The sequence below is a fragment of the Pinus tabuliformis genome, chromosome 9 (genome assembly GCF_031772625.1).
Source record: "Pinus tabuliformis cultivar Carrire ecotype Pingquan chromosome 9, CPIR1, whole genome shotgun sequence".
In the NCBI taxonomy this organism is placed as follows: domain Eukaryota; kingdom Viridiplantae; phylum Streptophyta; class Pinopsida; order Pinales; family Pinaceae; genus Pinus; species Pinus tabuliformis.
This window is the reverse complement of record NC_142307.1, coordinates 258950339-259022427: the sequence shown is the minus strand read 5'-3', so window position 1 is coordinate 259022427 and position 72089 is coordinate 258950339. Positions and strand designations below refer to the sequence as shown.

Here is a 72089-nt window from a genome sequence, read left to right as displayed (position 1 = left end):
ATCTAATATTTTGATGGTAGGGAGTCCTCGAATAAAAATATTATGATGTCAGTAGCCTAGTCATTCGATCACTTGAAGACCACCATTAACAAAATCTTCAAAGTCAATGTTTTTCTTTAAAAAAAATTATTTAACTTTTTCTTTATTTAATTCCTTTATGATATATATTCTTATGTATATTTATTATTGACTAATAATCTTGTTTTAATTTATAATTAGTTAACAAAAAATCAATAATAACATGTTATAATAAGTAATCAATAAATTAAACTATTTTTAAACTTAATACTTCATTTAATTTATTGCTAATTTAATCTAAATTAATCATATGAAATTTAACAAATTTTACCTATAGCATACCTTCCCAGTTGGTTGAGGCACGCAATCCATCATATTGAATCATGGGAAACAAAAAATGCAATCCAGATTTGGGTAGGGATCACATTCAACCTTTGAAACCATACAAGTGATAAAATGGATAGAGCAGAGCCAAAAGTAGTTAAGGAAACTACAACCATGATTAAATTATAGCCCTAGAGGTTGCAACGCTATAATATGTAATGTTCCTTCTAATTGAAAACCAGCTAAGAGAATTATGCAATTTTTGCAGTTTTGGGTGGAGAACAATTTTGGACATAAACTTAGGAAAAGTGGGTAAAAGGCAATTAAATTAAATTTTATGAAGGGAGGCTCCAAACATTAGCACAAAAATGGGAAATTATTTACATAGTGGGATGTGGGAGCCACATCAAGACAGAATTCAAATTCCCTTGGAGAATTTCAATTTGGAGGGAAGAAGGAGAGAAGGAGTCGAATTGTGGAGCCCACAAGGGGAGAGGAAAGGAAAAAATTATAAATAAGAGAGGAAGCCTCCATTTTTGGGACTTTTTGCCATTTTCAGATCTGAATTATACTTTTTCTTGTGCCACTCAACCAAATCAACTCGTGCTTCTTATCATAGAGGTTTCTGGGTGGAAATATCACCTCTTCTTCAGGGGACTCTGAGTGTCACTCTAGTAGAGTTCCACTTCATCGTGTAGAAGTTGTTCCAGAGCCAATTGCTGGTATATTCAACTAATTTTGTGAGCAGACTGGGCGCAAGTAAGAATTCTCATTACCTAGGAGAGGTAGCTCCCATGCAGATCAGGTTCCAAGTTTTTTAGGGTCATTCCCTTGGTTATTTTGCTGGAGGTTTGTGGTGGATTTCAAGCCTAAATTGGTGAGGAATTGCAAGGTGTAATCAAGCATTTCTGGGGCCTACACAGAGCTGGAGAGATAGGAAATTTTTGGGAGTTGGGGGAGCCAGTATAATCTTGTGTTCTTTGTTGGAGTGTTTTTCTATTTTCTAGGGACATTTACTTGCAATTTCTTGTTGGAAATAATACTGAGAGGGGGGGGGGTGAATCAGTACTATAAAATCAGATATGTTTTCATTTTCATACTCAGATTCATATACGCTACTTTAGTTAAGGATATCCGCGTATATACGCGACTGTGTTAAAAGCAACTAGCGTACATCCAGTAACCTTTATGATTTAGTTAGTTCATCTTCAGTGAATGCATCAGAACATTATTAACCATATGAACAGTAAACAAAACAGATCATCACACATAAAGAGGACACATGAACACCATGATATAAGGTGGAAACCCAATGTGGGTGAAAACCACCTGCTGCAATTTGTTTCTATCTTCCTTTAATAAGAAACTTCTTTTACAATGTACTAGTGTAGTCCTTTACCAGTACGCAGGCTTCTACCTGCAGAAGGCTACAACCTTCTCAGCTCGTGTACTAGTCGTTCCATTTACTAGTATGTAGGCGTTGGCCTACTGAAGGCTCCAACCTTCACTCGTTTTCCAGCTACTCCTGGAAGGGAGTTACAACCCCCTAGCTCTTGTATAGGCCAATATGTTTACCAGTATGTAGGTGCTGACCTATGATCATCCAGGGACCACGTTTCATACATTTTCATACTGGATCCATAAAACAATCACCATTGCAATACAACCTGCATCATCAATCTCTGAATCACCCAATACTGAAACCCTGTCAACAACACAGTCACTAGAACACATAACAGACTACATAACTCTGCAACAACAACCAGATCCAATAGCAACTTCAATTATCATACTTCATACTGTATACACTACTTGGACGAACCCAACCTGCGTGTATAAGCGCTTTTACCAATGACAACCCGCGTACAGATCTGCAAATTCTAACTCATAACTTTGCAGCTATTTCAGACATCAGTACATACCCAGATCATAACATTCATACAATAAACATGCGTCAATAGATCTAGTATATCCATAATCAAACCATATAAAGATAAGCATTCCAAGCCTTGAGATCCCGTTCCATCGTTCATCATCCTCCACATGAGTGAAACCTTGGTTCAGATCAAGCAATGCATCACCAACGCATAACCAACATCTGGATCTCACACTTCATCAAACATTCATCACTTGCACACCTTGCACACCATCTTGGCCTAATGATCTTCTCCTTATATAGGTTTAGGCTTCTCTCAATACCATGGTCCAAAACCATGTAGAACCAATACCTTGGACCCAATACCCGGGGTCGTCATTTCAAACCAAATACCATGGACCAAATACCATGGACCAAAACCATGGTTTCCAACATGTACGCACCTTTCCTTCTATGAACCTGCGTGTGTACATGTACGTGCCTTTTTCTCAGATAACCCGCGTATATATGCACTTTCATCACTGTCAACCTGCGTATATCTCTCTCTTTACCTGCTGCACTATGATCTGTCCTCTGAGTGAGTTGCCATCACCTGTATCATACCCCTGAGTGAGTTGCCATCAAGGACAACATTTGGATCATAATGCCAACAATCTCCCCCTTTGGACTTGATGGCAACAACCACACCAAGTCACTCCCCCCCTTTGACATCAAGGGCAAAGGGAGGACCAAGATATTCTCTTCTTTGATCTCCATCTGTTGTCCATACTCCCCCAGAGTATCTGCTGAAATCTCTGATTGAGCTCCCCCTTTGCGTATGCTGAGATGTACCAATCTGTCCATGCTCCCCCTGAGCACATGCAAGGTCTGCAAAAGCATAACATGACTCTATACATACATCATTTTCCCAACCAAGTGGGAATTTTAAACTCATCCATCCAAATAAGTGGGGATATACCAAGTACATATACATGACTCAACAACAAGAACCATTATCCATCCCATGCATAGTGGGGCAATAAAACAAAGACCAACAATCTAATCAAGACCAACATCTACCATGTATGATCTGTACCATAAGCATCTGTCATTAGCATCTAGACATGTAACCTGCAATACCATTCTTTTGAATGACCAACAATAAATAGCAAGATGTATCAGTTAGCTACATAAGCATCATCACCAAGGACTTCTCATCAAAAATGCCAACAATGCATTATTTAAGTATACTCTCCCCCTTAACCTGTGCCATGCCATCATCAAATAGTGACTGAACCATATCAGCCTTCTGTACTGCTGCTTTCTTTCAGAACATCATATACGCGACTGTGCAGCGTCTAACTCGCGTATATACGCGACTTGTCTTCATGAAACACGCGTATGAGATTTAGAACACATAGGTTCCACATTTTCAGCTTCCTCTAAGTCTATCATGTCTGTGTACTCTGCTATATTACCTCTTTCTAGTTGTACATCCTTTCTCTTCCACATCTTCATCTGTGATGATGTTTTCTCCTTTTGATATGGTGCCCAAAATTTTCTCCTGCATTCCTTTGCTATGTGTCCAAGCTTGTTACATGCATAACATCTTACATGTTTCTTATTCCTTCTGTAGAAATCAACAGCTTTGTGACCAAACATATTGCAAGAAAAACAATATCCTTTGAAGTACCTGGAACGTGAAGATCTTTCTGTGTGATGGTCTTGAACCATTATACTTCTGCATCTAGCTGCAACATGTCTATGATTATGACATACATAACATTCAACATTATTCATCGGAGGAAATAATCATCTATCTCCTCCATAATTAGGAGCAAAAGATTTTCTTTGAGGAATTTCTTTCCTTGGCTGTTGATGGGGTTGTCCTTTCATCTCCTTGTTGAGCCTTTCAGAATTTGCATTAGAGTTTCTTGTCTTACTTTGTGAACTAGATTCACTTTCAAAAGACTCATAAAAGCCAAGACCAGTTTTAATAGCAGGAGACCTTTGACTACTAAGAATATCATCCAAGATCTTAGTAGTATCTTGAAATCGTAATAGTTTATATTTTTCTTCTAATTTACCTTTCAAGATATTTACCTCAACTTGATGTTGTTCTTCTTTTTCCAGACATTGCTTCTTCAAGGTATCTTCATACTTTCTTCCTTCTTCCACTTGTTGCCTTAGTTTGAGAATCTCATTTTCTTGCTCTTCATTCAGCACCTGCAGCATATGTCGAACTCTGGAGGCACATTCCAGCTGAGATTTTAAGCTGATGATTTCTTCTTCAAGGGCACTTTGCCTTTTTCTAGGTAGATCTTGTAAATATTTTTATATTTATCTGATGCTTCTTTTGCTTGTCCATCTTCAATCTGAGGTGATTTAGGATCTGAATACTTGCTTCAACTCACTGGCAGGCTGTCATTGTTCCTTTGAGTTGTCTTCTTCTTTTGACGCGCTTTCTTTCCCATTGTTCTACGGATCTCCTTCAAGCGATCAAGCTTCTACCAAAGGACCTGCTCTGATACCAATTGTTGGAAATAATACTGAGAGGGGGGGGTGAATCAGTATTAGAAAATCAGATACTTTTTCATTTTCATACTCAGATTCATATACACTACTTTAGTTAAGGATATCCGCGTATATACGCGACTGTGTTAAAAGCAACTAGCCTACATCCAGTAACCTTTATGATTTAGTTAGTTCATATTTAGTGAATGAATCAGAACATTATTAACCATATGAACAGTAAACAGAACAGATCATCACACATAAAGAGCACACATGAACACCATGATATAAGGTGGAAACCCAATGTGGGTGAAAACCACCTGCTGCAATTTGTTTCTATCTTCCTTTAATAAGAAACTTCTTTTAAAATGTACTGGTGTATTCCTTTACCAGTACGCGGGCTTCTACCTGCAAAAGGCTACAACCTTCTTAGCTCTTGTACTAGCCGTTCCATTTACTAGTATGTAGGCACTGGCCTACTGAAGGCTCCAACCTTCACTCATTTTCCAGCTGCTCTTGGAAGGGAGCTACAACCCCCTGGATCTTGTACTGGCCAATATGTTTACCAGTACGTAGGTGCCGGCCTACGATCATCCAGGGACCACATGTCATACATTTTCATACTGGATCCATAAAACAATCACCATTGCAATACAACCTGCATCATCAATCTCTGAATCACCCAATACTGAAACCCTGTCAACAACACAGTCACCAGAACACAGAACAGACTACATAACTCTGCAATAGCAACCAGATCCAATAGAAACTTCAAATATCATACTTCATATTGTATACGCTACTTGGACGAACCCAACCTGCGTTTCTATGCGCTTTTACCAAAAACAACCCGCGTACAGATCTGCAAATTCTAACTCATAGCTTTGCAGCTATTTCAGACATCAACACATACCCAGATCATAACATTCATACAATAAACATGTGTCAATAGATCTAGTCTATCCATAATCAAACCATATAAAGATAATCATTCCAAGCCTTGAGATCCTGTTCCATTGTTCATCATCATCCACATGAGTGCAACCTTGGTTCAAATCAAGAAAGGCATCACCAACCCATAACCAGCATCTGGATCTCACACTTCATCAAACATTCATCACTTGCACACCTTGCACACCCTCTTGGCCTAATGATCTTCTCCTTATATAGGTTTAGGCTTCTCTCAATACCATGGTCCAAAACCATGTAGAACCAATACCTTGGACCCAATACCTGGGGTCGTCATTTCGAACCAAATACCATGGACCAACACCAAAATACCACGGACCAAAACCATGGTTTCCGACATGTACGTGCCTTTCCTTCTATGAACCTGCGTGTGTACGTGTGCGCGCCTTTTGCTCAGATAACCCGTGTATATACACACTTTCATCACTGTCAACCTGTGTATATCTCTCTCTTTACCTGCTGCACTATGATCTGTCCTCTGAGTGAGTTGCCATCAAGGACAACACTTGAATCATAATGCCAACATTTCTTAGCTATTGGCATATAGTTTTTTTTTTTTTTTAGCAGTGGATCTCTATTAGGATGCAAAACTAGTGGACTGGGGAATTCACACCTTTTAGGGCCTGTTGGATTAGTTGGATTTTGGATGATAGCTTTCTGGGTTTTGTGGAAGTTGGCCTCGGGAGCACCAAGCTAAAATTTTAGAAATTTTGGAGCCGTATAAAGGGCAGAAACAACATTTCACCTAAAGAAGTAGTAGCAAGAATTGTTTTGGCCAACACAGAGTTTGGGGAGGAGCTTACCCAACACTTAGGCTTCATTATTTTCATATGGGTTTTTCCTTGCTTGCTGGAGAAAGCCTTGAGTTCGTCTATTCCTATCTATTTGTACTCCATTCTACTCAAATTAATAAAAATGACTAAGCATTTTGGTGCAATTTCTTGTGTCATCTATTATTTTGTGTGTGTGGAAATTTTTGGTTGCATGTCCATAATTTTCTTTTGTTATCACTTAATATTTCCATTAGCAATATTACAGTGGTATCACAGTAGGTTTTCCTGCCAGCCTAAGGGTTTTATTGCAGATCAAGTGTTAACAGATATTTTGTGTCCATCATGGCAGTTATTTCTATCAAGAGATTTATCAATATTTCCGAGAGGAAGAAATCTATTCAAGCCAAATTCATATTAAAAAAGCCAAATTATTGCCTTATTTGTCAATTCTCAAGGGTTTGACTTTATTTATTTATCTAGAAATTGAGTTATGATTTCCCTGGAGATCAACTTACTCACTTAATTGAGAAACCAAGCTTCTTAATTTGGGAGTTCGAGTTTGTTATATGCAAAGTTTATTTTTCCTGCTCATTGGCTACAACCGCTGACCTGGAGGGGTGTTATTTGTGCCCATAATGCAACAAGATTCGAATCATTTTGAGGCCAATTTTATTATTTTGGGGGATGCGCTGAGCTATGACTACAGTCCAACATTGTAGGCCAAGACCGATTCTAGTGGTGCCAAACTAATTTTTATTGATAGTTCATATATAACGAGCTAGTCATTATCGCTTGTAAGAAAGTTGATCACATGACAACTAGTCTCTTGTTGTATTGAATTTATTTTGTTGCTTATACTATTGGTGTATGTGCATTTAAGATGTTGGTAGCTTATTGGAGTTAATTTTTCTTGCATAAGGTTGGGTGTGATCAAAGTATATCCATGAATGTTTGTTGCAGTAATAGATTGATTACAACCTAGAGATGATGATGTGTTGTATAGAACTTTAGTTGTTATAGTGTTGTGGCAATCTTATGCTATATCTATTTAGTGCTTTGTATGGATGAGCAGAGGCTTAAATGGATCTGAGGTTCATACCAACATTTTAGTGGGCTAAGTTAGCCCAAACCTATTATCAAGTGGAGACTTCTAGGAAACCAAATCATAGAAGCATTAAATTGTTGGACCTAATTTCCAATTCATAACAGACAGAAGAAAAAATTGCCAAAAGACAACTTTGATACAACATCACATTAATATATTAAGCCTTGTAATCGTTATAGCATTATTGTGAGGGTCAGATGGTAAATTCCATATATATATATATATATATATATATATATATATATATGTATATATATATATATATATATATATATATATATAGATATATATATATATGTATATATATATATATATATATATATATATGTATATATATATATATATATATATATATATGTATATATATATATATATATATGTATATATATATGTATATATATATGTATATATGTATATATGTATATATGTATATATGTATATGTATATGTATATGTATAGAGAGAGAGAGAGAGAGAGATATTGAGTTTAAGACATAAATCTATGAGAGATTTTCACATATATATTGCCTTGATTGTGCATGCCAAAGATCCTTGTCATTGTTGTCAACTAACATATTGTTGCAGAGGAGAGGAGAAATTGCAAAAGATCATGTGGAATGGGTGATTCATTGAGGCAGTTTGCAACCCCTTGTGTTAAACCTATCGTTAGAAGAAAATTGATGAAAAGATTTTTTGAAGGGCTCAGATGAAGGAACGATGAGGAGCCAAAGAAAAAGCAGCCTATAGAACTCCCAGGAAAGAGCAGAAACCAAATGAGAAGAGAGTAGATATGCTTCAAATGTTAGGAAGCATGGACACCAGATCCCAAATGTGAAGTTAAAGAGGACAGAGAAGCAAATGAGACTGCAAAAAATGTAGAAAAACAAGAAATAGCAAGGGACTCAAGTCAGATAATTAAGGAAAGGATTAAGGGGTCCATGGCTAAACAAGAGTCACATGAGGAACACTCCAAATTTCATGTCAGGAGGAGATTCCTTCTAACCCTTCTGATGAGGATTCTTCTTTTATAATTGAGTCCATTAATTCTTGTGAGGGTACCTCTTTGGGATTAGTAGCAACCATGTGTTGATGTTGACAACAACTATCCATGTTTAATAGATGAGTTTGATGAACAACAAATTGCCTCCATGAGAGAAGAAGGCCAAGGAAGAAACATTTAGAGAGACGAGCTCCCAGTGATGATTCAACATGGATAGCACATAGAAGAGCATGAGTCAATTGAGGAGGAGAATGTGCATAGTGTGCATGACGAGCCATTATAGGAGAGACAATTGGAGGCTCATGTAGAGCCCATGATGGAGGAGGATGAACAAACATATTTTGGATCAACCATTGATGAGGAACAGAGATATGCACAAGCAGCTAGTGAAACTGCAATATTTTTAGGTAACAACCCTCTCCAGGAGAATATATACAGGGCTTGTGGCACAACTTCCCACTTTTGCTAAATATTGAGAGAGGGTCCATATTTATTAGATAAATATGGGTAATTTATTAGGCAGATTTACATGATTTGGGCACAGTGCAACATAGGGGACTTATCCCAAATACAGGTGCCTATGCATCTAGATTGGATTGGCGATAGATCATAAATTGGTACCTTTTTGATGGTGTGATACTCTTAGTCAGGGACATAGTACAACAGGGACCCTTAGATACGAGGGATACTACATGCTCCAGTTGACAATGGGATGCAACCTGACAACCCTTCAACATTCCATCCTAGCATCAACAAAGTGGGATTGGAATTTGATTATCATGGGTTTGATTGGAGAGAACAGTTATTGGTTGAGTACTCTGAGGATTGACATGCATGTGAGATCCTTGATGGCATAGTAGGGGATGACTAGTACAGGGTAATGAATGAGGTAATCTAATATAAGAACATGATTTATTTTTCATCGGGCTCCCAATTGGGGGATAAGATCATGCAAGTTTCACATGACTCACCTTTGGTAGGGCACCAAGGGTTCCTCAAGAGATACAAGGCCATTAGAGATCGTTTCACCTAGAGGGACCTCAAGGAGGACGTTTTGAGGCATGTTAGGTAATGTGATACCTTTCAGAGGAATAAGATTGAACAAACACACTCAGCTGCCCTATTACAACCTCTCCTCATCCTTCAGAGGAAACGGGAGAGTATATATATGGACTTCATTACAAAGTTATGAGCCATATAGGGGCGAGATTGCATTTATGTGGTAGTTCACAGGATGACCAAATTCACCCACTTCTTCGCCATTCTGACTTGGTATTTAGCTTCATAGGTGGCCGAGTTATTCTTCCGAGAGATGTTTAGGCTACATGGTCTCCCTAAGACCATTGTCTGCAACAGGGACAACAGGTTCATGGGTGGTTTCTGGCAGCAGATGTTTCAACTTGTGGGGACCGAGCTCACTCCTAGCACTAGCTATCACCAGTATACGAAAGGCCAAATAGAGAAAACTCAAACCTCGTTTTTATGGGCCTTACAAGGTAATCAGGTGAGTTGGGGAGGTATCATATGAGCTAAAGCTTCCAAATGGAAGTAAATTCCACAACATATTCCACATCTCTTGCTTGAAAAAATATTTGGGGCAACAAGTCACAACAACTACAAAGTTGCCTCCTATAGATGATGAGGGGCACTTGATCTTGCTACCTGAGGCCATCTTGGAGACCAAAGAAAGGAAATTCTGGAGCATAATCAGCAAGGATTTTTTTAGTTTGGTGGAGGCAGTTGCCAGAACAGGATGACTGACGTAGGAGGCTGATGAAAACAAGGTGGTAGTCTTAAAACAAACTATTGGTTACTTTATAACCAATCAGATGCGTTCAAGCAGATTCTATACATGGCTTACTTTATACTGAGGGTCCCGCTTTTCTTCTAAACATGTCGGTCCCATGTTGACTTTCCCTTTTTAAATAGGCGCTTCACTCTACGCTGTTGATCTCCTCTCTCCAGATCTAACGGTCATCACTCACCCCAATCAACAAAACAATTCGGTGATCACTCTACGTCGTTGATCTCCTCTCTCCAGATCTAATGGTCAACACTCACCCCAATCAATAAAACAATTCGGTGATCCTCCATCATTGATCAAAGTGCACCTAATCCAACGGTTAATAGCGATATCAGGTGAGCCACTTGCACAGGGATTACCCGCCCGATAAAGCGGTTTTCTCTCTCCACTCAAGTGCTACGTGTCGCTTGGTTAATGGAATCGAGTGACCACCCCGATTTACCACTTACAACTTTTCCTTTGCCCGATAACCACCTTCATTGATAAAACCTACTTTTCCAATACAACCACGTGCATTAAATCAAACTTAAATAAAGCGCTTAATAAATGTTTTAACACTTAATTCCAAGATTACCCCTTAACACTAAATGACCGTGATTTAGTGAAAAACACATAAATACTGAGATTTATAATTAAAGTGTGAAAACAGAGAAAATACCCGGTTACATTCAGAACGCGGATACACAAAGGTAAATGAGAGTCTACACCAGGATTAACACACAGATGCACACTGAATCAATTTCTTCAATATAATATAAGTTATAGAGTCTTGGCCCTCTCGACTCAATTACAACAATTTATTTGACCTCTGTCTCAATCTCAAAACCCTATCTAACACTCAAACTCTCGCCTCTCACTCCATACTCAATCATCTCAATTAATCCCTTTCCATTACATTTTCTTCTCTTTTATGAGTCAAATCCTATTCTAACTGCACTAACCACTCGATCTCTATTTTAATCAATCAAATCTCTATTCTTAAGCTCTATTACACACCTATGCTAACAACTTATCCCTTAGTCTAAAATAAGACAATTTTCTAATTATTACAATAATGAAGTAAAGATCATTTTCAAGAGATACAACCCTCTCTACCAAAACTGACTTTTGACCACTCATGTCAATGAAATTCACTCATTTAGCCACAACAAGTGAATAAACCATCACATCGCCGACTAAATCTAGATGCTCCTGCATCAGATTCCTAGGGAAGAAAAGAATCATCCCTCAGAGTTTTAGGGTTTACTCCATACTTCTGCAACTCTGTTGTTGTTAACCAACTAGCATCGTCCACTCGTTGTCCTTTCCATTTGACTAGATATTGAAAATAAACTTGTCCTCTGGTTCTTTTGGATACTCTTTTCTCCAAAACAGCTTCCACCTCTTTCTTAACTATCTTTGGCATTTGTTCTTCCTAGTTCAAAGTTTGAACTTCATATTCTGTAGTTTCCTCTTGTATCTTTGTCTCTGTCTCTCTGTATGGATAAAAATTTGCAACATTGAGGATAGGTGATATTCCAATCCCTTCTAGCAATTCAATTTCATAAGCATTAGTTGAAAATTTTCATACAATTCTACATGGTCCAGCTTTTTCATTTTTAGTTTATTATAAGTCTTAGATGGAAATATTTATTTTCTCAAATAAACCATCACTAAATATCCCACTTGGAATTATTTCTCTCTTCTTTTCATATCTACTCTCTGTTTGTATTTTCCACTGCTTTCCTACACTCTTCCTTTGACATCGTCTTGTAGTCTTTGCATCTGCTCTGCAAACTCTTCAGCTTTTTCACTTCTTGTCTCTTGTTTACCCAAATTTCTGAGCTCATACACACCTCTTAGATTCATCCCAAAAACAATCTGAAATGGAATCATTCCAGAACTTAGGTTTGGAGTGTCATTATAAGCAAACTCGGCCTGAGCTAGTGCTAAATCCCACTGCTTAGGATTTTGATACACTAAACTTCTCAATATGTTTCCCAAGCTTTTGTTTACCACTTAAGTCTATCCATCTATTTGAGGATGGAATGCTGAACTGAAACTAAGGTTAGCCCCTAGTTTCTTCCAAAGAGTTCTAGAAATGTCCAACAAACTTTGTATCTCTATCAGACACAATACTTATAGGAAATCCATGTAATCTTACAATTTTTGAAATAATTGGATTAGCAATATGTGTTGCATCACTAGTCTTCTTACATGCAATAAAATGTGCCATCTAGGAAAATATATCTACTACAACATCAATGGAATCATTACCCCTTTGAGTTTTAGGTAACCCCAAAAAAAAATCCATGCTAACTGCATCCCATGGTTGGTCTGGTATTAGAAACGCCTGGTACAATCCTATATTCTGGCTTCTCCCTTTAGCATGCTGACATATGTTGCACTTCCCAACAAATATCTTAACATCAGTCTGCATCTTTGGCCAATAGTAAAAAGAATTTACCTAAGAAAAGGTTTGTCTTGTCCAAAGTGACCAGATGATCCTCCAATGTGTTTCTCCTTTATTATGTTTTCCCTCATAGAACATTTGGGAATGCACAACTTGTTGCCTTTAAACAATAAACCTCCTTAGATAAGATAATCTAACCACTAACTTCTGTTATGAACTATTGGATTTTGTACTGCTGTATAAATATCTTTGAAATCTGCATCATCTTTATACATTTCAACCATTTCTTCAAATCCTACAACACCAACTTTTAATTCTTGCACAATGAAATTTACCCTGCTTAAAGCATCAACAACTTTGTTCAACTTACCACTTGTGTGTTTTATCACAAAAGTAAAGCTCTGCAAAAACTGTTGGGTCCCTATAATACTAGTGATTACCCCATTACTATTGTAGTTGTACCCCTTATTAATATTTTTGTGCCCCTATTGTCACCATATTGTTATTACTGTGCCCCATAGAATCCCTCTATTGTTATTTTTGTGGCTTTATATTATTATTGTTAGGTCGGCTGGGTTATATTGTGACTCCTTAGACTCCTATATATAGAAAGGAGGTTTTGTCATTTGAATCATCCAAGAATTGTTCATTTATGTAATGTAAAGGGGGTTGCCCCCTCGAAGAGGCTGAATTCTAAGGCGTTGATCTATCTTTTCTATCTTTTCTTGAGCTGGTTTCATAACATTTGGTATCAGAGCTTTGGATTGTAGGGTTTCGCTGCTCCAAATAGGTCATCGTAGCATTTTCGCTATAACATTTTTTCTACGACATTTCAGAAGCTAAAAAAAAATCATTTGAGAAGAAATCGCGTTGAACATAAGATCCGAATTTCAAAGCTTTTTGCGCTATATTTGCAGAGATATGATCTGAGAAAGTTGGTCTTTTTGCAGACTCCTCAATTACATTCCAAACAGGTGACCTGGGGAAAATCATCATAACTTTCTATCTGAGCATCAGATTGAAATTTCATAAGAAGGTACAGAAAGAGGACAGACTGTAGTTTCTTGTATATATTTTTTAGAGTCAAATGTTGAAACAGTGACTCGTGGCACGTCATACAAGTTCACTCTACTGAACTAGTCCATAATCAGGTCACTGTGGGATATTTCACATAACTCTTCCTTGGACAATCCACTTTGGATGAGACTGGTGGCATTAGAAAGAGGACACAAACGGCTACTGCAAGTCACAATTTCAGAACTGGATGATCCGCAAGTACAGAGATACATCAGATACAATATCGAGCTCCTACAAAGTGAAAAAAGGTGTGTAGATTTTTTTAAATTTTTGCTTAAGCTTGCTTTGAAAGTTTATTTTGAAGGAATTCAAAGGGCATAATAGAGAATTATTATCGGTAACTGATGCCCTGAGGAAAGAAAATGCAAACACCTAGTAAGCAACCTGAAAGCTCTAGCATGACTCATGAAGAAGAGGAAAAAATGCTACATGATATATCAAAATTACAAGACCAAGTGCAACAAGTGTCACTTGCACAAAAGCTAACAGAAGCTAAGATAAATGGCATGGAATCTAAGAAAAAGGCCGTGGAAGCTAAGATGGATGATTTGAAGATAGATTTGAAGAGATACATGGCAGATTTGAAGACATATTTGAAGACAGACATGGCAGATTCAAGGACAGATTTGACAAATTTTCTACAAGAAATACTTACTAATGGTGAAAAGGTAGTAAAGGAAACTCATGATGCGAACAAAAGAAATGTTAATCATGATTTTATAGACTCTAATGTGGGATCGAAGACCCACCATATTCCAAAAATTGATATGAGGAAGTTGGATGGCAAGGATCCCGCAACATGGATATTACAGATGGAGCAATTTTTCGATCTCAATAATGTGCAAAACACACAAAAGGTACATATTGCAACTTTATATTTGGAACCAAATCAGTTTGTATGGTATCAATGGCTTTGCTCTCGTAAACAAATTATCACTTGGGAAATTTTTACGGAAGAATTGACAACACATTATGAGGATACAAAAAGCAACACTTTTTTTAGCCAATTGATAACTCTCAAACAAAAGGTTCAATAATGGAGCACATTGAGGAGTTCCAAAAATTGAACATAAGGGTAAAAAATATTCCAGAGGAGCATAGGATTGATGTGTTCATAGGGACTTTAAAGGATAATATCCAACATGATGTTCGCCTTTGGGAATCTGATTCATTAGAGAAGTCATTCAGGTTAGCAAGAAAAATGGAAAGCAAAATTATGGCAACCAGGAAGCATACCAATCACAATTATAAAGATGGAAGTGTTGTTGCCCATAGTCTTCCACAACCTATAAGGTTGAAACCACAACAATTGGAAGAAAAAGGAGCAAAAGGGCTTTGTGACAATTGTGATAGCAAATACACTAAAGGTCATAAGTGTGCTGAGAAGAAATTATTCTACATAGATTTTGGAGAGGAAGAAGAAAAGGAGCAAGAAAGGTCAAAAGAAGAGGATATACTCCAGGAACAAAGCCTAGATAAAGAAGAAATGAATATGACCATATCTTGTAATGCATTGGTGGGAATTACCACTACTCAAGCAATTAAGATAGAAGGAAAAATCAAGAAGAAAAAGGTAATAGTGTTGATTGATTCAGGAAGTACCCACAATTTTATTCATTGTAAGGTAGCACAAGAATTGAATTGCTTCTTATATCCAACACCAGAGTGTCAAGTGATGGCTGCAAATGGAGGAACAATAAATTACTCTAGAAAGTGCCATAATATCAAGCTATCCATGGGAGAATGTGTATTGACTAGCCCAATGCTTTCCATTCCAATGGGAGGTGCTAATGTTGTACTAGGAGTCCAATGGCTACAATCCTTGGGTACAATAGCTTTTGAATTTTCAAGAAATTTTCATGAAATTTTTTGTGGAAGGAAAGGAAGTTGAATTAAGGGATATTGCAAGGAAACCGGGAAAGATAATCAGCTCTAACAGTATGACAAAGCTTCTAAAAAAGGAACAAAGAGGTGTAATTGCACAATTATGTTCGCTAGGTGTTTCCACATTGGAATCATCTATTTCTCCAGATCTCCAAAAAGTCTTGGACAATCGTTCCAAGGTATTTGAGACTCCCAAAGGTCCCCCACCTATTCGTGATCATGATCATGCTATTCATCTGATTCCAGGAAGTGTGCCTCCAAACATCAGGTTGTACAGATATCCTTATGCCCAAAAGAGTGAAATTGAATGTATGGTTGCAGAAATGCTAGAGGCTGATATAATTCAACCGAGTCAAAGTTCTTTGTCTACTCTAGTAGTATTGGTGCACAAGAAGGATGGATCATGGCGCATGTGTCCAGATTATAGGGAGCTCAAAAAGCTCACTATTAAAGATAAGTTTCCCATTCCTGTCATTGATGAATTACTAGATGAATTGCATGGATCAATCTACTTCACCAAGTTGGATCTTCATTCAGGATATCATCAAATTAGAATGAAGACAGAAGACATTCTGAAAACAGCACTTAGAACTCATGAGGGTCATTATGCCTTTTGGCCTTACCAATGCACCTTCAACATTTCAAGGTTTGATGAATTCCATTTTCAAACCATTCCTTAGAAAATTTGTGTTAGTATTTTTTGATGATATACTAATCTACAGCTAGTCTTGGAAGGATCATGTTGAACGTGTTGACAGGGTGCTACAACTATTGGACGAGAAACAATTATATGCAAAAAGATCCAAATGTTTCTTCATAGTACAAGAGGTGGAATACCTGGGTCATATTGTATCTCATGAAGGAGTTAAGGTAGACCCTAGCAAAATTAAAGCTATTAAGGAATGGAAAATCCCCACATCCATAAAGCATCTGCGAGGATTTCTCGGGTTGATAGGGTATTATCATAAGTTTGTTAAGAATTATGGGAGAATAGCAGCACCTCTAACAACATTATTGAAGAAAGATGCATTTTCATGGACACCAGAAGCAACAAAGGCCTTCTAACATCTTAAAGAGGCAATGTGCCAAGCACCGGTCTTAGCTACACTGAACTTCACAAAAACCTTTATTTTGGAATGTGATGCTTCAAGAAATGGAATTGGTGCTGTTTTACTGCAAGATGAAAGACCCATTGCTTTTGAAAGTCGTCCAATCAAGGGAAAGTTTTTACATAAAGCTATTTATGAGAAGGAAATGTTGGCAATACTCCATGCACTTAAGAAATGACGACCCTACCTAATGGGAATACACTTCAAGGTAAAAACGGATCATGATAGCCTTAAATACTTTTTAGAACAAAGATTATCCTCTGAAGAGAAGCAAAAGTGGGTCACAAAGATGTTGGGTTATGACTTTGAAATCATCTACAAAAAAGGGAAACAAAATGTGGTGGCAGATGCACTCTCAAGAAAGGATGAGGATGTGGAAGCATTATTGTGCGCCATTTATATTATCCAACCAGATTGGATAAACGAAGCAAGGGAGGAATGGAAGAATGACTAAGAAGTGTGGGCACTTATTTGAAAATTATAACAAGATTCCAGTACGTCTGATACATTTAGCTGGCAAAATGATTCATTATGGTACAAATATCGCTTATACCTCTGTAAGAACTCCCAGCTAAAACAAAAGATTCTTATGGAATTGCACATTTTTCCCTTAGGAGGGCACTCAGGATTTTTAAAAACTTACCACAGGGTTAAGAAGGAATTTTTTTGGGATGGCCTTAAATCGGATATTCAAAAGTTTGTGGTACAATGTTTGGTTTTCCAACAAAATAAAGTTGAAACAATTAAGACACAGGGTCTATTACAACCTTTATCCATTCCAAGCCAACGTTGGGAGGAGGTTTCAATGGATTTTATCACAAGTTTACCCAAGTCTGAGGGAAAGAGTTTCATCATGGTGGTAGTTGACAGACTTACCAAGTATGCACACTTTTGTGCATTATCACATCCATTTAAAGCCAGTACAGTTTCTACTGCATTTATGGAAACAATTCAAAAGCTACATGGAAACCCAAAGATTATTGTAAGTGACAGAGATCCCATTTTCACTGGAAATTTTTGGACAGAATTATTTTCTTGTCTTGGTACTCAGTTAGCTCATAGCTCATCTTATCATCCTCAATTTGATGGGAAAACTGAGATAGTAAACAAATGTTTGGAAGGATATCTTCGTTGCTTTGTATCTAATAAACAAACATAATGGGTCAAATGGTTTCCTCTTGCTGAATGGTGGTATAACACTTCCTTCCATACAGCAACAAAAATGACCCCATTTATGGCACTTTATGGATATCAGCCACCATCCATCACATCATATTTAAGAGAAAGTTCTAAGGTTCAAGCAGTGGAACATCACATCGAACATCAACAACAAGTCCTCCAACTCTTAAATAATAACCTTGTGTTGGCACAGAATAGAATGAAACAACAGGCAGATCAACATCGAAGCGAAAGAAGTTTTGATGTAGGCAATTGGGTATTCCTACGGCTACAACCATATAAGCAAATGTCCCTCAAACAAGCTAAGAAGGATAATAAATTATCACCAAAGTATTATGGTCCGTACAAGGTGTTGCAAAAGATTGGTACTATGGCATACAAATTGGAGCTTCCTGCAGCTTCTTGATTGCACCCAATTTTCCATGTTTCATGTTTAAAGAAGGTTATAGGCGACAAGCTCCCAGTTCAAACAATATTGCCAGAACTTGACGAGGAAGGAAAAATTATATTGGAACCGGAAGCAGTCACAGAAACGAGAACTCGACAGCTACAAAATCGATCAATTTCAGAGTATCTTATCAAGTGGAAGAACTTATCCGCTGAAGATTCCACATGGGAGGATGAGAATTTTATACAGAAGCATCCAGAACTACTCAAGTGTTGAGGACAACACTTTTTTGAAGGAGAGGGGCATGTTGGGTCCCTATAATACTAGTGATTACCCCATTACTATTGTAGTTGTACCCCTTATTAATATTGTTGTGTCCCTATTGTCCCCATATTTTTATTAATGTGCCCTATAGAATCCCTCTATTGTTATTTTTGTGGCTTTATATTATTATTGTTAGGTCGGCTGGGTTATATTGTGACTCCTTAGACTCCTATATATAGAAAGGAGGTTTTGTCATTTGGATCATCCAAGAATTTTTCATTTATGTAATGTAAAGGAGGTTTCCCCCTCGAAGAGGCTGAATTCTAAGGCGTTGATCTATCTTTTCTATCTTTTCTTGAGCTGGTTTCATAACAAAAACTCTACCCACTTGGCATGTTTCTGGTTCAATTTTGGCTGGTTGTTTATGAAATGTAATGCATGATTGTCATAATACAATATAAACTCCTTTGGTAGCAAATAATGTCTCCATTTTTTTAAGGCTTGTACAATAGCATAAAATTCTTTATCATAAGAAGAATACTTCTTCTTAGCTTCATTTAATTTCTCACTGAACTATGCCATTGGTCTTTGTTCCTGACTCAAAACTGCTCCAATTGCAACTCCACTAGCATATGTTTCAACTTGAAATACTTTTTCAAAATCAAGTGAAGCTAAAATTGGTTTCTCTGTGATTTTCCTCTTCAGCAACTTAAAATTCCTATCTATTGCTTTTGTCCACTTGAAAGGTTGATTAGTCTCCTTGATTGTTTCAAGAATTGGTGCACAAATCTGACTAAAACCTCTGATAAATTTCCTATAAAGACTTCAAAGACCATGAAAAATTCTTACCTCAAATATATTCCTTGGAATAGGCCAGTTCCAAATTGCTTGGACTTTCTCTGGATCCATTTTCAACCCTTCTTTAGAAACTACAAATCCCAAGTAAATTAATTCTTCTTTCATGAAACTACATTTCTTCATATTTATCAGTAGTTTCTCTTTCTACAGAGTTCTTAAAACCAATTTAAGATGTTCTAGATGTTCTTCTTTACTTCTACTAAAAACTATAATATCATCAAGATAAACAATAACAAACTTGCCTGCATATTCCTTCAAGACTTCATTCATCAATCTCATGAATGTGCTAGGTGCATTAGTGATTCCAAAAGGCATCACTAACCACTCATACAACCCACTATTTGTTTTAAATGCAGTCTTCCATTCATCTCCTTCTCTAATTCTTATTTGATGATATCCACTCTTCAGATCTATTTTAGTAAAATACTTTGACCCACTCAAACAATCCATCAAATCATCCATGTGTGGTAAAGGAAATCTATATCTGATAGTGATCTTGTTTATGGATTTGGAATCTGTACACATATGCCATTCACCTCCTTTCTTTGGATTGAGTATTGTTGGTACATCACATGGACTAAGACTCTCTCTGATTAGTCCCTTATCCATCAGTTCTTGCACTTGTTTTCCAACTTCTGCATTCTCTTGAGAAGTTAATGTATATGCTACTTTGTTTGGCAAACTTGCTTCTCGTATTAGATCAATATGATGACTAATACTCCTGATTGGTGGCAATGCATTTGGCAACTCATCCACAATAATATCAGAAAAATCATTCAACAGAGTTTTGATTTCTTCAGGTAAATCATCTAAGTTTGTGGAAGTCAAAATTACCTTAGGTCTCCCTATGACAGCAAAATGCATTTCTTCACCTTTTCCAACCTCTTGCAACAGCTCCTTTCCACTCATCAGCATAACATTGTTTCCAGGTGCTCCTTTTTTAGCTTCATCCTTCAATGGCAGCAGTGTATGTTTATTTCCATCCTTCTCCAGAGTATAAGTATTTTTCCTCCCATCATGAATAGCTTTCTGATCAAATTGCCAAGGTCTTCCCAGCAATACATGGCATACGCCCATTGGAATTACATCACACAATATCACATCTTTATAACTACCATTCTGTATCTCTACCTTGCATTGTTCTATCACAATAACTTTATGTCATTTCTGCGACCATGAAACTTTGTAAGGAGTAGGGTGTATTGTCTCCACTAATCCTAGCTTGTCCACCATCTCTGTAGAAACAAGGTTATCTGTGCTTCCACTATCAATTATAACTTTACAACATTTTGTTGGGTCGTGTTATATTCTTTCTATGACTAGCCCATGTAGTTAATCGGGGGGTTAGAAGGGGGATGAAACCCCGCCTTCCTTACGTCGATTGTGTAGCGGGGGGAGTCATAGGGGATTTGAAGGTTGTAGGTAACCCCACTCTATGGGGTCTGGGGCACCGCCCAGGAAAGTTTTGGTATTGGAGTTGTTTTGGCTTCAAGGGGATGCCTTTGTTGCTGAGGGTTTTTGCTTGGGCTTGTGGTAGACTCTGTTCAGTGGGAGATCTGCGAGATCGATTCTGGTGGTGAAAGAAGATGGCGAGCTATGGAAAGATAGAGATCGAGAAATTTAATGGTCAGAGTTTTGAGTTGTGGAAACTCAAGATGGAGGATCTATTGGTGGATAAAGATCAGTGGATCATGGTAGATCCGGGTACTAAACCAACGGGAGAGTCCGATGAAGAATGGAAAAAGTTAGATCGGAAGGCAAACAGCACAATACAATTGTGTGTCTCAGGTTCAATATTATTGAATGTATCAGGGGAAGCTATGATGAAGGCTTTGTGGGACAAGTTAGGGACTTTGTACCAATCTAAGTCTCTGGTGAATAAAATTTTCCTACCGAAAAAGTTGTATAACCTGAGGATGAAAGATGGAGACTCGGTGACAAAGCATCTGAATGCATTTAACACTGTGGTAAGTCAGTTATCTTCTGTTGATACCAAAATTTCAAATGAAGATAAGTGCATTAGTTTGTTGTGTTCTCTACTAGATTCGTAGGATAGTCTGGTTATTGCAATAGGTAGCAATGAAACTGCCTTGCAGTTTGCTGAAATAATCTCATCCTTGCTGATGGAGGAGATGAGACGGAAAAATATGGAGAGCCAGAATGGTGATGCCTTGTCTGTACGAGGACGGTCCCAGAACAGAAACAAAAATAAGTCATCGAGTGGGAGATCTAAATCTAGAGGGAGATCTAAATCTCCGGGAAAACCTAATAAGGTGGTGTGCTGAAATGCGGAAAGGAAGGGCACTGCAAAAGGGACTGTAAATCTAAAGCTCCTGACAAAGGAAAGGGATCTGATTATGCTTCTTCTGCAAAGGCGAAAACCACCTCAGATGAAGGTGGGGATGTGTACTTGGATTCTTCAAGTACACATGTAGATCATGAGGCATGATTGATTGACTTAGGTGTATCCTTTCGCTTCACTCCCCATAGAGAGTGGTTCTACGAGTATGAGAAATACGATGGTGGTGATGTCTTCTTATGGGATGATAGGAAGGCTATAATCGTTGGTTGCGGAAAAGTAAAGTTAAAGTTGCAAGGTGGAAGGGTTAGAACACTTTCAAGTGTCCTACATATTTCTGCATTTGCTAGAAATCTGATTTCCATAAGCAAGCTAGATGATGCAGGTGTAAAAACAGTGTTTGAGAATGATACCTACAAGATGGTTTGGGGAGCACTAGTATTGATGCGGGGAGTTTGGATTGGAACTTTGTACAAGTTGCAACATAGCATTGTTGTTGATGGGTGCAACAGTTCTGTGGTTCGTGAAAGTGGAGCAGAAAATCTAGTGGTCTCTGGAGAGAAGACCATGTTGTGGCATCAAAGGCTTGGACATATTGGAGAGAAATACCTTTGAATACTTCATGGTAAAGGTATGGTAGAAAGTATGAATAATAGCTCTCTGGATTTTGATTTCTGTAAAAATTGTGTATGTGGGAAGCAAAATTGTGGGAGTTTCCCCTCTGGTGGTAAGAGGGCGAAACAGATATTAGAGCTTGTGCACAGTGATGTGTTTGGACCTGTAAAGGTTCCATCACTGGGTAAGTTTGTGTACTATGTATCATTTATAGATGACTTCTCAAGGAATACATGGATATATTTCCTTAAGAAGAAATCTGAAGTCTTTGACAGGTTTAAAGAATTTAAGGCTCTGGTGGAAAACCAGACAGAGAAGAAGATAAAGGTGTTGAGGACAGATAACGGTGGAGAGTTTTGCAGTGGGGAATTTGAAGAATTTTGTAAGAACTGTGGTATAGCACGACAGAATACTACTCCATATACACCTCAGCAAAGTGGAGTTTCAGAAAGAATGAAAAAGACATTGATGGAAAGGGCAAGAAGCATTCTCAGTGGTGCCGGGTTAGGACAAGAATTCTGGGTAGAGGCGGTGGAGACAACATGTTACCTGGTCAACAGATCACCTTCATCAGCATTGGAGGATAAGACTCCACAAGAGTTATGGATTGGTAAGAAAGCCTCTCTTTCACATCTGAGGGTATTTGGATGTGATGCATATGTACATGTTCCAAAGGAGAAATGAACCAAGTGGGATAGTTAATCTGAAAAGTGCATCTTTATTGGGTATAAGGATGGTTTAAAGGGTTATCAGCTTTAGAACCCAGTAACAAGGAAAGTTGTGTACAATCGAGATGTGGTGTTCAGAGAGACGAAAGATGTTATTAATCATGAAGTCCAACCAAAGGAACCTGAGAAGATAGAGTTTGATCTAAAGGAGGAAGAATCATACTCTACAGCAGAGGAGGAATCAGAAGATGAAGAGCCACAAACTCCGGTGTGAGAAGATCAGTTCGAGAAAGAAGGTAGTCAGAAAGGTATAGCCCTTCTACTTTCTATTCAAATTTTGCTTTATATATTATTGATGATGATCCCAGAACTGTGAAGGAAGCAGTAGATTCAGAGGATGGAAAAGTCTAGAAAGAGGCCATGGTTGATGAAATGGCATCTTTGCACAAAAATGAGGCTTGGGATTTGGTGGAGTTGCCGGCTAGAAGGAAACCCATTGGCAGCAAATGGGTGTTCAAGAAGAAGATAAATGCAAAAGGAAAGGTGGAGAAATGCAAAGCTCGGTTGGTAGCAAAAGGTTATTCCCAGGTGCCGGGAATTGATTTTGGTGATATTTTTTCTCCTGTTGCCAAGGTAACTTCTATTAGATTACTTTTATTTGTTGTCGCTGCTTTTGATTTTGAGGTAGAATAGATGGATGTGAAGACGACATTTCTTCATGAGGATCTGGAAGAGGAGATCTACATGAAGCAATCTAAAGGCTTTGTGTTGAAGGGTAAGAAAGAACTGGTATGCAAGTTAAAGAAGCCTTTGTATGGGTTAAAACAGTCACCAAGGATGTGGTACCAGAAATTTGATACATTTATATGGGGACTTGGCTTCACCAGAAGCAAATCAGATCATTGTGTGTATTTTAAATTAATTGGTGACCGTGTTATTTATCTGGTCATGTATGTGGATGATATGTTTTTGGTTGGAAATGACAAAGAAATTATCCAGGATTTAAAGACCCATTTGTCCTCAAAATTCGACATGAAAGATCTTGGTGCTGCAAACTATATTTTGGGCATGGAAAATAAAAGAGATCAGACAAAGAGGAAGCTCTGATACCAAAATGTAGGTTTTAACCGCCTACAAAAATTACCTGCATACAAATCCTAAAACACAGAAAATAAACAATGCGAGAGCATAACACATAAAACACATATACACACACATTTACCATTGGATTTGCATGTAATTATGAATAAACTCTTCCTTTGAGCTGGTTCTCCAGTCTCTTTCTCTGCCTTAAGCAATGCCCTTTTCAACAATAGGGATTATCCTACTTCAGGGGATTCTTCCTTGTCTGTAATTTGAGGTTTTTCTTCCTTCGCCTCAGCCACATTCACATTCCTCTGACTTGTTGTTCTATTATGAGGAAAATCCCATGATCCATGACCCCATTCTCTACATGTGTAGCTCTAAATATCTCTTCCTCAACCTCTTCCTCTGGGTGAAAATCTTCCTCTATTAAAATCTCCCCTCTGTGGTGGTCTACTACTAGAACTTCCTGCTTCATTTTGATGTTGCTGAACCCTTGGTCTGCTAGTTCCTCTACCTCTTACTGAACTTTTCCCTCTATTCCTTTGATTTTGTTTTCTCAACATCTTCTCTTCTGCCTTCAAACCTGCTTGATAGGAATCTTCAATGGTCTTCAGACTCAGCAAGCTAATCTTATCCTGTATGTAATCTTAAATCATTGATATATCTGGCTACCTTCTCCATGTCATCCTCTACATGTCCTACTCTAATACTCAATCTATAAAACTCTTATATATATTCTTTAACAGACATTCCTTTTTGCCTTAAATTTTGTAACTGTTTGAAAAGATTTAACTGATAATATTTTGGCATAAATTTAGCTTTCATTTTACTCACCATTTTGTCCCATTGCTTGATCTTGGACTTTCCTTTTCTTGTTCTGGATGTTTGTAGTTCATCCCACCAAATAGCTGCATGACCCTTCAATCTGGTAACTGCAAATTTCACCTTCTTTTTTTCATCAACCTCCTCATAGTCAAAGTATTTTTCCAATGAACTGATCAAATCCATTAGCTCTTCTGCATTGAAACTTCCTTCATACACAATAATTTCCACCTTTGGTTTTCCACCTACTTTAGCCAACATCTTGATAACTTTGGTAGTTTCATTTTTCTCTTCTTCTTTTTCCTCATAAAATTCTTCTGCAGCATTGTCAACTCCTTCATCAGGTGTTCTCCTCTAAGCAATCTCCATTGTGTCCATCCTTGTACATAGACTCCAGATCTCTTCCAGCAGAACTGCATTTGCTTCAGGTCTTCCTCGACCTATGCCAACTCCTCTCCTCAACAACATGTTTACTGCAGTCAAACTCAATCTTTGTGCTTTGATACCAAAATGACGCAGGAGGCTGATGAAAACAAGGTGGTAGTCTTAAAACAGACTATTGGTTACTTTATAACCAATCAGATGCATTCAAGCGGATTCTGTACGTGGCTTAATTTATACTGAGGGTCCTGCTTTACTTCTAAACACGTCAATCCCACATTGAATTTCCCTTTTTAAACAGGCGCTTCACTCTACGTCGTTGATCTCCTCTCTCCAGATCTAACGGTCATCACTCACCTCGATCAACAAAACAGTTTGGTGATCACTCTATATTGTTGATCTCCTCTCTCCAGGTCTAACGGTCAACACTCACCTCGATCAATAAAACAATCCATTGATCCTCCACCATTGATCAAAGCACACCTAATCCAACGGTTAATAGCGATATCGGGTGAGCCACTTACACGAGGATTACCCACCCGATAAAGTGGTTTTCTCTCTCCACTCGAGTGCTACATGTCACTTAGTTAATGGAATTGGGTGACCACCTCAATTTACCACTTACAACTTTTTCTTCGCCCGATAATCACCTTTGCTGATAAAACCCATTTTTCCAATACAACCACGTGTATTAAATCAAACTTAAATAAGGCGCTTAAAAATGTTTTAATGCTTAATTCCAAGATTACCCCTTAACACTAAATGACCGTGATTTAGTTAAAAATACATAAACACTGAGATTTATAATTAAAGTGTGAAAACAGATAAAATACCCGGTTACGTTCAGAATGTGGATACACAGAAGTAAACAAGAGTCTACACCAGGATTAATACACAGATGCACACTAAACCAATTTCTTCAATATAATAAAATTTACAGAGTCTTGGCCCTCCGGGTTCAATTACAGCAACTTACTTGACCTCTGTCTCAATCTTAAAACCCTATCTAACACTCAAACTCTCACCTCTCACTCCATTCTCAATCATCTCAGCTAATCCCTTTCCACTACATTTTCTTCTTTTTATGAGTCAAATCCTATTCTAACTGCACTAACCACTCAATCTCTATTTTAATCAATCTAACAATCAAATCTCTATTCTTAAGCTCGATTACACACCTATGCTAACAACTTATCCCTTAGTCTAAAATAAGACATTTTTCTAATTATCACAATAATGAAGTAAAGATCATTTTCGAAAGATCCAACCCTCTCTACTAAAACCGACTTTTGACTACTCGGTTCAATGAAATTCACTCACTTAGCCACAACATGTGAACAAACCATCACATTGTTGGCTAAGTCTAGATGTTCCTGCATCAATGAAACGTGGGAAGAAGGGGAGGATTGTAATGTTACCTCTAATTAAAAATCAATTAAGAGAATTCTGCAACTTTTGCAGTTCTAGGTGGAGAACAATTTTGGACATAAACTTAGGAAAAGTGGGTAAAAGGAAAAGCACAAAAATGGAAAATTATTTACATAGTGGGACGTGGGGAGCACTCCAAGAGGGAATTCAAACTCCCTTGGAGAATTTTGATTTGGAGGGAAGGAGAGAAGGGGTCAAATTGTGGAGCCCACAAGGAGAGAGGAAAGGCAAAAATTATAACTAAGAGAGAAAGCCTCCATTTTTTTGACTTTTTTCCATTTTTAGATTTGAATTGTAGTTTGTTTGTGCTGCTCGACCAAGTCAACTTGTGTTGCTTAGCATAGATGTTTCCGGGCGGGAATCTCACCTCTTCTTCATGGGACTTCGAGTGCCACTTTAGAAGATTTCCACTTCATCGTGTAGAAGTTGTTCCAGAGCCAATTGATGGTATATTTAATTAATTTTGGGATTACGCTCGACGCAGGAAATAATTCACACTACTTGGAAGAGGCAGCTCCCGTGCAGATCAAGTTCTGTGTCTTTGAGGGCCATTCCTTTGGTTATTTTGTTGGAGATTTTTAGTGGATTGCAGGCATGAATTGGTGAGGATTTGCAAGACATAATCAAGCATTTCTGGGGCTTGCACAGAGCTGGAGAGACAGGAAATTCATGGGAGTTTGGGGAGCCAGTATAAGCTTGGGTTATTTTCTGGAGAGTTTGTTTATTATCCAGAGACATTTTCTTGCAATTTCTCAACTGTTGGCCATTAGTTTTCAACTATTTTCCAGCAATGGATTTCTTGTGCGACGCAGACCGAGTGGACTGGGGAATTCACACGACTAGTTGGATTTTGGTTGAGAGCCTTCTAAGGTTTGTGGGAGTTGGCCTCGGGATCCCCTAGCTAAAATTTCATAAATTTTGGAGCTATATAGAGGGCAGAAACAACATTTCACCTACAACAGTAATAGTAGGAGATTTTTGGGCCAGAGCAGAGTTTAGGGAGGGCAGAAACAACATTTCACCTACAACAACAATAGCAGAAAATTTCTGGGCCAGTGCAGAGTTTAGGGAGGATCTTACACAACACTTGGGCTTCCTATCTATTTGTACTCCAATTTGCTCAAATTAATAAAATTGGCTCAACATTTTGATGCAATTTGTGGTATTCTAATATTTTGTTTGTGTGGAAATATTTGGTTACATGTCTATATTTTACTTTTGTTATCACTTAATATTTCTATTAGGAATATTACAGAATAAGAAGAAATTATATATGTGTGTGTGTGTGTGTCTAAATATATATATATATATATATAATCATTTTATAACAAAATAATTTTTTAATAAATCTTATTATTAATTATAAAACTATATATTAATTTCCTCAGCTAACAATTCTAATGAGAAATAACTTTTTAATAAATCGTATTATGAATTATAAAATTCTATATCAATTTCCTCTGATAAAAAAAAATCTAATGAGAAATGAAATAACTTTATGATGAAGCTAGACAATTATATCATGCAACAAAACGACTACATCAGAAAACTTGGATTTAATATCATGCACTGAAGTAACTTTTCCTGGAAGTCAGGTTAAAGTTTAACAAAAGAAAATTACTTTAGTATGATATCTCAAATATGGGGGTAGTAGTAAAAGTGCCTAAGCAAAAAATTAATGGTAGATATGTTTTTGGTAGAATTACAAACATTTACAAGCTAGCACATTTCAAGCTAGGCCGTAGTAAAAGTGCCTAAGAAAAAATTAATGGTAGATATCTAATCCTAACAATGGTGGGCCATTTCAAACAAAACAAGCTACAGGGGTTTTGACTTACCCAACCTACTCCATATCTTCCTTTGATTTCCATGATACCCATCTTAGATCAGAGAAGATACTAATTAAAGAGCATCCTCCCATGCATATTGAAGTTCTTGATGAGGAAGCGCCATGCAAGAGTTTTCTCTTGAACCTTTAAGAACTGAGCACGTAAACCCTTAACTTCAAGAACCATCTTACCTTGAAAGGTAAGTCAAGAAAAACCTGTGGAATCAACTAGAATTTGATTTCTTAGGCGAGCCTAAGAATGTGTGTGTCAATATCGCCTTTTTCCAAGCTATTAAAGATGTACCAATTTACTTAAAAGTGTTGACAGAACTTTGTTTAAGGAAGCTTGGCCAAAGAAAAGAAAATCTCCAAATAATCCATGGCATGGGAAAACTATCTAATATTTTGATGGGGGTGAGTCCTCGCATAAAAATATTAAGATGTTAGAAACCTCGTCATTGGATGAGTTGAAGACCACCGTTAATAAAATCTTCCAAGTCAACGTTTTTCTTAAATATATATATATATAACTTTTTCTTTATTTTATGTATATTTATTATTAACTAATAATCTTGCCTTAATTTATAATTAATTAACATAAAAGCAATAATAACATGTTATAATAAATCATCAATAAATTAAATTAATTTTAAACTTAACACTTCATTTAATTTATTATTAAATCTAAATTAATCATATGCAATTTAACAAATTTTACCTATAGCATACCTTCCGAGTTGGTCAAGGCATGCAATCCATCGTATTGAATCATGGGAAGCAACAAATGCAATCCAGATTTGGGTGGGGATCACATTCAACCTTTGAAACCATAAAGTGATAAAATGGATAGAGCAGAGCCAAAAGTAGTTAAGGAAACTACAATCTTGATTAAATTATAGCCCTAGAGGTTGCAAAAACTATAATATGTAACGCTCCTTCTAATTGAAAATGAGCTAAGAGAATTTTGCAATTTTTGTAGTTCAGTGTGGAGAACAATTTTGGACATAAACTTAGGACACGTGGGTAAAAGGAAATTAAATTAAATTTTATGAAGGGACTCTCCAAACATTAGCACAAAAAGGGAAATTATTTACATAGGGGGACGTGGGAGCCACATCAAGATGAAATTCAAATTCCCTTGGAGAATTTCAATTTGGAGGGAAGAAGGAGAGAAGGGGTCGAATTGTGGAGCCCCTAAGGAGAGAGGAAAAGAAAAAATTATAAATAAGAGAGGAAGCCTCCATTTTTTGGACTTTTGCCATTTTCAGATCTAAATTATAGTTTTCTTATCCTACTCAGCGGAATCAACTTGTGCTTCTTAGCATAGAGGTTTCTGGGCATAAATCTCACCTCTTCTTCATGGGACTTCAAGTGCCACTTTAGGAGAGTTCTACTTCATCATGTAGAAGTTGTTCTAGAGACAATTGCTGGTATATTAAACTAATTTTGGGATCACACTTGGCGCAAGAAACAATTCTCATTACCTAGGAGAGGTAGTTCCCGTGCCAATTAGGTTCTGAGTTTTTGAGGGTCATTCCCTTGGTTATTTTGCTAGAGCTTTGTGGTGGATTTCAAGCCTAAATTGGTGAGTAATTTCAAGGTGTAATCAAGCATTTTTGGGGCCTACACAAAGCTGGAGAGATAGGAAATTTGTGGGAGTTGGGGGAGCGAATATAAGCTTGGGTTCTTTGTTGGAGAGTTTTCCTATTTTCTAGGGACATTTGCTTGCAATTTCTTAGGTATTGGTAGGTGGTTTTTAGCGATTTTATAGCAGTGGATCTCTTGTGGGATGCAAACCCAGTGGACTGGGGAATTCACACTTTTTAGGGCCTGTTGGACTAGTTAGATTTTGGATGAGATCTTTTATGGCCATCATTGTAGCTATTTCTATCAAGAGCTTTATCAATATTTCCAGAGGAAGAAATCTATTCAAGCCAAATTCATTTAGAAAAAGGGGAAATTATTGCTTTATTTGTCCATTCCCAAGGGTTTGACTTTATTTATTTCTATGGAAACAGAGTTCTTATTTATCTGGAGATCAACTTACTTAATTGAGAAACCATGCTTCTTAATTTGGGAGGTTTAGTTTGTTATATGCAGAGTTTATTTTTCCTACTCATTGGCTACAACTGCTGACCTGGAGGGGTGTCATTTGTGCACATAATGCAACAATATTTGAGTCACAACCATTAAAAAAAGGGTGCCAAATCATTATGAGGCCAATTTTATTATTTTTGGGGATGCACTAAGCTATGATTGAAGTCCAACATTGTAGGCCAACAACGATTCTAGTAGTACCAGACCGATTTTTATTGACAGTTCATATATAATGAGCTAGTCATTATCACTTGTAAGAAATTTGATCACAGGACGACTGGTCTCTTGTTGTATTGAATTTATTTTGTTTCTTATACTATTGGTGTATGTGCATTTAAGGTGTTGGTATCTTATTGGAATTAAGTTTTCTTGCATAAGGGTGGGTGTGATCAGAGTATATCCATGAATGTTTGTTGGAGTAATATATTGATTGCAACCTAAAGATGATGATGTGTTGGATAGAAATGTAGTTTTTATAGTGTTGTGGCAATCTTATGCTATATCTATTTAGTGCTTTGTATGGATGAGCAGAGGCTAAAATGGATTTGAGGTTCATACCAACATTTTAGTGGGCCAAGTTAGCCCAAACCTATTATCAAGTGGACGTTTCTAGGAAACCAAATCAAAGAAGTGTTAAATTGTTGGAGCTAATCATAACAAACAGAAGAAAAAATTGCTAGAAGGCAACTTTGATACAACATCACATTAATATATTAAGCATTGTAATCGTTGTAGCGTTATTGTGAGGGTGAGATGGTAGAATGCCATACATACATATATATATATATATATATAGAGAGAGAGAGAGAGAGAGAGAGAGAGAGACATAATCTATGAGATATTTTCACATATATATTTCCTTGTTTGTGCATGCGAAAGAGCCTTGTCACTATTGTCAGCTAACATATTGTTGCAGAGGAGAGGAGAAATTGCAAAAGATCATGCAGAATGGATGAGTCATTGAGGCAGTTTGCAACCCTTTGCGTTAAACCTATCGTCAAAAGAAAACTGATGAGGAGAATTTTTGAAGGGCTCAGATGAAGGAATGATGAGGAGCCAAAGCGAAAGCAACCTCCAAAACACCCATGAAAGAGAAAAATCCAAATGAGAAGAGAGTAGATATGCTTCAAATGTTAGGAAGCATGGACACCAAATCACAAATTTGAAGTTAAAGAGGACAGAGAAGCAACTGAGACTGCAAAAAATGAAGAAAAATAAGAAACAGAAAGGGACTCAAGTCAGCGAATTAAGGAAAGGGTTGAGGGGTCCATGGCTAAACAAGAGTCACCTGGGAACACTCCAACTTGCATGATCAAGAGTAGATTCCTTCTAACCCTTCTGATGAGGATTATTCTTTTATAGTTGATTCCATTAATTCTTGCGAGGATACCTCTTTGGGATTAGTAGCAACCATGTGTTGATGTTTACAACAACCATCCATGTTTATTGGATGAGTATGATGAACAACAACTTGCCTCCATGAGAGAAGAAGATCGAGGAGGAAACATTCAAAGAGATGAGCTCCCAATGATGATTCAATGTGGATAGCACATAGATGAGCATGATTTAATTGAGAAGGAGGATGTGCATAGTGTGCATGACGAGCCATTATAGGAGAGATAGTTGGAGGCTCATGTGGAGCCCATGATGGAAGAGGATGAACATACATCTTTTGGATCAGCCATTGATGAGGAACAGAGATATGCACAAGAAGTTGGTGAAATTGCAATACTTTCAAGTGGCAACCCTCTCCAGTAGTATACATACAGGGCTTGCGGCAAAGCTTGCCCACTTTTAGCCATTATTGAGAGAGGGCCATATTTATTAGATAAATATGGGTGAATTATTAGGCATATTTACTTGATTTGGGCATAGTGAAACATAGGGGAATTATCCCAAATCCAAGTGGCTATGCATCCAGATTGGATTGGCGATAGATCATAAGTTGGTACCTTGTTGATGGTGTGATATTCTTAGTCAGGGGTGTAGTACAACCTAGACCCTTAGATATGAGGGATACTACATGCTCCAGTTGACAGTGGGATGTAACCCAACAACTCTTCAACATTCCATCCTAGCATCAACAGAGTGGGAATGGCATTTGCTTATGTCACGAGTTGGATTGGAGAGCATAGTTATTGTTTGAGTACTCTAAGGATCGACATGCATGTGAGATCCTTGATGACATAGTAGGGGATGACTAGTACACGGTAATGAATGGGGTGATCTACTATAAGAACATGATTTATTTGGGGTTAGGCTCCCAATTGGGGGAGAAGATCATCCAGGTTGCACATGACTCATCTTTGGCAAGGCATCAAGGGTTCCTCAAGAGATACAGGGCCATTAGAGAGTGTTTCACCTAGAGGGGCCTCAAGGAGGATGTTTTGAGGCATGTTTGGTAATGTGATACTTTTCAGAGGAATAAGAGTGAACAAACACACTCGACTGCCCTATTACAACCTCTCCTCATCCTTGAGAGGAAATGAGAGAGTCTCTATATGGACTTCATTACAGAGTTGCGAGCCATACAGGGGCGAGATTGCATTTATGTGGTAGTTCACAGGATGACCAAATTCACCCACTTCTTCGCCATTCCGACTTGGTATTTAGCTTCATAGGTGGCCGAGTTATTCTTTTGGGAGGTGTTTAGGCTACATGGTCTCCCTAAGACCATTGTTCACGACAGGGACAATAGGTTCATGGGTGGTTTCCGGCAGGAGATGTTTCGACTTGTGGGGACCGAGCTCACTTGTAGCACTAGCTATCACCCGTAGACGAATGACCAAATAGAGAAACTCAAACCTCATTTTTATGGGCCTTACAAGGTAATCAGGCGAGTTGGGGAGGTAGCATATGAGTTAGAGCTTCCAAATGGAAGTAAGTTCCACAACATATTCCACATCTCTTGCCCAAAAAAGATTTAGTACAACAAGTCACAACAACTACAAAGTTGCCTCTTATGGATGATGAGGGGCACTTGATTTTGCTACCTGAGGCCATCTTGGAGACCAAAGAGAGGAAATTCTAGAGCATAATCAACAAGGAGTTTATAGTTTGGTGGAGGGAGTTTCCGGAACAAGATGACTCGTGGGAAAAAGAGAAAATATTACTAACACCCGACATTAATGTTCCCTCTAATTAAAAATCAACTAAGAGAATTTTGTATTTTTTGCAGTTCTAGGTGGAGAACAATTTTGGACATAAAGTTAGGAAAAGCTGGTAAAAGGAAAAGCACAAAAATGGAAAATTATTTACATAGTGGGATGTGGGGCCACTATAAGAGGGAATTCAAACTTGGAATTTTGATTTGGAGAAAATGAGAGAAAAGGTCAAATTGTGGAGCCCACAAGGAGGGATGAAACGAAAAAATTATTACTATGAGAGAAAGCCTCCATTTTTTGGACTTTTTGCCATTTTTAGATTTGAATTATACTTTGTTTGTGTTGCTCAACCAAGTCAACTCGTTTCTTATGATAGAGATTTCCCGGCGAGAATCTCAACTCTTCTTCAAGGGACTTCGAGTGCCACTCTAGAAGAGTTCTCATCATGTAGAAGTTATTCCAGAGCCCATTGCTGGTATATTCAGCTAATTCTAGTACGCTCTGCGCAAGAAATAATTCACACAACTTGGAAGAGGCAGCTCTCGTGCAAATCAAGTTCTAGGTTTTTGAGGGTCATTCCCTTGGTTATTTTGTTGGAGGTTTGTGGTGGATTGCAGGCATGAATTGGTGAAGATTTGCAGGGTATAATCAAGCATTTTTGGGGCTTGCGAGCTGGAGACACAGGAAATTTGTGGGAGTTGGGGGAGCCAGTATAACTTTGCGTTATTTGCTGAAGAGTTTGTTTATTTTCCAGGTACATTTTCTTGCAATTTCTCAACTGTTGGCTGGTGGTTTTCAGCGATTTTCCAGCAGTGGATTTCTTGTGGGATGTAGAGAGTGAATTGGGGAATTCACACGACTAGTTGGATTTTGGTTGAGAGCCTTCTATGTTTTGTGGGAGTTGGCATCGGAATCTCTTAGCTAAAATTTCAGAAATTTTGGAGCTATATAGAGAGCAGCAACAGCATTTCACCTAAAACAACAGTAGCAGGTAGTTTCTGGCCAGCGCAGAGTTTAGGGAGGATCTTACCCAACGCTTGGGCTTCTTATCTATTTGTACTCCATTTTGCTCAAATTAATAAAAATGGCTCAACACTTTGGTGCAATTTATGGCATTATAATATTTTGTTTGTGTGGAAATATTTGATTGCAGGTCCATCTTTAATTATATATTAATTTCCTCTGCTAAACAATTCTAATTCTAACTAGAAATAACTTTTTAATAAATCTTATTTTTAATTATAAAATTATATATCAATTTCATCTGATAAAAAAATTCTAATGAGGAATGAAATAACTTTATGATGAAGCTGGACAATTATATCATGAAACAAACAACTACATCCGAAAATTTGGATTTAATATCCTGCACTGAAGTAATTTTACCTGGAAGTCAGGTTAAAGCCTGAGAAAAGAAAATTACTTTAGTATGATACCTCAAATATGGGTACCGTAATAAAAGTGCCTAAGAAAAATATTAATGGTAGATATGTTTTTGGTAGAATTACAAACATTTACAATGTGGCACATCTATTCTCCATGGAGATTCTCAACTCATTCTTGGCAGATGATGTTAATGAAATTTCTTCGCTCCCGAATATTTGTCAAGAGGCAAAGTGTGGGCAGCACAGTAGGGCCATTCCAGCAAAAAGGGTACAATTGACACGAAGAATAATGATGCCTCCCCTGGATCAATCCCCGTAACAAAATTCATTTACCATTATTCTCTGGATATTCGATCTTGAAATGATCCAAGACGGTCTTGCTCTTTAATTCCTGACTCCAGAAAAGTCTCAAGAATTCTTCGAGCTTATATCCTCTGTACAGAGCGGGATGCTGTTCATCAACCAGAGACGGAGCAGGAGCAATGAAGGCATCCTCTGAAGGGCCATAAAACATAGGAATTGATATACGTGCAGCGGACGTATTAGTTACTGCTCGATGCTCCACACTCCTGAATCTCCCATTGCTCACGACCTGCCAAACTATTATAATTAATAATTCCATTCATTCACAAGTTTTTTCAGTACGAAAAAAGCTCGATTCTATTATATAATAGATATAGAAACAAATACATATTATATTGGGATATAGTAGGATAAAGAGATATAACCAACCCTGAACAAAAAAGTAAGGGGAGAAAAAGCAAGTCCAGAATAACAGATGACCAAAAAGACCCCATAGTAGGCTGATAGACAGCAAGATATGTGCTTCAAAAGAAGCAATCAACCAGAAAGATAAAAGGATAGTTTATAGCAAAACCTGAAAGATCCAGAGTGTAAATGCTTATATGCTAAAATACCGAAAACTGAACCCCGAACAAAAAAGTAAGGAGAGAAAAAGCAAGTCCAGAATAACAGATGACCAAAAAGACCCCATAGTAGGCTGATAGACAGCAAGATATGTGCTTCAAAAGAAGCAATCAACCACAAAGATAAAAAGATAGTTTATAGCAAAACCTGAAAGATCCAGAGATGCATAAAGGATCATTTCTACCACCAGAAAGGGTAAATGCTTATATGCTAAAATACCGAAAACTGGAAAGACATACTTGGGGATTCTGCAACGAAAAAAAGCTATGTATCGGGGAGAGAGAATTCCTGAATGGAAAAAGCTTCAGCTTCAGTTTTTACATCCATATTCCAGTAACCCGTTTGAGAGAAAAGTCTTTTCTTTCACAAGTTTTTAAATAGAGTAGATAATGCTTAAGATTTCAGTTTTTTTTAAAGAGTTCAGATGCAAGGTTTTTTTTTTTTAATAAAATGGTATATATAAGATTTATAAATTATATAATCTTAATATCATAAGGAGTTTTTAAAAAATTGTTTTTGTTTGATTAAGAATTAATTTTTTTGGAAATAAAGAAATAGTTGAACAATTTAAGATCTAAAGTTATTTGTCAAGCGAGAAACCTTATTTTTTTTAGTGTAATTTTAGATAGTCTGATTTTTTTGAATAACATTAAAAAAATAACAATTAAAAATAATTATAATAATTTAACAACTAAATTATGATAAATTTTATCACCATATATAAAAAAAATAATCATAATTTTTTTTTTAATAAATTAATCATAAGATTAGATTCACGATATTTTTCAAATATGTGGAAACTAGTATTTAAATGAAAATAATATCAGATGCATGGAATTTATATTGCCTAGCAATAGAAGGTTTCCATTTTAAGCGATTTGATTGTATATGAAATTCATACCATATCCATACATTGTATAAACTGCTGAAACCATTTGTGCAATGCGAATAATAAAAAACTGGGCAAATTCTAAGGGAACATATGGTTAACTCATTATTAAAAATATATTGGATCTGCCCTTGCTAATTACCTGCAATTGATCTCCCAAATTGATGACCAGAGCGTTAGGTATGGGTTCTACAGCGACCCACTTTCCATTTCTGAGTACTTGCAGGCCACTCACATCGCCCTGCATTAAAACAGTGATACCACGCACATCTGAATGGCTTGGTGTACCAATGGTAAGATCTGGATTTGGGCATGGAGGATAATACACTATATACATCAATTGGCTGTGTTTTCTGAAAATTCTATTCAAGTAATCAGAGTCGAGCCCTAGAGCTTCAGAAATGGCAGCCAAAAGCCTTAAAACCAGTGTTCTCACCTCCACAGCATACTTGCCTGCAATCTCTCTGAAACAAAAACATTGGTAACAAAAGTTATTTGTTATTTCGAGGGCTTCTGCATTAACCCACAATGATTTGTGATCGATTACCTGTAGGCTGCAGGTTTTACAGGCCAAGAGCCCATCACTTCCTCCAGAGGAAGACATGGGTGGATCAAATAATCCCTCCAGTTGTAGAATTTTTCTTTACGAACATTGAAGCTCGTAGAAAGCCGAACCCTCTGCGTTGGGTCCTCTGAGTAGAGGTATGCTCGGTCCTCCACAGGCATTTCGAAGAATTCTTTGGCGATTCCCATCATGTTTTTCATAACTGTCTCTGGCACGCCATGGTTCACTATCTGTACTAGATCATATGGAACACAACATATGTGGCCACAAAACTAATAGTTCAATCACTAAACTTGAACCAGGTACTACCATCTATAACATAACCCATTCACACAACATTATAGACTAATCTGATCAAACAGAGACAAAAGATTCTGCAACTCAGAAAATATAAATAACCATAAAAACTTCGCTGATTAGAAACCGCTGAATAAAGATCCTAGAATCTAAGAGTCCAGGGCAAGGTTATTCCTAGTAAAATACCCTCTGGTGTGAAAGGAGGATGAACCAGGGCAAAACAACAAGGGAAAGCCCAGGGCAAGGTTATTCCCAGTAAAATACCCTCTGGTGTGAAAGGAAGATGAACCAGGGCAAAAAAACAAGGGAAAGCATGGCAATGAGGAGTGGGTTTGAAGGGTCATATACCTGGAAAAAGCCATCCTCCTCACATGCAACTCTGATTTCTTCCACTACCCTGTATCTGTTTGGGCCATCCAGGTCCTGGAGATCCACCACTGGAATGCTCTCAGAGTGAGAGACCTCAGACAATTGGGGGCGTTCATTTTGCGGGAGAATATATTTATGCGGCACTTGAAGATGGTTCGTTCCATTGGACATTAGGTTTTTAACACCATTGAGTTCATGGGCATCATCCATTGCTGATGAATCTTTGTTTTTTCTTGGGTACAGGCTAGAGCTTGCGAAGCTAAGTTTCCAACGCAAGAAATAGGGACTCAGTTTGTGGGTAATATGGAAGCGATGAGTTTAATTGGCCATTGGCCAGCGTGGTATGAGCTTCGTCATCCGTCTGAACAGTGTTGGTATGAGATTCGCCAGCCGTCTGGACAGTGTCAGAAATTTTTAAGAGGGGAAATCTGGATTTTTAATTCAAAGGGGTTCGCACGTTAGGCAGGGCATTCGCTAATGTTTTTCATTTTCTTAAGCAATGATAGAGTTTTAATTCAAAGGGGTTCGCACGTTAGGCAGGGCATTCGCTAATGCTTTTCATTTTCTTAAGCAATGATATTTTTTTTATTTTTTTTAACTCAATGAGGGCAGTTTTTTAGTTTGTTTTGGTGGATTTTTATTTTTAATTTTAATTTATTTATTTGATTTTTAATTAATTATTTTATTTTATTTTATTTGGGGAAAAATAGAGTTTATGAATTTTTATTAACAAGTTATTTTGAAAATGAAAATTTGATTAATTGAACTAATTCTTGCAAGTAGGTATTTGTCATCATAGTAGTTGCATTAAACACTTATAAGGCTTGGATTAAAATTTATGTAAAGCCTTAAACCATACTCAAATAGGGTTTGGAGTAAAATTAAAGTGAAAGAAGTGTTAACCCATCACTTTTAAAATTTACATCTTAGAACTTCTCAAATACAACTTGGAGTAAAATTAAAGTGAAAGAGGTGTTAACCAATCACTTTTAAGATTTGCATTTTAGAACTTCTCAATTTAACAAATTTGTTTTTTGGTTGTGAAGTAGCTTTTAATAAATTTTTGTAATTTGGGATTCTGGACCTTCTAAGTCACTTCTTTTCATCAAAATCTTTGAGGAATAAAAGTTATAGTTAAAATAATTATAATTTTTTAATTTCTTTTATTATTAACAAAACATATAATAATAATAATATAACAATATTATAATAATAATAATATTAGCCTAGATTTATCTTAACTTCAGATTTACGAAGGGCCCAGAGGGATCAAATCTCTTGAGGTGTAAACCTCTTTTAGAGTTGAAAGAGATTTGATTAGAGTTGAAAGAAATTTTATCCGAATTAAGATGGAGGTAGACTAGTTTAATTATTAATAATTGATAACTAAAATTATTTATTTTATTTTATTTTTATGTAATTTGACCTAGTCAAAATGTTTTAATTAATAATTATAATTACTAATTTTATTTCAGCCCAATAACAAAAGTTTACAAACAAAGATATAATAATAAATTATTTAACACTTTAAAATTCATAACTTTTTATGAATATTTATCTAGTCTATGAATATATCTTATCTAATACAAAAATATGTTTTGTTTATTTTTATTTCTTATTAACTAGTGGTAATTAAATATATTAACATGACTTATTAATATATTAAGAGGTGCAAAATGAATCAACTCATAAATGTTTAGGTAAATAAGATATTTTATACAAAATGAACACTTTCAATACCAACATCAAAGATCGCAATACTCATATTTCACAATGGCTCAACACAACCACTTGAAGCATTTTATTAATGCAAAATAAAATATTTTGCATAAGAGAGTTCTCAAAACCAATTATCATCCATGACCCTCCTTGCCCTTGAAATAAAGATCATGGGGTGTTATGCCATGGATCAATAGTCATTATTATTGCAGAGAATATGAGTTGTTGGATCACTCTATGTCTAGAATATGTCATGAACGTCAAATTACAATGTAACTAATGCATACTAAAGAAACACACTTTTACCTAATAGACACATTAGACCATGTTGAACTTAACTATCTCCTAAGTGTTTAAATATCCTAGCAATAAATATAATAATATCATAAACATTAGCTTGGAGCCTAAAGGATAAATGAATAAATAATGGCCTTTGTCAACTACTCACTATTCAAAGAATAAGGGGAAAATGAGCAAATAATGTTCTTTGTGAACTCTTCATTATTCAATAAGAAGTTGCACTTAATTTGAATGTTTTTATTTTCCTTTCACATTTCTAGAGGTAATATGCTAGCACTATGAGACAAGTTTTGTTCTACCTTAGAAAGCTTGTGTTCTTCCTTTCATGTTCTTATTGTTTGAAAAATCTCCTCTTTCTTGCATTAGATCCATCTACCTTTGAATCTATAACCATTTGTACTAGCTCCATTTACCTTTTGATCTGATAAACATTTGTTTTGTGCTTTGGCTTGTGCTCTCTCTTTCAGAGCATTATATATACTTCTAGAGTTGATGGACATTCGTACTCTCGATGTAGATGGAGTCTATGCTTAAGTCCTCTCTCTCACTATCTTTAGAACTATGTTCTTATAGATGATCGTTATTGAGTTTTGAAATTCTATACCTTGTCCCTCTTTGTTACCTTTTGTTATGAATTCCAAGGGACCGACTAACAACTTATGTAGTTATTTCCAACTAATGGTTTCCATCTTTTCTTCACCTTTCTAAACCTTGTCTAAGGTCTCCCATTCCATTTTTCGATCTCCAATCACGTCCTATTACATTCTTATCATCATTTTCTTTCCCTTTGGAAGGCTACTATATATTTCCCATGGACATTGTGTTGTGTCAAGAATGGATTGTTAGACCCTTTTCCATTTTGTCATGTATAAACCTCTATTTTCTTGTTGAATGGTTGTGTGGACAGTGGTCTTTAATACATGTTTTCTTCTTCATCACACAAAATTTTGTTGTAATAAGTAGTCTATCCTATGCTCCATAAGACTTATGGAGTGTAGTGTGTGTTGTGTAGAGGTGGGTTTCCACTCTAGCTTGTGATACCTCTACATGCAAAGTGAGTAGTGCATTGTGTGCTAGTAGGATTCACTTCCACATTGTTCCATTTGTTTGCATGGTCCATAGCTTTGTGTGCTTATATCTCTACACAAATCTTTTACCTTATCCTTTTATGTGACATGCAATGTCGTAACTTCTACTCCACCTTGCTCATATTGTCACATGCATATATGTTACATCACTACATACACTTTAGCCTTTGCAAATAGTGACATGCATAGCAATACACTCCATGTTTCCTTACCCACAACTTCACCTAATGTATACATTACATGCCTAAAGCAAAGCGTGTTCCTTTCCTTAGTCATTGCTTGGAAGTTTGTTTCATGAGCCCTAAGTAAAGTGTGGAGTGTAGAGATCTAATCTCTCCTCCTTTTGTCCATGATTCTTTATAACTAAAAATATTTAAATACACTTTATAATTTATGCATTTTTGAACCTCTCCAAAGCATTGCAAAAGGCCTCTAGCTAATGTTTGGATAAATTTGTTAAGATCGTTACACGTACAATATTGATGACTTGTACATATTGAACTCAACCTATTATTGAAAAGAAAATTGAATCCAATATCTAAACCTATTTTCAATCATTATTAATAACAATAACCATATTTTATAAACTGTCTCTATTTTTTTTATCTATACACATTCACATACACTCTTAAGTATCCCTAGCCTTTTGTAACACAACCCTTTTCTTCGTCCATAGAAGAAGAAACATGGTTAAGAATTATGGCAACAAATTCTCTATTTAACAACCTTTTAGATGTTTCCTATTAATGTGATGGGATTTCTACTCAGAGGGTGCACATTGTATTGATTTGTAAAAAAGTTGTATCATAATAGGTTCATACAATTTCCTATTAATGTGATGGGATTTCTCCTCTGAAAATTTAACTAGTAAAAAATAATTTACAAATTTTTAGTAAGCTATTTATATATAAGGCATAATAACTAGGTAATATACCTATAAAGTATCTAAATTAATTTATTTATATTAATTTAGTTTCTGCAGATTTCATATTCAAACTTTATAGAAGTATGGAAAGAAAAAGTCATCCATGAACAAACAAATTACCCCATTGAACCAAACTCTCACAAAATCATAGTGACCACATCCCATTTGTAGATAGATTATTTTTCTACTCAACCTTAAAACTCCTCCCTAACCTAAGTTTCGTTTAACTTGAAAAACAAATAAAGAACCAACACAGTCAAATTATCCCACTTTTTGTGTGTTGCTTATGCGCGATGTGGGCTCCTTACCATCCTTAATCATGGGATACAACAATTCCCTTGGACCCATGTGATGGGGTTGGGATCTTTAATAACTTGATACAGACACCATTGAATATGAAGTCAGGAATAGATGGAAATAATCTACAGGCTTCTCAAGCCTTTAAATCATTGTCTACAAAATCCAAATAATGAATCTTGAAAGAAAGCGATTTTGCAACGAGCACTCATGAGATTCTCAGATCACGGGAAAATTGTGTCTATGCTTTGATATCTAAACCTCAAGGAAACTGAAACTTCACTTTAGTTGCTTAACAGTGGAAAAAAATCAGAACATCATTCTTTGAGAACGTGAAGAGCCACATCTCTGCCAAAAGACACTGTACGCACAATATTGAACGGTGAAACAGTATTCAACACTATTTTGAGCGGTGAAAAGGCGTCTCCCCTGGATTCTTGCTTTAAATTAAAGCTCAGTGTTCAATTTTCAAACAACATTGAAGCACCAGTCTCGTTTCAATGCTTGTAAATTGAAGCTTTTAAGCTGACGCTCACAAGAATAGGTAAGTGTTTTCTTGGTTGCACTTTTTCAAGGACCAACCATCTTAATGCATCACACCATGTTATGATCAACACACAAATTTGACCATGGTTATAATATTTAATAGTAAGGGAAACCACATTTTTAAATTATCTATTTAAATCTTAGATCTATCATATTTCTAGAGGGATCAAATCTTTAAAGGTGTAATTTTTTTTTAGAGTGTAGAATTTGAGAAAAGGTTTGCACCCTCAGGGATTCGATCCCTTTGGACACATGATAGATCCAGAGGTAGATGAATCTAGATTGTTTCCACTCAAGGGAATCCATGTCACATTTTCAGATTATTATTAGTATGTATATGTTTGAGATAAACCTCATGCTTTGAAATTTACATGTTTATTATATCTATTGGTTTGAGTATTTAAAGGAGTGACTTGTCAATACAATGTTTGTTGGACTTGGATCGAGACCTATGAGTTCATAAATATGTATACAAAGCTTGTAGGAGCTTTGGTTTTGATTTTTTCTCAATTTGGAGGTTGTTAAAAAGCTCCATCATGGATTTACATCATGTTTTGTCTTTTATGTGTTTGCCCTTGTTAAAAAGCTCGTGATTTTACATTATGTTTTCTTTGCCTAATATGACCTAAATATAGTTTGTGTTGGATGTTTTGAATAATTTGTGTGTCTGAATTTGGATGGTTTGTGTGATCTTATCATTCTCTTATTTAATTTAGTTTGTGTTGGATGCTTTGAATAGTTTTTGTGTTCGCATTTGGATGATTTGAGTGGTTTGTGTGCCTAGATTTGTATAGTAATGTTTGTGGATGTTACAATCCTTGTGTTGTATTTCTATATGTATTTGTAATTGTTTGTTAGTAAAGAGGTGTTGATGAAGAGGGAATACATCTTGTCAAGAATTAATTTTAGTTTGCAATAGGATTGATTGTACACATCTATTTCATTTAATTTCAGGTATGATAACTTTGACAACAATTAACTCTAAATAGTGTTCCTAGAGGTATTATTTAATATATCTTGAGGAGTGTTTTTAATAATTTACTTCTTGCAAGCTCTAAGGGATATCTAAGTTGGTTGAGTTCTCATTGCTAAGCACCTTACCAATTGGAAGGTCACAGGGTCAAATCTCCTCAACACCCTTGGGGTTAGGCCTGACATATTAGGCCGGTAGGGAAAACCCTTCGGGTGTGTTATCAGGAAATCTAGTGTCCACTCAGAGTTGCTAGTCCCACTAAGACATGTAGCTATCTTAGAAACAAACACACTAAAACTACTTTCATTTTCCTTTATGAGAAGTAGATAAGAAGGGAACCCTTTATGAGAAGTAGATAAGAAGGGAACAAAGGTACCAACCTCAGTCTTGCGCTTGGTTCCTTGTTCGGCTCCTCTCCCTCCTGACAGATCGTTGCCACTTTCTTCCTTGCTTCAGAGAGCACCTGTAGAGTCAAAGCAGCATAACACTATCGAAGAACATAGATCTACAATCATAAAGAATATAGGACTAGATATATATTGACCACACAAATGCATATATCATCAAACATACAAGAATGTGGAGGAAAACTTGAATAGCTTCATTAACAGAAAGAATAGAAAAGAGGATTACAACCAATTGTTCTGACCCAGCGTCATCCTCCCAGCATGAAATCCCTTCTTAACCTCATGAAAAGCTTAGATCACCCAACACTATGATGTTTCACCAAGAAACCAACAACACTTCCTTACAAAATACAAGATTCCACCCTCCGGATCTCTATGATGAGGGATCCATATATAGATGTTTGTAGGGGGGTGAGTTAGCTGTTGGGTTTTTTATTAGTGTCCTCTCTCTGATAGTTCTTGGTTCCACTTGGAGATTCATGATCTCTTACTCATCCCTGGGCGAATTCAAAGAGGCAAGTGTCATAGGAGAAGTTTCTGGAAGATTCCATGATCATCCACCTTGCAAACTGTCTCTGCCATTTGTCTACTCTCGCTCATCGCACCCTACAGAAGGGCTATCTAGTATGCATCGCACCTTTTACACTGAGCAGGTGGGATGCATCGCACCCTTAGCACTGAGCAACCTGTATGGTCCAGTTTTGACCAGTTCTGAGCAGTTTTCCATGGAGAACTTCTGGGAGATGATGTAATCAGTTGACCTTGCTCCTTTAGGGTGTGAAGCAACACTTTTAGGGACTTAGAAGCCCTTGGTTTATGGACATGTATGATTGGGGTTGCAGTGCCCAAAAATGTCTATAACAGTTTCCCCCTAAAGCATGAGGTCGTTAATCTTTTGATGTTGGGTGAAATGCTTTATCATGAGGATCAGAGGTTTTTTCGAGTTGGAAAGCGACTCGTAATAAGATACAATACAATACATTATCTTCATAATATTTTCATGATCTAGCTGAGGCGAGCATTCCCATGCTCAGCTTTATAAATTCATTTTCATGTACATAGGATAGACAATCGTCTGTGTAGCAGACTGATGATTCGGACGGAGTCATCATCCTTTGATTCGGATGATCATCTGTTCGGCAATGATGTACATTTGATGTCTTTATTTCCTTGAATATATCGTAGCCCGGATGGATGAAACTAGATCCGGGGTCTTCTAACTCATTCAATCTTCGCCCGGAGTACAAGTCAATCCATGTGAAAGATGTTCTGGAGTTGAACATGGAAAGAAATCACCTGATTACCAGCCAATGATGTAAGTTGTTAACAAGCGCGAGAGGAATCACCGATAATGATGATGACCCTCAAGGTACGACAGTACAATTCACGTGGTGTGAAAAAGGGACTTGGCGTCGAACACCACGTAAAATCTTTCGGTCGAAGGCCATTGATGTAAACCTGTCGCTGGAAGTGAGAAACTTGCCATTGAGGCATGCAAGCTTCAAAGTACTGAAAGGGTTGTTCCTAGGTCGACTTCTTGGATAATGAGTTGATGTCGACAAGAAGTGACCTGTCGTAGGAGGGCCTTAATGGATCCCACATCTATGACACGGAACGGAGCAAATGATTTTTATGGAGGTGAAAATGATCTGATGATACAAGGTTCAGGGTGGCGGTCATGAAAGAATGGAGCGTGAATGTATTGCAGCGGATGAGACACAGGTGAATTCTCTGAGCGACTTCTCTTGAACATATCGGCAACACTGAAATGGATTGGTAGCGTTAACCCCAAAAGTGGATGGCGTGATGGACCAATGGTAATATGATCGGTGAACGGAATAACCCAACCCGACTCAGTCATGGAGTGAAAGTGTCATGTTCCAGAGTGACTTGCTACCAATAAAGTTTCTTCAAGTTTTCTTCCCAATTTTTCCCCAGTCATTGCTGACTAGTACCTCTTTATTTTTATCAAGCTTGAGGAGGATAACATATGCTTGTTCTATAATTCGGCCTTCGGGCAAACCAATCGCTATGTTTTAACGAGCCTAGCGACAGTGAAACTCGTTCTTGTCTATATGACAAGTTTTTCGCTATTGGTTTTAACGAGTTTAACGACAATGATAACTCGGTCCTTTTTCAATTTTAGAGAGTCTGAAAAAGGGACGGAAAGGAAACTCCAATAATCCTTTTTCATCATATAATCCCTTAAGTCCGAAAAAGTATAAAATAATACAAAAGGGATGAATTTTCGATAGTTTTAACGAGCTGAACAAGACAAGCACTCGATCTTTTTGTGTAATAATCCCTCGGGTCCAAAAAGATTAAAATCTATAGAAGGGATAGCACTTCTGGTAGCTTTAACGAGTTGGAAAGGCCAATCGCTTGGCAATATTTTCATATTTTACGAGTCAGATGAAAAGAGCTTAAAGGAGACTCATTTTTTGAGGAACGAGTGATGACTTCAGGTAGCAGCTGATTCCAGGTAAGGTTTGGAATTTCCCAATCACAACAGTGTCACAAGAATGGCTAACAATATCAATCATCATAGATGTTACTCAAAAGGGGTAAACAATCAAATGGAGGCGTATGATCGGTCAAAAGCAGAGTGGATGTGATGATGAGAACACGACCAAGGCTCAATATCTGATGATAATGCATTTACAATGGTTCTTTACCGGAGATTGGTTCATTTTTTAATGAGCTTAAACTCTAGGGGAAAAATTTGCTCATTTCTTAGGTTTAATTTTTAACGAGCTTGAACTTTGTGTAAAACTGCTCGTGCCAATTGTATAATAAGGATGTCTCATCGATAGGTTCATTTTTTAGGGAGCTTGCACCATTCGAAATTTTGCTCCGACTCCTTTTATTATGTAAGCTAGGAATGACCAATCCTATGAGTTTAAAGGGTTAAGAACCTACAAACTAAGAAAACAAATGGTCGCTTTTCACTTTCACCTAAAAAGGTTTGCATGCCCCCAGGTATACCGAAGTAGAGTTTCCCAAGTTACCCCTCAATTTGCAGACAAAACGTTTGTTATATCGGGAAAGGCCTACCTTCTCCAAGTTACCCCTCAATTTGCAGACAAAACATTTGTTCTATCGGGAAAGGCCTACCTTCTCCAGGTTACCCCTCAATTTGCAGACAAAACATTTGTTCTATTGGGAAAGGCCTACCTTCTCCAGGTTACCCCTCAATTTGCAGACAAAACATTTTTTCTATCGGGAAGGGCCTACCTTCTAACAGAGGTATCTTATTCCGGTATCATCCCATTTTCCTAAACGGATGGGTGTGTTAGACCAGTCATATATCCTCTGCGGAAACCTACCCTATACCTGAAGTTTTCCTATCGAAGCAGACCTAGGTGCTTTCCCCCTGGGTTTCAATCACAACCACCGAATCACTTGCGTTCATCAGGTGGACAGACTGGAGATTGATGAGACATTCCTTGCACAAAAAGACCGGTTAGGGATGGAATTTGACTATTAGCTATGTGTGAACCGGGGAATGAAAGCTGGTCTACGAGCTAGACCACTCCCCCTTCATGCGGAAAACACATTACTCGAAAGTGTGAGGAAACAATAGCTCCCATGCTATAAATGTAGTCACGTCTGAGGAGTAGATTATAATCTAGAGGTCCTTGGACTACCATTACGTTCATATAAACGGTTTTCCTTCTCAACGTTATAGGTACATTGGGAAGGATCCCTAATGGTCGACTGGTTCCTTTGTTGAAGCCTGTCAGATTTCTCATTTAAGGCAGAAGCAATGGTGAACCAAGCGCTTTCCAAGCATCGAGGAAAGGATACTCACAGAATCCCCTTCATCTATGATGGTACCAGCCATGACCATTCTATAAGCTTGTACACCTATTCAGAATGGTACACTAGTTGGTAAACGGGGTTTGCCTAGTATATTCCAATCGAAGGAAACGACTATGTTGCTTGGAGGTGGGATCGAATAGACGACCAGGTATGACTCTGACGAACTTCCTTCCTGCGGTAAAGGAATGGGTAGATTGCCCCTATGTTCATCGGAGTCTGTGTTTACGAAAAGAATTTGAACAGTGTCGTTCTCATTCTCTTCAGTGACTGTATCATCTGAAGATGGACCTTCCGAAGGCAAGACCGGGTCGACTGCCGCCTCGACCTTTTGACTTTCGTCTGGTGTGGATTCAGAGGGTTTATCTTCAATGATAGATGCTTCAACCGACCACAATGGCGTGTCAGTCAGATTTTCAACTAGTGATGGACTCGGCAAGAGTTTCTTGTATCCAGGAGGAAGCCATAGCGATGAAGTAGGACAGTTATCCAAGACTCTTTTAGCCTCATCTAGGAAGGGACAATGGTGGATGACGTGATCGCCTTCACACAGTTTACAAGGAAATTTACATTTCCTTTTCTGTCCAAATACTTCGCTTTCACTAGTTGACGGTGTACTTTCAACATGATCCTCAGAGGTTGATGACACCAGATTGTGCAAACGAGGAGACCAGTCCCTTAAGATCCGAGGGATGCAAGGACAATCTCGATGATAGTGGTCTCCTTTGCAAATGACACATGGAGATTTAGGCTTGGAGGGTGCAGTGTGTGGATTTTCGCTAGACGATGCCCGGTTACCCTTTTTTGCCTTTGGCTCCTTCTTCTTCTTTTCTTTCTTCTCCTTCCCCTTCTTCTCCTTTTTAGTTACTTGATTTTTAGCTTTACCAGCTTCATCAAGCGAAGAAGAAGGAGGAGAGGGAGAAGCGAATGGAGTAGAAGGTTGGGGGGTAACTCTAGTATCATCTGGTTGTAGAAATTTTGAATAATATGACACATATTCAACAGAGATTATCCTGATCATACAATTTAAGCGGAACATGTATAATACATAATCTCCTCTACGTTGATCATCAAATTACAGAAGCAGAAACATCCACAGGCACACATAGAAGCATCAATCAAACTCATAAACACAGTATGTATCCCGGGGAAAGCATCTCGCTAAAAACCCCACACTATCTGTATATTATATTGATTGAATCATGTAACAATACAAAGCATAATACTTCTCACAAGTATCTCCACCTGTTACACACAATACAGCTCAGATTTGATCTCCAAATCTCTCCCGCTGCTTGCCTGCCTCCACTGCTCAAACCTGCTCGAGAACTGATGAGAATAGCTTCCCAAACTCGATTTTACACTGCAAAATAGTCACCCACACTATGTTGGACGTGAGCAACAGCTATAATATCATGAAGATACGTGAGCAAACTCATTGGCATACTCAATCCTTTGATTGTGCAAATCATCATGCACAGCTATAGTCACAACTGATAGCAATCTGATCCTCTAACACCTGTCCCTGTTGAACTGAACATGCACTGACATGCAACTGAGTTAACTGATGTATTCTATAGTTGCATTATGAGTTAATAACTTGTGAATTAATTAATAACTAATTCACCCAACTCATCTTTAGTCTATTGATCAGTTAGACTAAATACAACCAGTTTAACAAAGCTAAACTGAACACAACTCCATCAACTGTACCTCCAGTCCACTAAACTCAACTCACTTGAGTTCTAACTGAAGTCATGCATGCAACAACTCAACTGACTCATAAGAAAAACGAATTTCCTTCTGACAGCTGCATGTGCCACTTCCGTAGCTCAAACTGAGGTGCTCCAAGAGAATAAGATTAAGTTTATAGTCCAAATATTATTGTGAGATAATAATATTTGACTTTTCTATTTTTGACTTTGATCACTCACACTGTGATCACTCACACTGTAATCACTCACACTGTGATCACTCACACTTTCATCAAAAATAGAAGTCCATCTATTTTTCCCAACTTGATCAATCATCCATAGACATGATCCATATGTCTAAAAATAGACATAGTCTAAAAATAGACTTGCGCCAAAAATAGCCTACGGGCCCACTTAGTGAAGGCGACTCTTTTCACTAAGCTCCATCATCTTGTTGCACTCTCAACAAGCATTTCTTGTTGCACACTTTTCAACACTGGTTGCTGACTTGATTGTTCAGGAATCATGGCATTTTGAACGACGAAGGTTGAGAAGAGCCATATTGGCAATCCAATCATCAATCCTGGAAGTGACAATGTGGCCATATGGGGTGCACCAATATCTCCCCAAGAGGAGAAAGGACTAGGATTTCATCCAAGGGGGAATACTTGGTTGGTGGACTCCATTTTCCTCAACCTAAGACCAACAAGGGAACAGTAATATTATTCCGATTAAAATAAATTTTAGATGCTTCGACACAACTTGTTTTTTCAATTTTTAAGAGTCGAGAAAAAACAAAAGATGACTCTAGTCGCCTTCAATTTTTAATGAGCTTGAAGTGACAAGTGCTCAGATGGACCTTTTCTTTTAAGGAGTCTGAAAAGGAACGAAAGAGACTACTCTGGAAATCTAGACAGAGGGATTACCAAACCAATCGCAAAACTACAGAATACTTTTTACAGTAGGGTAGTCAATCTTCCCGAATGCCGTGTTCAGTGCATTACGATCGATAGGGCGATAGACATGGCTTCCTAAGGATAAAGGATATAGCCTATTTTGGTCTCCTAATATATACTCGACGGTACATGGGAGCACAAGTCCGTATTGGTACTTGTCATCTCAAAGTGGAGGAATCACCCAACCAGCAATGAAAGCAACAGTTACCAGGATTTACGACACCGGAATATGTCTCTAGCCTAGACTTCTAAATGTTATGCGTTAGGTTCCAAAGCATTTTTATGTTCATTGAATTTATTTTATAGTTGATCTTGCTTAAGAAATTTACCTTTCAGGTTCATCGCGAGATGTAGATATACAATTCCTAAAATGCAATCTAAGATGATAAACAATCATTTAATCTTCTTTTTGAAATGAAAATCCTAGCTACTAAGGAAAGAGAAATGAGATTCTTTCAACATAGAGCAGAGAGCACACACTAGATGCACTGTCCTAAATCAAACCAACAAGAAGTCTAAATGCAAATGCACATGCATGTATTTGTTTTTCGCTTTCTTAATGTGTGGATGACAAAAAGAATGCTGAGCACAAATCTAAATTATCTTTTCAAAGCGACAGTACTAACAAATTTCTCTTCAAAACGAAAGGAAGATAATGACGAGACTTTGCGATTTTGAAATGAAAATTGCTTTCAACACTTGAAAAACTACTAATTCAAATCAAATACAAGAGTAACAGTATAATCGACCGTCAAGAACAATAGGATTCTCTTCTTGGACTAAAAACAACACTTGTGACACTTTCAAATCAAGAAACGACAGTTCGATTACCCTACTTTTTGTAAAAGATAACTAAAAATGGAGCACAATACATAAAAACATTCACAGTTCTTTGCACGATGGAGGTGGAATAATGGAAAGGAAGGGGGTTTCCACAGTGATATACTGATCTCAGATAGCAAAACTCCTGAATAGAGCTGAAGGGAGTGAAGAAAAACCAAAGTCTGAAGGCAAAATTAGCCTTTTCTGATAATCACACTGTTTGTCAGGTAAATCCCCTCTGCGGACAGAGGCGATCCCACTAGCCTATAACAGAACTAGCCACAATCAAACCACGCTGCTACGCAAGTTCCTAGTTATGCATCAAAGGTGAATCAAGAAGACCAACCTGGAGTCCAACGCTATGATTGAAGCAGAGTTGATATCCCCTCTCCCTCGCTCCAACAGATCATAAACGAACACCTGCACATGCAAAGGAAGAGACAGATACCAACATAAAAACTACCAAGGCACAACTATATTTGAGTCAGAAAGGAAATAAATCAACACATCACCATAATAGACAATGAGATTGGAACTATAATAGCAGTCGCTCATCAATTAATAATAAACAGGAAAAGTTACAACCATTGTTCTGACGTTGACCCTTCTCCTGGCTGGGCGAGTAACTATATGTGTCTTGCAATGCATCTCCTCTCCGGCAGCATAACCTCTCTAGCACTCACTAGCATTCCTCCAAGAACTCAAGAACTCAACATCTAACACTCCATGACTAACGATTATCACTACTATCACTAGCTTGTCCAATGTATAATGACAAGCTTATATAGATGAAGAAGGGAGGAGGATATGATGAGCCGGGACACCTTTTGTGGATTAACATTATCCCCCAAAAGCCATTAAAGATGGAGATAGGATAGAGCTCGACATAAGGCTGATTTTTTATCTTCAAAAAGCTCCATGTAATGAAGGAAACAATAGCCGGGCATGCGTTAAGGCAAAAAGCATGACTAAACTTGGTTGGTGCGACTGTTGCTCTAAGACAGAGCGCCAATGGTCGCGCCCTCTTTTGAGGATCTCCATGATTAGCGCGGGTAAGATACTGTGGACTTGCGCCAATGGAAAAAGAGCACTTTTCAGGGATAATCTGCAGGAGGTGTCTTCAGGGACATGAAGTACATACTCAGGGGAACATAATGCAAGTGTTTTTAGACTTTGTCACTTCTTAGAACTCCCGGGATGAGTCCTCCAAGGTACGACAAGAGGAGTAACAGGGATGGTGACAAATTACTGTGTAACAGATGCCCCCTAAAGCATGAAGTCCGAGAGGTGGAGAGGGGTGAAATGCTTTACAAGAACACACATAAGAACACATATAGTTACTGCCGCCGAGGATCTGTATTAAGAGACATGACTGATAGTTCAATTACATGATGTACGTGGTATGGTCGCAGCCATCCATAAGAGAGTACATAAATAATCTAGATCCATAGTATGGACGCAGCCATCTGGTTAGGATAAATGAATTGACTCAGGTATGGTCGCAGCCATCCAGTGAATGAGTCAAGTATCAAGAATCACGCCTGGATTACAACAGACACAATCCAGGGTCTTGCGCTCCATCTCACCCCGAACAAGAGTACAAGTTCAAGCATGTGAATATATGCGCTGAAGTCGAACATGCATGAACATCGTCTGATTACCAGTCAATAGTGGAAACTGTTAACAGACGCGAGAGGTACCACCAATAATGAAAATGGCCCTCAAGGTACTATAGGCACAATCTACGGCGTGTGAATCAATGATCTGAAGTCGAACACCCGTAGAATCATTCGATCGGAGGCCAATGATGAAAACCTCACGTCGAACACGAAGAACCTGCGATTGAGGCATGCAAGCTCCAAGGCACCTGAAAGGAGTCTCTAGATCAACTTCCTGGATAATGAGTTGAAGTCGACAGGAAGCGACCTTGATCGAAGGTGGGCCATAATGTTTCCCACATCATCGACACGAGACAGAGAGATAATGTTGTGAATCAAGATTGTGCGAACTATCAGAGGGAGGTTGTTTCTTTGCAGAGGTCAACTTCTCTTGAACATATCGGCGGCACATTAACGGAATTGGCAGTATTTGACATCAATGTATCAAAGGTCATGACGACGAGGCAATGAGTGGATGAGAGGTCAAATAAGGTACCCAAGTCCATGGAAGCAAGTGAAAGATATGAGATGAGATATCCCCACCCCAGACACGAAAGCAAAAAGTGCCATGTTCAAGAGTGACATACTGTCGTTACGGTAATAATTATGGTTCAAAAATTTTCTTTTCCCCCCGCCATTTCTGGCGAGTACCCCAGTTATTTTTACCAAGCTTGATGGGGATAGCATATGCTTGTGTCGTGACAAAATCCGATGTCATTAAGTTTTAACGAGTCTGACAAAGGAAGAACTCGGCGTCTTTTCATGTTTAGAGAGTTTGAAAAGACAGCAGAAAAGGAAACTCCAAGGATGTCCTTTTTCGTAAAGTTGTGTCTCTCGGGCCCGAAAAAGTATAAAATAATATCCGAAAGAACCGCCCGATCATTACGATCGAGGAGTACTTTTCATAATCAGTGATTTTGACCTGAAAAAGTAAAAATCGGTCAAAACCACGTCGTTTCGTAACCATTAACGAGTTTGAAACGACAAAAACCCGGTAATCTTTTTATGTTTTAACGGTCGACAAAAAGAACTTAAAACGACCACCCCTTATTACCATTTAACGAGTCAAGAGGAGTGACTCGGCAATCTTTTCCTCTTTAAATGGTCAGAAAAGAGCTGAAAGCGAACCTCCATTTTTATTTTCTTTAACGAGTCAAAAAGGAAAAATACTCGGCAATCTTTTCATATTTTACGAGTCAGAAAAGAGCGTAAAGGCGACTCGTCCTGAAGGAACGAGTGGTATAAAAGGTATCAACTGGTTCCGGTAATGGTGGAACCTACTCGAAACATGTAAAGGTTAAGAGGCTGGCTAATAAAACCACTCATCGTTGCGGTTCCTCAGGAAAGGATAAACAACCAGGTGAAAGCATATGATCGGCCAAAGAGATGGTGGTGATGGAATGAAGCAACCAAGGCTCATCTAGCAGAATTTAGCAGATAAAAGGCAATCACGGGATGTAAATCAGGTATGGGTTCATTTTTTTCCACAAGCTTGAACCATGGAGAACTCTGCTTGGATTCTGTTTCATGTTTACACAAGCTTGAAACGAAAAACTATGCTTGTTATAAATTTGCATGCCCCCAGCATGATAATGCAAATCGAGGTACATGCCCCCCAAGCTTCATGGCATTCACGGAGTGGATGGAATGAAGGTTCACTCTCGAGATTTGTGAAAGACTCGACTTGTATTTCACGAGATCTTAATCAAAAGACTCGATTTGGAAAGGGAGTTGTTTCATTTTTTTAATGAGGTTGACACAGTAAAAGAACTATCCTCATAACCCTTGTTTCATTTTTTAATGAGCTTGACACGAGACAAGGAACTATGCTCCGGACTCCTTGTTTCATTTTTTAGCGAGCTTGACACAAGACAAGGAACTGTGCTCCATCCGGACTTCATCATAACGAACAGGAAGTCGGGGCTTCCAAGAGTGCCTCTCCCGGTGGGAGGTCAACATCTCGGAAGTCAGGACCCAGGACACTATGCACGACGGCGGCATCGCTGGTTACAGGCATGGGATAGGTGGCCACGTAGTTGACCTGCGGTGGGGCAGATGCAACTGGTGGATAAACACCAGGAGGGGATGACGACTGCGCAGGGGGGACCCGTGGACTAACGAACGATAATTGATCGATAGTCACAATTCTTCCATCGTGTGGAAAGCAAACCACACGGAAAAGTGAAGAAATAAGGGCCCCCATGGCATAAACATAGTCACGACCAAGGAGAAGAGTGAAGTCTAAAGCACCTTGGGTAACCCATACGTCTATATAGACGGTCTTGCCTCCCAAAGTAATAGGGAACTTTGGAAGGAGCCCTAATGGTTGGCTAGTTCCTCCGTCAAAAGCAGTCAGATTCGATGCTACGGGCACAAGCTGTGGGGAACCCAAAGCTTGCCAAGTAGTGGCAGGCATAAGACTAACAGATGCACCCTCATCCAAAACAGTGCCAGGTATTGCCTTGTCATAGGCGTGTACCGTGACCCAAAAAGGCACATGAGATGGGAGGCGGAAGGTAGTCAAACATCTCCAGTCGAAGGAAGCAACTGAACTACTTGGTGGGGGAATCGTATGATTGCCCCCCTGCTCGAGAGAGAGCGCAGTAGGACTCTCAGGTGTAGGGGTATTTCCAGATGTAGGAGAATCTGAGGAGACGAGAAGAACAGGAGAATGATGCTCTTCCGAAATAGAGTGGTTGGCGGGTGGTGAACTCGAGTCGACACTCTTTCCGACCAATGGTTGGTCTGGAACAGGCTTGGCAGAGCTAGATTCAGGAAGAGGAGGCTAGACAAGAGAGGAATCTTGGTTGATTTCTTTGTCAGCAAGGGAACATTCTGCAGTTGTAGAAAGACATTGATAACCGGTAGGAAGTTGGGTTGAGGGAACTGTAAGACTTTCCAATACAATAGAGGCTCTATCCATGAATGGACAAAGGTGAAGGGGATGATTGCCTTCACAAAGTTTACAAGGGATTCGAATCTTCTCCTTTCCCTTACTGTTTCCAGGTGGTAAGGTAACATCGCCATGATCTACAGAGGACGATTCAGGGCGGTCCGGATCATGAGACCATACTTCTAAAACCCTGGGAATGCCAGGACAATCGCGGAGAAGGTGGTCTTCCTTGCACAACTTACAAGGAAATTTGACCTTCCACGGAGGAGCACAAGGTGGCTCGACTGGGGTTATACCTTTATCCTCTGGTTTAGGGGTCTTCTTCTTCTTTGTCTTCTTCTTCTTTTTCTTCTTAGCCACGTGGTTACTTGAATCCAGAGGTTCGCCAGGCGAAGTAGAAGATGAGGACGCAGCAGTAGGCGAAGAAGGGGAAGGGTCCACCTTGGAATCAACAAGACGTTGTTCGGGTGGAAGAGGTGGTGGTGGACCCGAACTGAACGAAGGAGCACTAGAGGGTATCTCAGGCTCCTTCCTGGTAGATGGCGGGTAATCTTTTGTTCGAGTACTGATATTGATGGGTATCGTTCCAGCCATAAACACTTGAGAACCAAAGGAAGAGGGAGGCTGAGATGGGTCAGCCACCATTTGAGTTTTTTGAGTTTGCTGTAAGGGAAAGGGTTCTTTAAGCACCGCAGGAGTCCCGGGAGTGCCTTTCAACAAATGACTAACTTCGGACCGCCTGGGGAAATCCTTTGTATAGTGATCCTCATCACAGATAAGACAAGGATACTTGGGTTTGCGTTTGGCACCATCCTCGGGCGGAGGGTTAGGGGCTTCCTGCTTGGGTTGATCTGGCTTATTCTTCGGTTTCCCTTTCTTCTTTTTCGAAGCCTTGTTTGCCGTATTAGATTGGACGGAATTAACCTCAGAAGTAACATTCGAAGTGGGTATTACTTGGGAGGTGGGTGCATTCGGAGCAGAAGTTATCACACTCGAGACCACCGAGTTTGAAAACAACCATACGGACAAACCAATGGTCAACCCAGGCAAAGACAGTGTTGCGATATACTGAACACCGACATTTCCAACAGAAGGAAATGGACGAGGGTTCCCATCAGGAGGAACACCTTGGCCGGTGGGCGCCGGAAAGGCTGCCATTGAACGAGAAATAATCCTACTCAAGCTAACGCAAACAAAATCTAATTGGGTAGATGTTATCGTGGCCAATAAATTTTAAGACACTGAACTTAACCTTTTCATTTTTTAAGAGTCGAGAAAAGGATAAAAGATGACTCTAGTCTCCTTCAAATATTTAATGAGCACGAAGTGACAAGACGCTCACAGGCACCTTTTCGTTTAGGGAGTCCGAAAAGGATCAACAGTGACTGCTCTGGAATTCTAGGTAGAAGGTGTGCCAAACTTTTCGCAAAACCACAGAATACTTTTTAGGGTACGGGTGGTCGATCTTCGTGAATGTTGTGTTCACTGCATTGCGAATCGTAGGGCGGCTGACACGGCTTCCTATGGATAAAGGCTTTATTCCTATAGGGGTCTCCCAATATATACTCGACGGTACGTGGGAGCACAGTCCGTATTGGCACCTATCGTTTCACCGTGGAGGAATCACCCAACCACTCGACGATAAACTACCAGGTTTAAAGACGCCGGAACACGTCCCTAACCTAGACCTCTAGAGTATTTGCGTTATGTTCCAATGCGTTGTTATGTTCATTGAGTTCATTTTAAAGTTTATCTTCAATTATGTTTCAGTTTTTGGTCCTACCGTATGTGATATCTCAAAAACTTCTTAAATGAAAACTATATGCCAAAATTACATCATTTGATTCGATGAATTCTATCTACAGGAGGGTTGAGATTTTTACACAAACGAAATGATCACTCAACCAACAACAAAGATCCTAATGCAGCTAATAACAAGAAATGAATTTTTTTCTTTTTCTTTTTAATAGCAACAAATAACAATAAATGCTATCTAATATGATGCAAAAGATTTTTTTTTGTTTTTCTTTCCTTTAAGATGGCATGATGCATGTAAACAAATTTTAAGAGATATGCACAATCCAAGTTCACTCAATGAAATAGAACCAATTCTGAAACACCAAAATGAACCATGCAAGCAAGGAAAAACACAAAAGACTTTCACTGAACCATGTAATCTAAGTTCGAATGAAATCGAGTGAAATCCAAAGAGGCTAGAAGTGAATCACTCGGAGTATAGAAGATCAAGCTTTAACAAATCACTGGATCGGTGCAGAACACGACCAACAAGTTGACTGGATAATCAAGAGATCAAAACTTCCCACAGAAGGCTAGACATGCAAAGTCACTAGATATCCTAGGGCTGAGACGAAAATCAATAGAAATAAGCAAACAGCTGAAGGATAAAGGCTAAGACCAGTCAAGCAGAGGTTCAACACAGTTCCAGAGGCTGTAAGAGATATAAAAAGAGATTGAAAGAGCTTTCCACCCACACACAGGCAAAATTTACAGAGCTGGCGCGACTGTCAGCCTGCAACTTGCGCTACCACAATATTGGCGCGAGTTGCTTTTGAGCAACATGCGCTAACTGGTGCGACTGTCAGAGAAATAACCACGCCAATTAAGCTTGCCGACTAGAAAAATAAATGATACGACCTCAGGTCGGGTTGACAGTGCTCAGATGGGTCAAACAGTAAAGAATAAACTCAAAACTGACTCAGGAAGCTCATTCACTCAAGCAAGCATAAGAAAATTAACATGCAAGACAAAAATCAAATAGCTACTCCCCAGCGGAGTCGCCAAATTGTTGGTCAGGTAAATCCCCTTTGCGGACAGAGGCGATCCCACTAGCCTATAACAGAACTAGCCACAATCAAACCACGCTGCTACGCAAGTTCCTAGTTATGCATCAAAGGTGAATCAAGAAGACCAACCTGGAGTCCAACGCTATGATTGAAGCAGAGTTGATATCCCCGCTCCCTCGCTCCAACAGATCATAAACGAACACCTGCACATGCAAAGGAAGAGACAGATACCAACATAAAAACTACCAAGGCACAACTATATTTCAGTCAGAAAGGAAATAAATCAACACATCACCATAATAGACAATGAGATTGGAACTATAATAGTAGTCGTTCATCAATTAATAATAAACAGGAAAAGTTACAACCATTGTTCTGACGTTGACCCTTCTCCTGGCTGGGCGAGTAACTATATGTGTCTTGCAATGCATCTCCTCTCCGGCAGCATAACCTCTCTAGCACTCACTAGCATTCCTCCAAAAACTAAAGAACTCAACATCTAACACTCCATGACTAACGATTATCACTACTATCACTAGCTTGTCCAATGTATAATGACAAGCTTATATAGATGAAGAAGGGAGGAGGATATGATGAACCGGGACACCTTTTGTGGATTAACATTATCCCCCAAAAGCCATTAAAGATGGAGATAGGATAGAGCTCGACATAAGGCTGATTTTTTATCTTCAAAAAGCTCCATGTAATGAAGGAAACAACAGCCGGGTGTGCGTTAAGGCAAAAAGCATGACTAAACTTGGTTGGCGCGACTGTTGCTCTAAGACAGAGCGCCAATGGTCGCGCCCTCATTTGAGGATCTCCATGATTGGTGCGGGTAAGATACTGTGGATTTGCGCCAATGGAAAAAGAGCACTTTTCAGGGATAATCTGCAGGAGGTGTCTTCAGGGAACATGAAGTACATACTCAGGGGAACATAATGCAAGTGTTTTTAGACTTTGTCACTTCTTATAACTCCCGGGATGAGTCCTCCAAGGTACGACAAGAGGAGTAACAGGGATGGTGACAAATTACTGTGTAACACACACCTATTACATAGGGAATCCAGTATGCATCCCACCTACTGCACACGGGAGGTGCGATGCATACTAATTTCCTTGAAGAGAGGGTGCGATGGTACCAGGACGAGAATTTACTTGGCTTTTGGTCACAGTTTGTAGCTCAATTAAGGGATTTAGGACGAGCAAGTGATAATCAGCAAATACAAATCACAGGGATTGATCTAATGAGGTTACTAGAGCCACCACCAGGGAAATTAGGATGTTTTCAAATCGATTGTTCAGTTTATAAACAAAATCCGGAGATAGACTGAATCAACATTGTCTACTTTGCACTTGCATAGCAAATGTAGTTCGAAGGCTAGCTGGCTTGACTTCAGGCTTCGTCTGTAAGTTTATAAAACAAACAAATATAGAAAAGCAAACAAGCTATTCGCTCCCTAGTGGAGTCACCATTTTGTTATCAGGAAATCTAGTGTCCACTCGGAGCTGCTAGTACCACTAAGACAGGTAGCTATCTTAGAAACAAACACACTAAACTACTTTCGTTTCCCTTTATGAGAAGTAGATAAGAAGGGAACAAAGGTACCAACCTCAGTCTTGCGCTTGGTTCCTTGTTCGGCTCCTCTCCCTCCTGACAGATCTTTGCCACTTGCTTCCTTGCTTCAGAGAGCACCTGTAGAGTCAAAGCAGCATAACACTATCGAAGAACATAGATCTACAATCATAAACAATATAGGACCAGATATATATTGACCACACAAATGCATATATCATCAAACATACAAGAATGTGGAGGAAAACTTGAATAGCTTCATTAATAGAAAGAATAGCAAAGAGGATTACAACCAATTGTTCTGACCCAGCGTCATCCTCCCAGCATGAAAGCCCTTCTTCACCTCATGAAAAGCTTAGATCACCCAACACTATGATGTTTCACCAAGAAACCAACAACACTTCCTTACAAAATACAAGATTCCAGCCTCCGGATCTCTATGATGAGGGATCCATATATAGATGTTTGCAGGGGGGTGAGTCAGCTGTTGGGTTTTTTATTAGTGTCCTCTCTCTGATAGTTCTTGGTTCCACTTGGAGATTCATGATCTCTTACTCATCCCTGGGCGAATTCAGAGAGGCAAGTGTCATAGGAGAAGTTTCTAGAAGATTCCATGATCATCCACCTTGCAAACTGTCTCTGCCATTTGTCTACTCTCGCTCATCACACCCTACAGAAGGGCTATCTAGTATGCATCGCACCTTTTACACTGAGCAGGTGGGATGCATTGCACCCTTAGCACTGAGCAACCTGTATGGTCCAGTTTTGACCAATTCTGAGCAGTTTTCCATGGAGAACTTCTGGGAGATGATGTAATCAGCTGACCTTGCTCCTTTAGGGTGTGAAGCAACACTTTTAGGGACTTAGAAGCCCTTGGTTTATGGACATATATGATTGGGTTTGCAGTGCCCAAAAATGTATATAACAGGGTGGATCTTCCTGGATTACCATGGGAAATCCCTTCGAGTGGATCTTCTTGGATTATTGCTCGTGGATTTCCTGTGGATGTAGAAACCAAAGATACCTTTAGGTGGATCTTCCTGGATTATTGCCTCTGGATTGCCCGTGGATGTAGCAACTAGAGATCCTTACGGATGGATCTTCTTGGATTACCATGGGAGATCCCTTCACGTGGATCTTCCTGGATAATCCATATTTAAACATGAACACAAAAAATTACAGAGATAACCATAAACATGAAGAGGCAGTGGAAATAATACTTCATTTCATTAATGTAAAATACTGAAATATGCTTGCAAACAGAAACAGAAATAAACCAGCTAGGGCGATGGTAGCTTATCTCTGAAAAGAGATGTGGCAGTTACATGCCTTTGAACTACCTTACAATGAGGCTCCAGGGCCTTTTTTATTATTAAACAATAAGAGTAGACCCTAAACAACCAAAACCCTAACCCGAGGAGCTGTAACACCAAGAGTTTATGGGCCCTGTTGGGGTGAGTTGGAAAACCAACTTCCCGGGGTCATGACTTGGTTATATTATCTCCGTTTGACGTGCATGATAACCCGTTGGAAAGATCTCTCCGAGGAATATGACGTAAAAGGAAATTTTAGACAGTTTAGCGTTGGTAGTAGATTTCCAAAAAAACGTCGTTTAGGGCCTCAAAACAGCTCCGGAAGTTTAGGACTTGAAAAATTGCTAAAAAAAGTAAACAATGCTACAATTAAGGAAACTGAAAAACTGAAGGAAGCAATGGTGGTGGTCCAAGTGGAATTGGCAGGTGGCCACTAAATCCACCTGGATCACTGGATTACCATGGGAGATCCCTTCGGGTGGATCTTCCTGGATTATTGCCCATGGATGTAGCGACCATGGGAGATCCCTTTGGGTGGATCTTCCTAGATTATTGCCTGTGGATGTAGTGGTGCGTCCACTCAGTGACTGTGAACCACAATTGAAAAATAATTTACTCCTAAAATAATTTGTTTCTTCGTAAATTTTTGAAATAATTTATTTCCTCAGGAATATTTTGATGATTTTTTTTGTTCAAAGTATTTTTTGCAAAGTCAAAGAAATAATGTATTTTTGGATTTTTTAATAAGTGATAAGGTTTGAATATTATCTACTTCTTGAAACATTGATAATATATTTGAAGGGTTAGGAACTATTACAAACAAGTTTTGAGAAAGAAAACCATACATGTTTATTGATAGAGTTGTTGAGAGTTTGATAGACAATTATGCAAATTATTTTCATGTTAGGATTTATGGTGTCATTTTTGTAAAATAAATTAATCTATATTTTTATTTTATTACATCCCCATTTTCTATATGCTTAAAAATGGATCTTGAATAACATTTAGATAAAAAATAAAAAATAAAAATAAAAAAAATTGAGAGATAGTTTGTTTTTTTTTCTTTTGTAAACTTGGCACATCTCTTTTTATCATCTATTTTTCAAAAAAATTTACATCCATACATTCTGGGTAGTCACCTGCTCGGAGGAAGCTAGGTGACCACCAGTCAGCTTTAAATCCTGTCCAAAATTTAAATAAGTTCATAACAATCCATCCACTATTTCTATGTTGATTATCTCTACTACTATCTCTACATATCAACATAAACATGTTTGTTTTCTTCATCATATTCAAAATTCAAAGCTTTATGGTTCGCTTGATCATTCCTCATCTGAGGATATTACCGGAGTTGGTGCCTGTGCACTGGATCCTAGCATCTCGCTTCTTTGTTCCATTTTCCACTTTATCTCTTTCAGGGTCTGCTCAATCCTTCCTAATGCAAGATTGTTCCAGTAAGTCTGAATATGTATGGTCGCTATTTCCCTTAGAAGTTCAGCTCAGAATGGGTCCTTCTCCTTTTTGTCTTCTTGTTTTCCGAATTCTTCCCCTACCATGTGCTCTCGATGGAGAGTCATGGCCCATGCCACCACGTTTTTCATAACCCAGTACTGGTGCAGGGTTTTTTTGAATAGGGATTGTCTTACATTAGTAGTCTCGGGGTCTTGCACCATTCTTTCCCATTCATCTATAGGTATATCTCTGTATTGAAGATTATCTCTTAGGTCTCGTTCCCAGCTTGCTATCTGGTCCCTTACTTCCTTCAGATTTCCTTCCATGTAGGAGTCAATAATTGTCTTCATTTGGTCTCCATCTTCCTTCCTACCTCTTTTCTTTGCCTGGCCACTTGTTCCTTCGTCCTTCTTAGATGCCCTCTTTCCTCTTCTGGGAGCCATTCTGCTTGCAGCTTGGCGGTTGTTGCCTGTAATCTTGAGCTTTATGAATTGTTCTACTTGCCTTCTCTATTATGTTATTGAACCTATCATAGAATCAAAGCATATGTTAGTCATATTATTTTGGTTTAAAAAAATTTCCCTGGTTTTTTCCTCCTTCCTCCTTCTTGAGCTTCTTATTGTCTGGTTTCCCACCAGTTTGGGTTTGGTTCCATCTCTTTTAATTCCCAGGGTCATGGGGTATCGATTGGTTCGTTTCTTCTCCCATTCCACGCAGGAGTTCAACTCCTGCCTTTCTTGCCTCCTCCCTCCCGGGGCCTCGCCGTTGGATAATATTAGGAGGAAGAGGTATCCCTTGGACCCAATTTTCTCAGGCTTTTTAACAGGGTTTCTGTTGGCTTCGCTCCCTCCCCTCCCCCTAGGTTGCAGTGTCGTCATACTGGAAATCGGGGTTTTCCTTTCCCAGCTTCCTTCTCTCAAGGCTACAGGCATTCTGCCTTTCACTCTGATGAGTCTTGCTATGACCCAGATGCTGAGGGGGGACCTGTTGAATTTTTTCTCAGGATGGCCCTCATTCTCATAGGTTTTTATTCCTCTCCTCTTGCTCTCTCTGTCTAGAGTAGACGAGAACTCTTCAGGCCTGTTTTCCCTCATTCCACTGAAGTTGCTATAGAAATTGATATAACGATGCCAGATTTGATTACAATACCAATTTCCTAGAGGCCTATTTCTCAAACAATTAAAGCTTTCAAGAGTTAGAGCCAGAGGTATTACATACCCGCTTACCAAACTTCACCTTTCTTCCGCCTTCTGTGTCTTCTCGCTTCCTCCTCTTCCTTTCTCATCACCTTTCCTCGTCCTCGTCTGCATGCATAAAGCCTCTTTCCTATTTTCCTTGAGATTTATCTCTTTTTTGTTCCTGGCTCTTGTCTTTACTGCCAGCTGTCCTATTTTATTCCCGGCACAGATCCCTTCCTTCTTGTCTCGGGATGTTGCCCTCCTGTCCTGTCTACCATTGTCTTGCATTAATTTCTTTCCTCTCCCAGCTGCTCTTGTCGTAGTATTTCTGACTCTAGTCTGCCACTTATCTTTATTCCTCTGCCCCCCTTCGTTTTCTCTGTCCTGCCCTCTCCTCTACCATTCCTTTCCAGCTCATCCCCCGTACTCTCAGGGGTTGTCCCTCCTCTGCCATGCTTTGTCATCTTACCGATCACCTATCTACTCCTATCATGTTCCTCACCTGTCCTTTACTACGTCTGTCCTTTTCCCTCTTCACTCCAGTCTTCTCTCTTCGATTTCTCTAGATGTTCACTCGTATTCCTATCTTTTTCTACGAGTTGTATCAGTTGTGCCATTTCCTCCTTCTAGTTTAGCTCTGTCCCGCTTGCATCCAACTGTGGGTCTCCCTTCCTACATCCCCAATTCACTAGGCTATCTGCTGGTTCATTACCGCTTCATCTCACATGGGATGGTAGTATGTATGCTATCCTTCTTGCATTTTCTTATCTCCTTGACTATCCATGCAGTCCGCCAGCTGCGACTCAACTTTTCTGCTGGTGTTCCGTGCTGTAATTGTTTGAGTATGTCTATAGCTAGCTTCGAATCTCCTTCTACCTGGAGTTTCTGATACCCCTCTCGTATGGCTATTTCTATCCCCCTTTTCAGCACATGGAATTCTGCTTCATTGTTTGATGCATTTCCACAGTCCATCATGTATACCCTTAGTGTCCTTCTTCTATCATCCCTGAATATTCCTCCAATGCCTACCTCCTCTGGGTTTCCTTTTGCAGCTCCGTCAAAATTCAACTTTGTGAATCCCTGCTACAAATTCCTGTAGTATTCGTTGTCCTCTACGCCTTTTGCCTGATATTCCTTACAACCATGTCTGTTATGCTTATTTTTAGTTGCAGACGGTTCATAATTCGTGTCTCTATTTGGTCTGCTTTCCAGTCTTCATCGTTCCACTTCTCTATGATTATAGTTTCTCTTATGTTCTGGACTGTTTGGTTCCATATATCATTCGTTGCTCTATCATCGTCCTTAAAAATAAATTGGTTCCTTTCTTTCCATATGTTCCATAGGATGAACCCTATGGAGAGATTCCAAGCTCTATTCAGGACTGCATTTTGGTATGGTTTACTCATCCAGTTTTCTACTGTTAATTTCATACTGTTTGTGTCTCTATCGCTGATTTCGAAGAGTTGCTAGTGGTGTCGCCACAGGTTGTTGCTGACTCGGCAGGTGTTAGTCAGGTGTTCCATCATTTCTTCTTGTTCTTGGCATAGTATGTAGTGTGATGGGCCTTGCGTCCCCTTTATTCACAGCTGGTCCTAGGTTAAAGCTCGCCCGTGGGTCATAATCCAGGTAAACAATGTTATCTTTAGCCAGGTTTTCATTTTCTAAATTCTGTCCCATTTTTTTGTTTCGGGGTTGCTAGTGCTACGAGCCTTTATGTAGTATCCTTCTGTTGTTATGAACATCCCTTTAATTTTTTTCCCCATCTTATGATGACTGTCCCTTCTTTGGTTGCTATTTTCCTTGTCTCCATCTCCTTTTTGTAGTTTTCCCATTGTTCTATTTCTGGTGCTTCTTGCCAGTCTTTTTTTTTTTCCATTTTCTCCAGTATTCGTCCCTTTCAGGGAGCCAATAGTTCCAGACTGCGTCTTCCTCTGTTTGGGTGGTGAACTGGTGAATTTCTTGGAGTTGAGGTTGTTGACGGAGTTTTTCTCTTTGTTGCCATGCCTCATCCCAGAAATTCACTTTGTCTCCCTCTCTTATTTCTGAGAAGCTATGTTCTATTATTAGGTCCCCATTTGATCTTGCCAGGTTCCATATTGCAGATCCTTTCTTTTTCGATTGGCTTCTTATTTTTCCTTCTAGAGATCCGACCATCTCATATCTTTTCTCCCACAACTTTTTCCACAAGTCTTCTCCTCCTTGTATCCATCCCCACCACAATTTTTCCCCCATTACCTGGTTTAGGATATATGGATCGTGCACCCCTAGTCCTCCTTCTGTTAATGTTTTATTTAGCCATTTCCATGATAGCAACGCCCACTTTTTAGCTTTGTTTGTCCCTTGCCATAGGAATTTTTTAAAGATTTCCACCATTTTTTGACATATTGTTTTTGGTATAGCTTGGCTAGTCATTTGATAAATTGGGATTTATTGGAGGACCGATTTGAGGAGGATGATGCGGCTCAGGGTGTTTAGAGCCCTAAAAGTCTAGTTATCCATTCATTTTTGTATCTTTCCCATCATACCTCTCCAGTTAGCAATTCTATTTTACTTATTACTTAATTGAATGCCTAGATATTTAGTGAGGAATTTCCTTGCTCAAAAACCCATGGTTCTTGCCAGAAATGATTAGGAAGTCATTTGAGTGTTGAAGAAATAGATTTCTGATTTGTCTTTGTTTATCTCAGTCCCTGTTTCTTTTGTAAATGCGTCGAGGATTTCCATTAATTACTTTGCTTCCTTGAGGTTGGCTTGTCTGTACAACATGAATTCATCCACAAATTGTTCATGTGTTAGGGGTAGTTCTTCTCACCACAGTCTGAGTCCTTTTAGCTCTCTGCTATTCACTCTTGCTTTTATTAGTCTTCCTAGAACATCAGCAGCTAGGATGAACAGAAACGGGGATAGTGGATCCCCCTGCTTGAGTCCTCTGGACGGGTTAAAGGCTTTTGTAGGTGTCCCATTTAGCAGTATGGACATAACTGGCGTAGTAATCATAGACATTACCCATTCTATCCATTTGTCATCAAAACCATAAGCTTTGAGGATTTTATGGAGATATTCCTAGCTTAACCTGTCATATGCTTTAGCTAAGTTTAGTTTTATCATCATCCCCTTCTGTTTTGAATTCTTCAGTGAATGGATTGCTTCTTGAGCAACTATGATTTCGTCCACTATTTGTCTCCCTTTAACGAACCCCGTCTGTTCCTGTGAAATCGGCTCTGGGAGTATAGATTTTAATCTATTCACTATTATAGTGGCTAGGATTTTGTAAATTACATTACATAGTGCTATCGGTCTGAATCCTTATGGTTCCTCAACTTTTTCCGTCTTCGGAATCAGGGCGAGGAAGGTAGCATTCAAAGTCAGGTGCATTCTTTTCGTGCATCTAGATTCTTCCACTGCATTTACAATGTCTTGACTCATGAAGCTCCCTGTGGCTTGGAAGAATTCCGAGGTGTATCCATCTGGTCTTGGTGCTTTGTTCTTTGTCATCATCTTCACTGTCTCTTCTACTTCTTTCTCTGTTATAACCCTTAGGAGTGTCATGTTCTGTTCTCTATTCACCCTTTTGGGTATATATTGGCTTATTTTTGCTATATCTTCCTCTCTATTGCTTTGCGTCTCGGTCAAGATTCCTTTGAAGTGTTGTACCAACAGATTCTCCATCTCCTCTTTCTGAGTTAACTTATTGCCTTGGTTATCTTTTAGAGAGAATATTATGTTTTGCTATCTGTATTGTTGCATAGCCTCGTGGAAGAATTTCGTGTTTCTCTCCCCCTCTTTCAGCCATTGTATTCTCGATTTTTGTCTCCATAATATTTCCTCTTGTTTTCTTCTTTCCTCCAGCCTGTTTAGTACCATTCCTTCTTCCTCTGCTAATTCCTCTTTTCTCCCGTCTTTTATAATATTTTGTTGTATTTTTTTCATTTATGTCTGAAGCTTTTCTTGGTCTTTTTGAATATGTCTAAATTCCTCGCTAATCCACTTCTTTATTTTACCTTTGAGATCCTTTAATCTTAGTTGTAGAGTGTGCATTTTGTTTCTTCCGTTTATTCCAGTCTCATTCTCCTTCCACCACTGTTCCATTTTTCTATGAAGGTCGGATCTCTCAACTAGAATGCCTCGAACCTGAAGGGTCTATTCTGATTTTGTTGGTTCATGGTGATTTCTAATTTTATGGGCCAGTGATTGGACCCTTGGCAGGGTAGGATTGTTGCTTCATAGAAAATGTCCTTCCCTATGAAATGTTCTGTTGCAAGGAACCTATCAAGCCTAGAAGCTATTTTCTTGCTTCCTCCTCTACGATTGTTCCAAGTGTATTTGCCATTAATGGTATGGATGTCTATCATTTTCAGTTCTGATTGTATGTCCTTGAATATTTCCATGTCTGGTTTTTCTCTTTGCAGTCCGCCTTTCTTTTCACCTTTTGAGGTTGTCCTATTAAAGTCGTCGGCTATCAGCCACAACTTTTCTTTGTGCAGGTTTCCTAACTGTTGGAGTTGGAGGAGGAAACTTCCTCTTTCCACTGGTATATGAGGTCCATAAACTGCTGAGACCAAGAACCATTCTTTGTGGCCTATAAGTCGGAACCTCCTGGTGAGAATCCTTTTCATTCCTATCCAATAATCTACTGTGACTTCCGCGGGGTTCCATAAAATTTCAATTCCCCCGTTGCCTTTTGCATCAATTGTCATACATTCATATGTAGGTTTTATTTTGGTTAAGATCTCCTCCATTTTCCCCCTTGTTATTTTTATTTCCTATAACAACATTATTTGGGGTCTTTCTCTTTTTACCCTTTCTGCTAGGTATCTCTATTTACCTTTTCTATTAAGTCCCCATATATTCCAGGATGTAATTATCATTGGATGGTTGGGTTTGTTTGGTGGAATACCATTGCAAGTGGAACTACCCTTCCAGTGTTTACTAACATTTCCCCCATGATCTGTATTGATTCCCGAAGATTCCTCCTGCCTTTTTTTTTCCTCCTTTCGTTTTACTTTGTTGATCTTGATTATTTTCTTGTTGGATGCCTAGTTGTTCAACCATTTCTGTCTTTCCCTGATCTTGGTTTTCCTTGTATTTTTGAAAGGTTTCCCTGTATAATTTTTTTTCCTCTTCTCGGATGAACCTTTCGTCCAAGTGTCTCCATTCGTTTAGAAGTTTCCTCAAGATTTCTTCTTTTGACGTTGGATCTTCCCCTCTATTGATATCGATTCCATTACTTCACTTTCGTGATTCTCTCCCTTTTCCTTTCCTTCCTTTTCCGTTGTTTCACTTTGGGTTTTTTCTTAGTATTTTTTGTGCCTTGGCTTGTGCTGCCCTCCTATTCTTTCTCCTCCTGATAGTCCATTATTCGAATTTCCTTATCTTCTTCTTTTACCTGTAGAACTTCAAATCTGTTTGACTTATTTGTTTTAGAATGTTTTTCCTTTCTGCCTTCCTTGGGGTTTTCCTTTGTGGGTCCTTTTTTGTTTTTTATCTCCTGAAACCCTTTTTTATCTTCTTGATATTTCTTCTGTTGCTTGTTTCTCCATTCCTCCTCTTCTATGTTGAGAGGACATTCCTTGAAAGGATGTCCATATTCATGACACTTTCTACATCTGAAAGGGATATGCTCGTAGTCTAAGCTTGTTTCCATACCTCGTCATGGTATTCTAGCTCAACTGAGCCCAAGATCGGGTCGGTTATGTTCATATAAACACAAATTCTTGCATATGAAGTGTATCTTCCTTTCTTTTTTGATTCATCTATTTTAACAAAGCTTCCTATAGTATTTCTTATTCCCTCCAGGATATCTGGATCCCAGAAGTCTATTGGTAATCCAAACAGTCTTACCCAAACCGGGGCTGCTAGGAATTTTTCTTTTTCAGTGTTATAACATTCCTTCGAGTACCTCATGAACAATCCCACATTATTATGATATTATGGACCATTTTCAAACACTCTTTTTTTGTCTTGCAGGTTTGAGAAAATTACCGTAAAGAAGCCTCTTACTTCTAGCTTTAGCTCTATGTGGCTTCGGGGTTGCCATTTTTGCTAGATCCATCTGGTGAGGTCCTTTTTTAATGGCCATACGCCAATAAACTTGCATATTAATGCATGGTCCTTCATGTAGCTTCTATAGCCCTCTAGTTTATTCATGGGAATAATGAATCTCAGTTTTTCCACTGCACATGGTAAGCACTTGTCTCTACTGCCTGCCTGCCATCTTGCTCCAAAGACCGGTCCTTGCATCTTCATTTCCTCGTCCGGTTTGCTGTTGCTCGGTCCTTCCCCTGCCGTTGCATCTCTATAGGAGGGGATCTCTCCCCTCTTGTCTTCCTCTGTCATTGTTGTAATCTCTTAGTTTCAGTGCCGCTTTCTGACTGCAATTGTGGTTTTCCACACCGCCTACCTCATGGCCGCATGACCATTAGAGTTGCAGAGCTCCAAAAAACCTATGCGATTTTTGCTATGAGAGATAGTTTGTTTTGAAAGTTTATAAATATACCTTTTTTTCTAATAAATATTTTGAATATATCACAGTTTGCAATGTGTTTCAATCTTTTATATTGATCAAATTTTGAGTCAAGGAAAAATGATAAATGAAAAATCATGTTAAAATTTTAATTAAAATGATAAATTCTGAATCCTAAAATATTAAATTAAAATGTGCATTTATGCAAATTATATTTTTTTATTCATCTTCATTGGGATGAAAAGTTAATTTTATTGTTCATGCAAGTGTGCTAGTTATTTTAGGTGAAAATGAAACTATAAATTAGTGTGATGTGGTTTAGAGATATTTTAATTTTAATTAGAAATCAAGATTCATTCATTCTCGTAGAATTTCTATCTTTTGAATTTTATTTATTATATTTGCAAAAGATTAATTTATTTCTGTTAAATAGATTGTGTATAAAAAATGCAAAATTTTCAAATCTATGTAAAAGATGGACACTATATTTACTCAAAATTTTATATTACTAGAAGTTGAAATTATGAGTGTGCAATTACTTGAATGATTTAATTACCTTTTTCATTCATTCTTTGTAGTGCAAATTCACTATATTTAAGTTGGGATAGAAATTGAAACATTCACTATATATCGGTTGTAATTGTTATTATTTAAATTAAAATGCATAAATAGAATGAATGTCTTGAAAATCTTATTGTACACTTAAATTGTATTTTTAATAGGTTGAATTTGCAATTTCAATCTTTATTGAATCTTGGACAATGACCAAAATGTAAGATAGTAAAATATTAAAACATTTTAACCCAAATGTAAAATAATAAGATATTAAAACGTTTTAACCACATGAAATTATTATTTTCAATTGCTTTATATAACATACACATTTTTTTAACCATATATACTATATAAATAATTATTTTCTTTTATTAAAAAATAA

At 38.3% G+C, this 72089-nt stretch overlaps 1 protein-coding gene across 1 annotated transcript; it reads right to left on the bottom strand.

Annotated features, from left to right (window-relative positions):
• Window positions 1–35185: 35185 nt before the first annotated feature.
• On the bottom strand, window positions 35186–38726 carry LOC149148164 (protein DMR6-LIKE OXYGENASE 1-like). The gene is made up of 4 exons (XM_089440432.1): window positions 38252–38726; window positions 37589–37836; window positions 37184–37505; window positions 35186–35817 (listed from the first exon to the last, which is right to left on the bottom strand). The coding sequence occupies exons 1-4, from the start codon at window positions 38480–38482 to the stop codon at window positions 35551–35553; spliced, it is 1068 nt and encodes a 355-aa protein (XP_089296558.1). The 5' UTR covers window positions 38483–38726; the 3' UTR covers window positions 35186–35550.
• Window positions 38727–72089: the final 33363 nt, after the last annotated feature.

Coding starts and splice junctions, on each gene's coding strand:
- LOC149148164 (XM_089440432.1), bottom strand. CDS start 38,482: ATGGATGATGCCCATGAACTCAATGGTGTTAAAAACCTAATGTCCAAT. Junction 37,837..38,251: donor AGGAGGATGGCTTTTTCCAG/GTATATGACCCT, acceptor GATCTAGTACAG/ATAGTGAACCATGGCGTGCC. Junction 35,818..37,183: donor ATTTGGGAGATCAATTGCAG/GTAATTAGCAAG, acceptor ATAGTTTGGCAG/GTCGTGAGCAATGGGAGATT.